The 59,886-nt window shown below is 35.8% G+C and overlaps 1 protein-coding gene across 3 annotated transcripts; it reads right to left on the reverse strand.

Annotated features, from left to right (window-relative positions):
* Positions 1-1,528: 1,528 nt before the first annotated feature.
* Positions 1,529-53,515, reverse strand: DDX4 (DEAD-box helicase 4). Of its 3 annotated transcripts, none has more exons than XM_037529733.2 (21): positions 53,416-53,515; positions 52,493-52,578; positions 46,122-46,182; positions 40,576-40,653; positions 34,323-34,373; positions 25,430-25,489; positions 18,018-18,074; positions 16,992-17,072; positions 15,536-15,583; positions 13,803-13,850; positions 13,649-13,696; positions 13,294-13,436; positions 12,585-12,737; positions 10,713-10,867; positions 9,475-9,604; positions 7,714-7,880; positions 6,526-6,671; positions 5,072-5,171; positions 3,698-3,968; positions 3,441-3,551; positions 1,529-2,783 (listed from the first exon to the last, which is right to left on the reverse strand). In XM_037529733.2, exons 2-21 carry the CDS (start codon positions 52,562-52,564, stop codon positions 2,697-2,699), a joined length of 2,067 nt encoding a protein of 688 aa, XP_037385630.1. In that variant the 5' UTR covers positions 52,565-52,578; positions 53,416-53,515; the 3' UTR covers positions 1,529-2,696. The 3 variants fall into 3 exon arrangements, with proteins under 3 accessions (XP_037385630.1, XP_037385629.1, XP_037385631.1); XM_037529732.2 differs by having other exon boundaries at positions 1,530-2,783; positions 17,973-18,074; positions 53,416-53,514; XM_037529734.2 differs by lacking the exon at positions 25,430-25,489 and having other exon boundaries at positions 1,530-2,783; positions 17,973-18,074; positions 53,416-53,514.
* Between the last annotated feature and the right edge of the window lie 6,371 nt (positions 53,516-59,886).

The raw sequence follows: 59,886 nt of genomic DNA on the forward strand, positions 1-59,886 counted from the left end.
CCCCTCCTCCCAAGGCTAGGAAAGGATGAGCTGCATAGCATTACAAGTAATGACCCAATCAAAAGGCCCACTCATTATAAAATTTAAGAACACCCAACATCTTTTGGGATTCATGATTCTACAAATAGCAACTTTGAGTCTAGAAAGGCAGTAATACGGTGGAAAAGGCATGTTTCTTGTCTCAGAAAGAAAAAAAACAATCTACAAGACAAGCATTGTTCAAAAGGAGCATGATCCAAAATTAAAGCAAACTGGTATGTGGAATGGCTTTAATCAGTTTTCATTTGCACTAATTTTCATAATTTTCCTGCATGGAAACACAAGCAGAAGTGAAAGAAATTTAAAAATAATAAAGGAAAGATAATCAAGATTGTTAATTAGTTCATCAGCAAACAGTATTTATAAAGGTACAATGTAAATACTATCTACTTATTTCCAATTTTGAAATCACCTGTAGATATAACAAGGGAGAGTTTACAGTTACAAAACGTTACTTTTAGAATATAAATGTACAGTTTAGATGTTACAGTATAAGAAACTATCCTAGAAGGAAGGAGATCTCAAAGTATTTCAAAGTTACCAAGGAACTGTAAGTGAGGCAAGATAAATCCTTACCTATCATACAGAAAAACAGAAGTCAAAATTAGGTGAGACAAAAAATATATGATTGTAACCACAGAAATGGTTAAAGGCAGTTGATTCTGGGATGTGGACTAACAATATGAAAAGGAAAAGCAGGAGAATTCTGCTGCCAACTATTTTTAACTTTTCTATTGCATTTTATTTCTAAGGATGTGTATAGCTGTGACTTCGGTATTTTTAAATCATTCAAATCTATACTTAAAAATAAGGAAAGTAATTGAACATAAGAATAGTTACAGTTGGTTTATAATGTTAGTGGGATTATGCATGATTTTCTTTCCTTTTTTACAATTGAGTCAGTAATACTATTATGGTGGTTTTACAAATCAAGCAAATTCAGAAAAATTTTCAAATCAGGGAAACTATGACCAAAAAGCTCTGTGAGAAAAATGAAAAAAAAAAGGGGGAAGAAATAGCCTATATTTTTTGTAAATAAAGCAAACAGGTAAGTAAGATATGTAGTCCAAATAACAATACACCTTCATTCACTTAGACTTCCCCAGAAGTGAGATTACAAGTGATATATTTCCCATACTTTTATTAGATGAAGTTCCCTTTTTGAGTTGTCTATTCTTTGCACATTAATCTGTTACTCCTACATTTCCACATGTAAAGAAGTACACACTGATAATTCACTGTAGTCACAGTAACATGTTTCCTTATATGATGTTTACTCCTCATATATAAGCAACTAATCCTTTTGTAATCAAAGGTAATCAGATTGTTAATTGATTCATGTTAATTGTTTTTTTTCATGTTAATTGTTTTCTTCATGATTTCTGTCCTTTGAGCTTAAAGTCAACTCTCACTCCCAATTCAAAGTTTTAAATTAAAAAATTTAAAATTTAAATTTTTTTTATTATTCACATGGGATTTTCAATATGGCATGAGGGTAGGCATATAACTAGATATCCTAATAATATCTGTTTAATACTCCTTTTCTTTCATGTGTGATGCCTCATTTATTAACTAAACCAAACTCCTATAACAAGATATATGTTAGGGACATCTTACTTTGAATTTTGAAGTGAAAAATTACATACACAAAAATCTGATAATCTTTGCATCCCTAAATATTTATGTCTCACTTTTTTTTAATGTCTTAATGTTTTGGTTCATTCAACAATTTATTAGGAACTTCTTACATTCTGGTCATAGAGAATTCAAGCTATATAGTGGTGAATGAAATAAAGACAGGATTCTTTCCCTCATCAATAAAATATAAAAGATTAATTATGGCAAGAGTGAACAGATTTTTTTTTGCTGATATAATTTGAATTCAAAGAATGATTTTCATTACCACATCTGTGTATTAATGTATATTACACAATATTTAATTTACATCAACAGTTTTGTTCACTTCACTGGTTTCACAAGATGCGACAAAACGAAGTTTCAAAAAGGGTTGAGTATTACTATGTGTGACAAAAAAAAATTTCAAAAGCTTTGAAAAAGTTAGGGGGGAAGGTGCTTCAGAAGGTTTATTTTCAAAAAAGATCTATCTACTATACATACAAACACTTGTTATGACATTGAATACAGAGCTCACATTGTAACATTTAACCATGTTCATCACATATCTGATGATTTAAAATAAAAATCATCTTAAAAGGCTTATGTCTTTCACTGCTTGCTTCATGAAAATTATGTCATTATAATAGTATACTATTGCTTTCAATACTTCTTTATAGGTGAAAACAAGCTCCAATAACCTCTAACCAAAAGTGTATCAGGTCCTATTATTTGTTATAGGATCAATAAAAAGTATGTTAAGACTTTTCTTAGGCACAATTTATGTCTAAAACCCCTGAAGAACACACTAGAAATAAGCAAGACATTTAGAATGCTTTAATCTTTCCAGTAACTGCATCGCTGTAACTTTTAGCATTTCACATAACTCGTCAGTAAGGGTTTTTTTGAAGGGTGGGAGTAAGAACAGAAGAACAGGAGATAGGATAGCATAAGGTTTCACACTTCTGTTAAAAACTCAAAAATCAAAACTATTTTCTTCTCTGCATCAAAACTGTACAACAAACTTGAAGGTTGTTTTTGTTTTAATCCCACGACTCATCATCTACTGGATTGGGAGCTTGTGAAGAAGAAAACCCTGCTGTGTTCAAAGTGCTCTTGCTCTGGTAATTCTTTAAAAGAAAGAAAGAAACATTTAATTTTATGGAAATTTAACGTTATACTACCTAGACAGAGCACAGGAAATCAAGCTTTCCAACCATGTCCTCCCTAAATATATAAAGAACTTCATTCTCACTAAATCCAATTCATTTGAAAAAGGCCATGTCAACCTGGAAAATCTAAATTGTACAAAATATTTCCAGAAGAAACCTTTTTAAAGCCAACAGTTTTTACAAATAGAAAAAATTACAATCCTACACATGAGTGAGCATAAATATTTAATGATTTATATGCTCGCTGTTTCTGTATAATAGTAGTACTAACACAGCAAACAAAAAATGCAACTCATATCTCAGGTTATTTTATTTATTGAAGTGGTTGGAATTCCAAAAATATAGAATTCCAACACAAGGTTCAGAAGATTCCAAATTAGCTTTTTTGTGTGCCAAATTAAAATTTAATGTGTCAGCAATTTAGGGAAAGGAAGATGTTTAAGAATAAATCTGTTTACTCCTCATCTTTAGAACTAAAAATATGTACATAAAATTTCAGAGAAGTATTATTTATCTTTAGACACTATATAATGATTTAAATACATTATTGAATGTTAAGCAAAATATTTACAAGGTAACTGGAAGCAAAATTCTTAATTTTTACACTCAACCAACCTTTCTAGTATCAACTGATGCAAACACATTTCCTCTTGTACTACCACTGAAGCCAGGGACATATGTACTAAAGGCAATTTCTTCCAACCACGCAGGAACATCCTGTTGAGCCTTTAGGAAAAAAAATTGACTTTATATACAACATGCATAAATAAAGTTTCAAAGATTGGAATAGTTTACTTTTCTTGAATTTATGCATAAAATGTCTACTTTTAATTAGAACACTATCCATTCAGTTTTAAAATTTTTAAACTTACATCTGATAGTACTTTCACTAGAGGTTGTGCTAAATGGCTATCTGAGTCAGGATCGAAAAAGGAAATAGCTCTGCCAGTATTTCCACAACGACCAGTACGCCCAATTCGATGAACATATTCATCAATGGTAGACGGAAGATCAAAGTTGATAACATGTTGAACATTTTCAATATCTAGCCCTCTGGCAGCTACTGAAGTAGCAACAAGAACTGGACACTTTCCACAACGAAAATCTCCAAGCGCTTGCTCTCTCTCTCTCTGCTCCCGATCACTTGAAAGAAAAAGTATTATTAGGACCGTTTTTAAGAAAATTAAAGAGAATTACTGAAGTTCAACATATTTTTTTTCATAAAAATAATAGCATTTGACATTAAGGTCTTACTTATAACATCCAAGCCATCATTTTATTTAATTTTCACAATAATACTCTGAGATTGTAACTATTCCTATTTGTAGATATGTCACGGTAACAGCTAATGCATAAAACCAAAGTACAAAGTCAAGGATGACTAATGTCACATCTAATCTATTAATAAACAGTATCTATTAATAATATCTTTCTAGCCTGAAAAAAAATTATACCTTATTAGAATGCTTCTTCAAAAAACAGATTTTTTTAAAAAAATTTATAACCTCAGAATTCTACATATTCAGTGATTATAGATCCACTAATAAAAGTGCCAATGAAGTTGTGTTAATAGGATATTTTTAAGTACTCCAGTTAAAAAAAAAAGTCAGGCATTAGAAAGATTAGATTCAGGGCCTCCCCAGTGGCGCAGCGGTTGAGCGCTGGGTTGCGAAGCTGCCCGCGGCCTCTGCGGCGCTGGTTCGATCCCCGGCTGCTCCCCGGCCACCAGAGGAGGGTCCCACATGGCGCGCAGACCTCTCCTGCCACCCGCTGCTCCCCTCAGCAGTGTACTTCGGTGCTTCTGCCTGCTCTGCTCCCCGCTCTGGTTCTGGTGAATTCTCTCACCCTCCTGCGCTTCTGACTGTACCCAGTGCATGTATAAACAAAAAACTAAACAAACAAATAAATAAATAAATAAAAACATGCCTCTATAAAAAAAAAAGTTTAAAAAAAAAAAAGAAAGAAAGATTAGATTCAGCAAAGAAAAACTTAAATCTAAAGATCTAAGTCTTAAGCAGATGTCTTAATAAATTTTCACTCCTCATGATGAGGAGTCTGAGACAGGACCTTTAATAACCCATCTCTGTCACTTAGTACTTATAAAACTTGAAGATGGAGAAGAACAGTTTAGGTCTTCAAAATTCTGAATTCGAATCCTAGGATTTTATCATATTAGTTATATATGCTGATGTTTCTGAACAAATGACAAACAAAAGTCACCCCCTTCTATGAAATAATCTACTCACCCATGAATACTTGTAGTTGATATTTTTTCTTGACAAAGAAAAGTGGCAATAAAATCTGCTTTTTTCTTAGTTTCAACAAAGACCATAGTTCTTTCATCACCTACAAGACAATGAAATATTGATTAATTTTCAAATTAGAAAATTAGGAAAAGGAAAAAAAGAGGGATTGGAGAATAAGAAATTATCTCATCTATCATTATATTCCCAGCAACCAGACATGGGCCCCGTAATAGAATTCAGATATTTCCTGGATGAATGAATGTCAAATATAAAGAGTCAAGAACTATTTTCCCACTTTACAGACTGAAAAAAAAAGTTTGTTATTTTTCCCTCAGGTCAACAACCTGAAATAGACTTAGGTGCTAACTCTAAGAAGTTTTTAAGTTTGTCTCAGGTTCTTCATTCCTGTTCTCTAAATTACTGCCTTTGCAACTTGATGTCCCAAAACAATCCTGTCTTTTATTTGTCTTGATTGCCCCAGGTATTCATAAAAATGACATCTAACCCAGGGCTGACAAATCCCTCAATAGTCTAAGTTCCAATACTATTTTTTAATTCAAACTTCTTTATCTGCAAAGTATCATAAATTAAATAACTTTACCCTAAGGTCTTCACCAGTAAAAAGATTATTTACTTGTTAGCTGAAATATCTAATTAGCAGAAACTCAAGAATGAATCAGAGATTTTTTTCCCAAAAAGTAATTTCCCTATAAAATGTCAGAGATGATAATTTATACCCTTAATGGAAGAAGACTGTATTACTATTTATAATCAACTTCCCCCCTCCCCTTTTCTTCGCTCATTATTGGAACCTTGACATTCAAACTGAAATTTAATTATTACGTTGGAAGAGGGGTGGGGATGTTTTCCAACACACATGGAGGTAACAAGAAGGTATAAAAAGAACAATACCAGAAATTTCAATTTCCAGGTATAAACTAAGGCTATATAAATCAAAGACAGACAGATGATTTTCTTTAAAAATAAACGTTGTTTCTTTTGGGGGGAGAAGGAGAAGGACAAAATTCTTATTGGTATGAAGAAGCAGAACTAGAGCTTTAAAAGTTTTAAAGCTTTTAAACTTATAAAGCTTTCTAGCTTTAAAAATCTTTGAATCCATAATTATAGGAGTCTGAAGAAGCAAAAACTAGGAACTAGAAATATAAGAATTCACTTTCAATGTCAAAGTTTAATGTAAAGATTGCTGTAAGTCTATTTTAATCAAATACTGTTAAATTAAGTTTCAAATCCTTCCTATTTTTAGCCTTCATGGAAGAAAAAGGACTGTACTATGACATATACACAGAAAATTTAATCACAAACCTTTTATAAAAAACTTTGGCAAAAGAGAAAACAATCAAAACAAACTTATTAAAACTCATAACAAAGGATAAATTTAATTATTTTTTAAAAATCAAAATCATGACAAAAATAAATACATCAATATAAGATACCTATGTTTCGTAGAATTTCAACAAGTTTTTCTCTTTTTGAGTACTGGCCAACTTGGAGAATCGTCTGCAGAACATCTCTACATGCTCCACCCACTTGTCCAACAGCAACAAACAAATAGCTCGACTTTAAAAACTCCCCAGCCAACCTTAAAAGACAAAAGCATATTCCTTAACTGAATCTTTTCCATTAAATCTCCTGATATTCACTGAATTCCTATTAAGTGTTATAATCTAATTGGTTATAAGTTATAAGGTGGATACTTATTATCATCCAAGTATTATTTTCAAAGACCAATATAAAATGTTAATATTTTGAAAAATACATTAATACTAGTGAATTCATAGTAATGAGGTTGTGTCAAATTATTAATACAGTAATAGCTGTCTGGGCACTTCAGGCTCTCTCTGGCCAAGGACCAGCAGGCAGGAAGAAGAGTCCACATCCTAGCAGGAGTGTGTCATCTTCAGAGCAGAATTCACCAGACCATATGATATTCAAATATTTGTCAACAATTAATACATGAATTTTCTACCAAAGGTCCAATTCTTCCAAGCTCTATAATTTTGGTTTGAAGAAAAGACACAATTATAAAAAATAACTTCACTTAGTAAGGATATATTAAATCCTAGTTAGGTGCTATGCTGTAACAACATAGATACATTTTCATAAAATGTGATGCTAATTCTAAGCCAGAAATAGAGATACAAAACACTGGAAAATATCAAACTTTTTAGGAATACATGACTTCTTCAAGCACCTATGCTAAAATCTTTAAAAAAACAAAAACAGGGCCTCCCCGGTGGCGCAGCAGTTGAGCGCTGGGTTGCGAAGCTGCCCACAGCCTCTGCAGTGCCAGTTTGATCCCCGGCTGCTCCCCGGCCACCAGAGGAGGGTCCCACATGGCGCGCAGACCTCTCCTGCCGCCCGCTGCTCCCCTCAGCAGTGTACTTTGGTCCTTCTGTCTGCTCTGCTCCCCACTCTGGCTCTGGTGAATTCTCTCACCCTCCCGCGCTTCTGACTGTACCCAGTGCTTGTATAAATAAATAAATAAATAAATAAATAAATAATAAAAATAAATCTAAAAAACAAAAACAAAATCTCTCAAAAACAGGACATTCACACATTGGTTTTCTTCCCATAAAAACACTTATACACATAACAATTATATTTAGGAAGAACAAAATTACCTTTGAATTTCTTCTGGAAAAGTTGCACTAAACATAAGGGTCTGACGCTGTTCCCTTGTTGGCATTCCTGGGCAGGAAATTAACTTCTTCATTTCTGGTCCAAAACCCATATCTAGCATGCGATCAGCTTCATCCAAAACTAAGTATTTAACTTGTTTAAGACCAATCTTTCAAGATGTTTTCAAGGATTAGAACAGAAAATACGCACACTAGTTACTATATTTAACTAAAATGGAATTTAATATTTTACTTAGAAAATACTATTAATACTATTGCTGTTTATTTCAATTCTCAATTCTATGTTTTAATATTTTATAAGACTAAAAGAAACCTATATCAACACTACACAATACAACCTTCTGCAATTACTTAGAAAACTAAAATTTCTACATATCTGCAATAACATACTAGTAACCAGTTACATGTACTTAAGCATATGAAATGTGGCCAGTGTGCCTGAAAAACTAAATTTATTATTTTTAAATTTAAATAGACACAAGTTGTTAGTACTTACTGTATTAGCATGTATCTAGATTATGTTAAAGTCAAACTCTTTAGTATAAGAAATAAAATTCTGGGCCTCCCCGGTGGCGCAGCGGTTGAGCGCTGGGTTACGAAGCTGCCCGCAGCCTCTGCAACGCCGGTTCGATCCCCAGCTGCTCCCCGGCCACCGGAGGAGGGTCCCACATGGCGCGCAGACCTCTCCTGCCGCCCGCTGCTCCCCTCAGCAGTGTACTTCGGTCCTTCTGCCTGCTCTGCTCCCCGCTCTGGCTCTGGTGAATCCTCTCACCCTCCCGCGCTTCTGACTGTACCCAGTGCTTGTATAAATAAATAAATAAATAAATAAATAAATAAATAAATAAATAAATAAATAAATCTTTAAAAAAAAAAAAAAAAAAAGAAATAAAATTCTCCAACAGCATGACATATTCAAAAGTTTTATATTTGGCAAATTTATTTCTAATTCTCTTAAACCTTTCATAAATTCTCCATCTTATACTCAGGAACAACTGAGAAACTTTTTACATTTACATAAACACATTCTATAAAAAGCATATATTTGCAAAATAAGCATAAGTGATTTTGTTACTACTGTGGAAGCAGTTTAGTAAGAAGTTAAGGTGGATTTCTCTGGATACTGTTAATAAGTATACTAAGAAAAGTGCTTTTATGCAAAAAAAGCGTCTTCTGAGTAACCTATTTATTAAACAAGCTAAAAAAGCAAATCAGGTTCATGAAAGTGAACTTAAAGTTCACAGATAAATATATGATATGTGACTACCTAAAATAAATACATAACCCTAAAATATTTTTTAAAGAGGTAGAAAATTAACAATCCTGGTTTGTATCAATACCATGTTTGAGCAGGAGACAAAACAGATGCTACAAACGGCTTTCATCCAGGAAAAACAAACTTATTAGATAAAAGCACTTTTTGTGTTTTTCTCCCAGTAGTAGGTATAGGTTAGGATCCTGGAATCAGACCTAGTTCTAACTCTAGTTGTATCACTTACCAGAGCTACCTGAGGGATTTTAAATAGGGTTACCTAGTTTGTTTTCCCAAATATAAAATGGAAAACATAAAATATCATTTATCTCCTATTGGGATTAGTTTAAGAATTACTTAAGACCACATTCAAAAATCTTTTGGGGACCTAATAAAAATGTTGCTTTAACAACTGTACCCTTATGCTATTCTTTCCCTTTCCCAAACAAAAAGAATTCTTAATTTTGTAACAAAGTTATTCCTCTAGGGCTTACCTTTTCCTTCCCTATGATATCCATCAGTCTTCCAGGAGTTGCACATAATACATTACAGCCCTGTACTATTTGTCGAATTGAATGCCCCAACTGGGTTCCCCCATATATAACAACAGCTCTTACACAAGTCCTATTAACAAAAGAAATGTCATTTTCTAGTTATTTGGAAATTATATATTTGCTTTTAATAAGCTGCAAAACCAATATATTCAATAAAAAACAAACTAAATTCTATGCAGGAAGAAACTGAAAAATGAAAAAAGCATTTAAAACAAATTTTTGCACCCTATTTAATAAAGAGTTCTGCAAAAACAATACCAGTGCCCCCATGCAAAAACAGGCCTAAAATACGAACAAAAGATCCATTAAAAGAACAAAATGGATTTTAAATATTTTTAAAAAGTTAAATAGTACTTTAAAAAAAGGAGAAAATGAAGACTAACACAAAGTTTTCTCTCAGGTATAATAATATTTTAGTCAGGTGGAGGCAAACCAACACTTAGGAGAGTAAATCAACACAACCCATTTCACAAGCTTAGTACTGATCAAAAATTTTAAACTTTTTAATATTTCACATATTTTTTACATATTTTTTAAAAATAATAAAAAACTATTCCAATAAACTCACATCTAGGAATTTACCATCTAGCTATGGCATCACAAGTGGACAAAAATGATTGTACAATAATACTCACTGGCAGTATTTTCACTATCAACAGACAGAAAACTAAGTGTTCAACAATACAAGATTTTAATTATAGTGTACAAAGTCAAGATTACTATGCATTATAAAACATAAGGGATTTAGGGCCTCTCTGGGTGGCCTATGTATTAAGTCTCACTGCTATCACTGCTATGGCCTGACTTTGATTCCCAGCCAGGGAGCTAACACACATATGGTGCAGCAGAACTCTCCTGTCTCACTTGCTGCTCCCCTTAGCCATGTATTTCAGTAAATCTGTTCTGCTCCCTACTCTGTCTCTGGTGAGACCTCTCACCCTCCACTCCCACCCTCCTGGCCTGCACCTCAGTTCTACGGGGGGAAAAAAAAGTAAGGGATATAGTTGTACAGTACACATTACTGCCAGCATACACCTTCTTTTAAAATAGGGTAACAATAGCACAATATGCTATCGATTGTCAAAAGAATGACTAAAGAGCAAACAGGTGCACCAGCTATTTCTAAAGAAAAATCTCTGAAGAAAAACTTTTGTGAGTTGGATTCCAGATATACTTACCCAAAAGAAAATTTTCTGGCTTCCAAATAGATCTGATTGATCAATTCTCGAGTTGGTGCTACAATAATACATTCTGGCTCCTGTAGCTCTTTAAAACGACTAGCAGTTATTCCATCACGCATCATATGAGCCAAAATTGGCAAGAGGAAAGCAGCCTAGAAGTTAAATTCTACAATTCACAAATTTACAATGCATCATCTTCTCCTTTTGAATCTATTCCTCATTCCCTTATAGTCTTTAGATACCATTTCCATCTTGCTTGAAAATTTAAGAAAGGAAAATAATGTTCATTTATTAAAAATTCATTCAATAAGTTTTTGACCTCTAGGTCTTTGTGCTCAAATTATGCAATGTAATTGTTCAATAAAAACATTTTTTTTAATTTTTTATAAGGGATACCCATGGATGCTAGATAAATCAAAAACATACAGGGGGATGCAGATATAAGTTGATGCAAATCACTGCAGTTAACAGTTGTTTAAATGAGTCCTTTAAGAATAGTGTAAGATAATCCCTTAGAATGCACACCAAAAGTGGTTCATGTGCAGAGCAAAAACTGGGAAATCATGACCATCATTTGTATTACTAAACACATCACCCACACTGAAATTTCATGTAGCAAGAGAAATGCTGTGCTATAGTTTTCTCATTAAGTGAATAAAATAGCAAAATCTACCTCCAAAACCAGGTTTAAGTTACTTACTCACCTACTTTCCCCTCAATTCTACTATGAAGGCTGATTAAAACTAAAACAGTATGAACCAAGATTCCATGACCCTGACTTACTTCATGGGACCTTTTTAATATTAATCCTGCAGATTAATCCTAAAACCAACTTGGTCTCATTGTAACAGGGTGGTCCCAAGGAAAGGGGGAGGTTCCAGGTTCCCTGCCCCACCCAAGGGAGGATGGAGCTGAGCAGGAAGAGAAGAAGCTGCAGAGGAGACTGAGGAAGGAAGCAGAATGGAGCCAGAAGGAGACCTGGAGCAGGCACATGGAGCCTAGAGACACGTGAAGAAACCGCTTGTCTTTTGGTCGTGGACTGGGTGATACAGATGTGGGTGAGACCCGTGGGGAGGTGACAATGGCAGCTTTTATCTTGATTTTGATTTTGCTCTTTTCCTTCCAGGCTTGTCTGGTTGTTTCTGACCCTTTTCTGTGGGTCCCCACTGGAAGATGCTTTGGACTTGTGGCAGGCTTTGGGGCCTTGCTCTGGGCCAATCCCATTTGGATGGAGTTTTACCCACGAGGGGACGGGTAACTTTGGGTGCTTGATTTAGAAACTAGATTCTTTGCCTTTCCTGTATTGTTTCCTAATTGTATTAAGGTTCCTTCCCATTAAAGTCTCATGTTTTGTGTTAATGCGGCAGATAGCAGAACCCTATATAAAATAGGCAGGTTTGTGGGGTTTGGGCTGCCCCTCTCCCTGCCCTGTAACATCATCAGAGTTTTTCTAGAATTAGCATGGTTCATATTATGAACCAGGTGCAAAACATATAGCTTTTGTCATTCTTTTGACTCCAAAATTATGTCAGTTATATTGCATAAATTACTTTCTTCCTTTCTCTGTGTTCGTAACCCTCATTTTGTTTTAAATACCTGCATGTTAGAAAAGTGATTAAACATTTATGAACTGCAACCATCACTCTAGAATCAGCTCAAAATCTTTCTTCAGAAGTACACGAACACAAATAAGAACAGAAACTAGATGCAAAAACAAATACTTAAATGATAAATATGTATATGACAGTTCATTGAAATCATCTTAAAACCTATCCAACAAAAAATTTTCAAGCTTCCTGGGAAGAACCAAAGTTGAAAAAACATAGCAATTTGAATATGGGGCAGAAAACATGTGGGAAGATGACTTACAGTTTTTCCAGACCCTGTCTGAGCACAAGCCATTAAATCTCGTCCTGCTAGTATAATAGGAATACTGTATTTCTGCACTGGAGTGAGTTTAGTATAACCAGCTTTAGCAATGTTGTTATTAAGTGTCTGACAGAGATTAGCTTCTTCAAAAGTCTGGGGGGAGGAGGAAAGAAACAGCATATGAAGATCATTCCATAACATTTCATTGAGTTTTTCTACTCTTTATCTTGAAGTTACTTTCCCCAATTTGATGTCCCCCTTTAAAAGTAATATCCAAAGACTGTATAAATTACTTACTAGAAGTAAGGACTATACCTACAGACAGTGGTTCTAAAAAATTTCTTTTTACCCTCTTAAAACTTAAGAGAAACAAAGAACTCTGATTAGGTAACAATGGCTCATTATCAACAAAGGGCTCCCCTAGCTCCTTAGAAAATCACTCCCCTAAAACACACTTTCGCACACATTTAGTAAGTAGAAATCTTGAATCTTTAGGAAAAGTATCCTTTTTAGTAAATTTAAATAATGTTCTCATCCTGCTTTCAACGTAGCAATTAACTCTACTGTAGATTGTTCTAAATTTCTAACCTATCAGATATTAGAGGTGAAATTTCTGTATCCTTTAATATCACCTAAAAGAAAGGTACTATGTATATATTAAAGCCAAAATTTGTTACACGATCAACACAAAAATAACTGTTACACTGACCAGAATTGCTGGTGGTGCATCATGCCCAGACACTTCTACAAGAATAGTATCATATTTATCAAAGTTTATGCCTGTCTGATAATGTGCAAAGATGGAGTCCTCATCCTCAGGCGGAGGAGGTGGTATGTAGGTCACTTTTGGTCCTTGGAATTTAAATAAAAAAAGAATTTACATTACAAGGACAAGAAGAAAAATAAGAGAAAATATACAAAACTGACAAAATCAATTTTAAATATTGTAAAACTTTCCATTGTTTACTATTAAAGTTCTCACTTCAAATAAACTGTTTTTAAATATTTTGTATTTTTATTAAAATGAACTATACACTAATGTGTACCTCACAAAATTAATATACCTTGAGTGTCACCACTTTCTCCTCCTTCAGCTTCTGACTTCCAAGAATCTTAAAGGGAATCAAACCCAAAAAAGAGATGAATGTTTTTTCAAAAATCAGGAGGTAAAAAACCACTCATTATAAAAATCCAATACCTTATCTAAGTAAAACTTACTCTTTCCAGAGCTTGTTATTACTTCTTCATTTAAACCTTTGTAACCACCTATTAAAGAAAACCAGTAGTGACAATCAGTTAAGATTCAAGGCTGTGCACACATACTTTTATTCTCATTGCTTGTCTTCAAAGAGGACAAATTCTAAAACTGGATAGACATCTTTAGTGGCCCTTTGTCCAAATAATACTCGAGACAACTAAGATAAATGGAATATTGAACATTTTGTTTCCTTAGTATTCAAAATGCTGAAATTCTACAGATGACAGTGTTCTATATTACTATTTTTAAAGGTGTTATATCTCTTTCCTAATTCCCGTATTCCTCAACAAGGAATATATTTCCTAAAAGGAACTACAGTCCTAAAAGGAACTGTATTGGGGTGTCCCCAATACCACCCCCAGGTTCTATAATTTACTAGGTTTTATAGGACTCCGAACATAATTGTACTTATGGCTATAGTGTATTATGTAGTTAAAAAGATCAGAAGCAAGATAAACTAAAGGAATGGCACATGGGGAAAGTCCACAGAAAAACCAGGCACAAGCTTTCAAGACTCCTCTCCCACTGGTATCACACAAGACACATTTATTTTACCAGCAACGAGCTATGACAATTCACTGCAAATTTTATCTACCAGGGAAGCTCATCAGAGCTCATCAATATTCAAGGTGCTTATTAGGGGTCATTAACGTAAAGCCCCTTCTGCCTGGCACATACCAAAATTCTGTACTCCCAGAAGAAAAGCAGGTATTCAGCTAAAACCAACCACAATACCGTATAGTTTTAGGCACAGCGAGTCACTCTTACCAGTTAGAGCCATAGGAACCCTCCTGAAATCCAATTCCCAGATGCCAGACAAGGGCCAACCATGTAAGCAGGATTTTCAAAGAATAGTAGCTAGGCCTCTGTTAACTCTTTTCTATATGCTACCTTTTTGATTTTTAAACAACTAGTCATATATTATGCCGTGTCAGGTTCTATTCACAAAACAGAATAAGGACTGCATTAGATTTGAAAAACTAACCACATAGAACATTTTTACCATTTGAACTAATTTCCTTGCCTTGTGTGCCCACAGATCTTGAAATCTTTTTCAAACAAGATGTGAGTATTTGTGGAAATTGTGGCTTAGCTAATCATTAATAATCTCTTTCTATAGTGATGAATCCAAGAATAATGGCAGGGGGTAGGCGATGAGGCAGTTTAAGGGAGTGGTTGCTTTGAATACTCTTAGACAATAATGATGACTTTACTGATTTACTAGTTTGGAAAGCATTTTAATTTTTATGTGGTGTATGAGTACTTATAACTAAAAATATTTTAGGGTACAAAGTCATACGTAGTAAATATTCTTTATCCTCTATACCAAATAACTAAGAAAAAAACCCTAATATTAATATAGTAAGGATTTATACATACAGGTATATCTCAAGTTTTAATATTTGCATGGTATACCATTTTATGCTTTTTTTTGAAGAATTTTAAGTGATTTTTCAGTGTTTACTTATAATAAGTAAAGGTTTAGCGAACATCCTTACTTACCTATTAAGCAAAAACATTTATAGTACATAATTCTTATAACAGAATTGCTAGATTGATGAGCACAAACTCTTTACAATAGGCTGTAAATGTACTGCTCAGAATGCATTAAAACTGTAATACTTACCTTTCATAACTTAAACTTGTATTACAGTGTGTCAGCTGAATATAGGCAAACCAAGTAACAACTCACCTCGTCCACTTCCACTGCCACTCCTGCTTGGATAGGTGTCACCATTACCTATAAGGCATTTTTCTGTAGATTACTATTTAGAGACAATAAAAACTTCCCCTAAAGCCCATAACCATATACCTATATCTATTCAAGTATTACTTACTCAGGATTTCTAGTCCCTTACTTCAACCATCTATCTTTTAATTTAATTAAATTTTTTTCATCATCTGAACATTTTACTTAAACAGTTCATTTTTTTAAAAAAAAGCAATGTTAGGTTCAAAGCAAAATCAAGGGGAAAGTAGAAATTTCCCATATTCCTGCTGCCCCCCAATCATCTGTACAGCTTCGCCCATTACCAGCATCCCCCCCTAACTAATGAAGCTACATTAACGCAACATAACCACTCAAGATCTATAGTTTACACTAGGGTTCACTCTTGTACATTCTTTGGATTGTACATTCTGTGACTTTGGACAAATGTATGATGACATTTATCCATCATTACAGTATCATACAAAGTATTTCCACTTTCTGAAAAAAATCCTCTATGCCCTATCTATCCAGCACTCTCTCACAGCAACCACTGATCATAGGGTTTAACCCTCTCTGTGTAGTTTTGTCTTACCCAGAATGTCATATAATTGGAATCACACAGTATGTACTCTTCTTAGATTTGTTTCTTTCACTTAGCAATTTGCATTTAAGATTCCACCATCTATTTTCATAGCCTGACAGTTCATCTCTTTTTAATGTTGAATAATATTCCATTGTCTGGATATACCAGTTTATTTATAAACATTTGAACATTTCCATCAACAATTGTATTATTGGGCCTCCCCGGTGGCGCAGCGGTTGAGCGCTGGGTTGCGAAGCTGCCCGCAGCCTCAGCGGCGCCGGTTCAATCCCTGGCTGCTCCCCGGCCACCGGAGGAGGGTCCCACATGGTGCGCAGACCTCTCCTGCCGCCCGCTGCTCCCCTCAGCAGTGTACTTCGGTCCTTCTGCCTGCTCTGCTCCCCGCTCTGGCTCTGGTGAATTCTCTCACCCTCCCGCGCTTCTGACTGTACCCAGTGCATGTATAAACAAAGCAAGCAAACAAACAAATAAATAAAATAAATAACATGCCTCTATAAAAAAAAAAAAAAAAAAAAAAAAAAAAAACAATTGTATTATTTTTTTCATTTTCTCCTCAAATCCCCTCACAGAAGTCTTTGATACCAATGCAAACTTCATAATTCTTCCTACAATTAAAAGTATAATTTAACCTCAAATTAACTGATTGGTAAAAGAAAACAAATCACAGAACACAAATTTTGTAACGGATGCAAAAATTCTAGTATTTTTGCCTACAGATCTTAAAGCAGAGAAAATCATAAGCCAATGTAGTATACTTAACATATATCAATATTACTAATCCTAGAGCTAAATACATTTATGAATGGTTCATATTCAGTAATAAATTTTATTTCTCACCTGCACCACTGAAGACTGATCTTCTAGAACCAAAAAGGCCACCAGTGCGTGGTGTGCTCTCTTCTTGTCCATATTCACTATCTAGATTTGCAGGCAATAAAATAACATTACTTTTAAGACATTTTTAAAGTACTCAATAAAGGGAAAAAAATTGTGTGCATGAGGCTAAAAGATGTGCGGTAAGATAGTTAAATTTAACTGAAGTCATGAGTATTTTTCCTAAATATTGCACAAAGAATTTCTCCATAAATTATTTCTTTCAATTACAAATTACTTTCTCAAAAATTAAAATTTTTCTGTTGAAGATGTTAGGGCCAGTGCTATACCAAAACATGATATAAGCAAATTAAGTCACCTCCAAAAATAAAGTTTCTGCTCCCCAAAATTTCACATGGCATCACCTCATTCTTATTCTCCAGAATAGCATCCCATGCTTCCACTGTTGCCAAATCAAATTTTGAACAACTACTCTTCAAATTCCTACACTTCAAAAATGACAATTCACTAATCTATTACATTTCTATTCAACCATTATTATAAATTTATGTTTTTAGCTTCCAAAGACACTAATTTATCATCTTCCATTAATAGACACATGCAATCCAACATTGAATTGAATACAATACCCTTGCTCCAAAGGACTGACAGCTGGAGGAATTTTAGGGAGGAAGCCACATTCATGGATAAAGCCATATAGAAGGTCATCTGTTTATATGAACAGTGATCATTATCAAGCCTCTAAAATACTTAATAGTATGTAACATTAAAAAACTGAGTCATACAAATATCTAAAAAAATTCACATATTTCAACCTAACAATATGCAATTACATGTGTCTAAAAATTATATAATGTAGGAGATTATGTACCAGTTACTATGCTATTTTCAATTAATTCTCATAACCATGTTATGTGATAGGTAATTTTTTAAATCATTTCCTTCTTAAAAGATGAAGCACACCATTTGCAATCCACTACTAACTTGGACTTCCTAGACCAAATCCTCCACGGCAACCTCGGAAACTACCTCTTCCACCTCTTCTGGTTGATCCTGAAGCTTCAGAATCATTTCCATCTTGATAGCCTATAATATTGAAAACACAAACACAAGAACACCACAAAACACAACAAAATAATCTTAACTTAAGGCTTGTATAATTCAATTACTTTAAATATTTTAAGGCATAAACAGGTACTTACTAAAAAGAAATTCCATATTTGAACTATAAATGTTCCTATTTACTAATACAAATAAATAAGTTATGACCTTTTTTTTTTTAATTAAAGAACTGCTTTCTTTGGGAATCAAAACTAAAAGTAGCTAAAAGGGAGAAGTGTAACTTGTAAGGCACTGAAAGTTTCCACAACTGCACCATTAAGTGGATTGCCACAATCTACAGGATTCATTAAATGTTAGGCTTGTACTTTCTCCCTACAGAAAAGAGGAAACATCTTACCTAAAGGACAGAGAACAGGCACATATAAAGTTTTATTTTCTGTTATAAACATTATATTTCAACTGAACATCAAAAAATCAGCAGAAATAATTCAAGAAAAATTTGATCCCACCTGGGGCAGAAAAAAGATCAATTCAAGGCCAAAAAGCCAACTGGTCAGGAAATAAGGAAATAAATGATACTGTTTTGTTTATAAACTTTTAACTATTTACACCTAAAAAATTTCATCAGTAAAAGTAAAAATTCTAGATGTGACAGTTGTTGATATGGATTTTATGTGTAATACTGTTTGTAAAGTGGGCAGAACAATTCAAAGTAGATTCAGTTATATGTTTATAACCAAAATCTTACTGAGCATGTCACAAACTAGTAATATTCTATTTTTCAATACTTACACCTACTTTACTCTAAATTATTTATGCCTTTATTTAAGAAACTTTGTCAGTTTCTCTCTTTTCCAGAAAAGCTTTTTACCTATCTTACTCTTTTTTTACATATGTTATTTTCATGTATGTATATAAGAAACATGCAAGTTTAAAATACACTAAAATGAAAACCTACAGGCCCCCCATCCAGTTTAAGACTAAAGTGTTCCCAATGCATCACAGTCCATTTGTATCTTTTGCCCTTTATTTTTCTTCTCTCCTTCCCTAAACATCTGTCCCCATCTAACCAGAATCCTAAATTATTCCTTGCTCCTTGTAGTAACAACTACAACCTTTATTGATTTTGAGATTCATATAATGGAAGCATACAGAATATATTCCTCCTTTTGTTTCTTTTATTCATCTTTGCTTTTGTTGATCTGTGAAATGGTACTTCACTTTTACCATTAAATAACTCTTCATTGTTTATTTTCCTGTCATGTCTATCAACTTTTATACTTTCTTCCTTTTTAATTATGTAATTATAGTAAAATCACCAGTTTTTTTTCTAATGACTGCACATAAAAATTTTCCTCTAAAAGCTACTTCTTAACCAGCTTTAACTGTATCCCTTAAGTTTTGATGTGTTGATTTTACTATCATTAAATTCTAAATATTTCATTATTTCTGTATGTATTAAAAAACTGAAAAATTCAGTTTCCAACCATAAAAACTAGGTATTTTATTACTGATTCTACTTATATTACACTTTAACAAGAGAACATAATCTACAATATTAATTCTACAGAATATTTTGGCACTTCTTTTGGTCTCAAGAGATGGTCAAATTGTATATTATTTTCCATATATGCCGGAAATGAATGTGCAATGTATAATTTTTCCAAACAAATATTATACAAGTTTAGTGCTGGTATTCAAATATTCTACAGTCTTACTAATTTTGAGTGACTATTTCTGAGGAAGATTTCAACCTACTGGGTTGAAATTTTTCCTTATGTTTACTTTTGCTTAATATATTTCAAGAATATGTTGCTAGGTTCAAACCATGCTCAGAACTGTTGTCTTGCCAGTGAACAAACATTTTATCATAAGTATTTCTGACATATGTCTGATGTTGTCTCCCATATTTATACCAGATTTTTTCATTACTGGAGTAGCTTTTTTTATATTTTTCAATTTGCCACTGAAATGTGTTTAGAAATAATAATTGCTGACCTATTTTTATTTCTACCACAATACGCTGTGTTTTCTCCTAAGTTTTTTTTAATGCTTTTTGTTCTCCTTTCTTCCTATTAGATTTCTTCAAACACTGTATTTCATTCTGTGTTTTTACTGATATCCTTCAATTTCACCATATTTAAGAAGTAGACATATAACTTTTAACCTTGTCTCCTTCTTCCAAAAGTCTGTCCTTTATTGGATTTCCTCCACTATTATTATGCCAGATTATTTTATTCTTTTCTTGATTATTCTTCAATTTTAACATTATGAAATCCTTAGTTTCAATATATCCTCCTTCCTACTGAGTTGGCAAAGAATGTAATTCTTTTCACTTACTTATTTAGTTCTTTCTTCCTTTTCAAACACCTGAATTAATGATCATTATCATTATTACTAGCCTATCCAGTCCTTTCTTTAGGTTTGCCAATATGTTTATAAACTTAATTTTTATGTATTTTGGTTTATCATTGCTTCCTACTTCTTTCTTCCTGCATTCAGTTTCCGTCTTACTAGTATATATGATTTAGGAGTTCTCCTGCATTTTTAGTTTTCTTTTTTATTAATGTATATGATTTAGGAGTTCTTTCTTCGTTGGTATTAGAGTATTAAATACCTTTGAATGGCATTATTCCTGAAACATAAATAATCTGAATATAGCCATTTGGGTTCAGAGCTATTGTCCCTCAGTATCCCTTATTCTACTATATTATGATCTCTTAAAAAAAAAAAAAAAAGAGTTCCACTATCAATCTACTTCAATTTTTCCTTCCCCCCTTCTCCACTCTCCTCTAGTTTTATCTTTGCATTATAATTTGAATCAGGTGTAAGAGTGTGGATTTGTTTTTAATTTGCTCAAGACTCTTGTACCTCTTAAAATCTGGAAAGGTCTCGTCTATTCTCTTTGAATAGTCTCTTTTTCCTTCTTTGCCTCCTCCCATTTTCTCTGTTCTCTCCTCTGGATATATTTACACATATGTTGGAATAACAGGGCTTCTTAATTCTGTCTTCCATAATTACCTTCAGTTTTGCATTTCCAAATTTAGAATTTCCTCAGATTTTTTTGATTTGTTTATTCATCTATTTGTCCTGTTTAATCCATGTATAATGTTTTAATTATTCTTTTCTGTAACTTCAAATGGGTTCATTTTCAAATCTACCTTTTCTGCATAATCAACAACTATATAATACCTCAATACCTCTGGTATCAATAGTTCAATGAGCAGATAATCAAACTTTTAAATAAACTCACTCTTCTTTTGTCACAGCTGATGAAAACTACAAGTTATATAAGGAGCTTAATAGAGGTAAAGCTAACATATGTAAAATAAAAAATCTGCATGATATTATTAAAGTAGGGACAGAAATTTCATGTATTCCACATGGTCTTAAAAATAATGATCTTTGGGCCTCCCTCAGGCCTAGGGTGGTGCTATCAAGATATCACCAGCCACTGCAGCATGAGTTCGATCCCCAGCCAGAGAGCCAACCCACACGGTGCAGCAGACCTCTCCTGTCTCACCCACTGCTACCCTCAAGCAGTGTATTACAGTAGATCCATCAGTTCTGCTCCCCACTGTCTCTGGTGAATCCTCTCACTCCCCTCCTCCTTTACATCTGGCCTACACCCCAGTTCTTCTACACAAAAATAAACAAACTTAAAAATAATGATCTTTCTTAAACATCTTAAAAGGCAGGAGTGAGACACTACTCATTTTATGTAATTTTTTAAAATGTTGAATGAAAAAGTTGCAAAAGGTAGATATAACATTAAACATTTATAAAATAGGAAGCTCACACCCCAATGTAAAAACAAGTAACTTCTGGGAAGGGGAAATGTAATACAAAGGAACAGGTATTCCAACAATTTTTAAATTTTTTTTTAGTATTTGAAATATGACCAAATACTCCTGTTATATAGTCATATAGGTGTTTGTATTAGAATCCTTTGTGCTTTTCTGAGTTCCTGAAATATTTCAAAATGTATTACTTTAGATGTCACTTTTCATAAAATAACATTAACTTCTTTTTTAAAGGTGTTATCATTCCCTTCATGAATTCTATTCCACATGTCATAAGGGAGAGTTGACAAGCTCTTATAGTTCTTATGTTTACTTTTGCTTAATATATTTCAAGAATATGTTGCTAGGTTCAAACCATGCTCAGAACTGTTGTCTTGCCAGTGAACAAACATTTTATCATAAGTATTTATGTCATATGTCTGATGTTGTCTCCCATATTTATACCAGATTTTTTCATTACTGGAGTAGCTTTTTTTAGTATTATATTATTTATATTATAATATATATAAATATATAAAATATATAAATATATATTATATTTATATATTATATATATATATTATTTATATTATTATTTATATTATATTATTTATATTATTTGGTAACAATCTTCAGAAAATGTGTCCATATGTCACTTAAACTTTGAAAAACAGAAATGTGATCATCTTTTTTATCTTAAAAAAGGTACTTACCAAAATATAGCCAGTTCACTGAAACATCAATATATAAAAGTCAATTATTTGTATATACAAGCAAGAAAAATAAAAACCTTGAAAATATAAGGATCAATGAAATCAGTGAAATGGTAAAGTAAGTTAGTTCAATCTGTTACTCCAAAAGATAGGGACCAAAACTGTCAGAATTAATCTTTTCAAGCTCTGAAAATTAAGCAGACTGTAACAACCTGGGAACATTCACTTAAAAAAAAAAAACAAACTGATTCTCAGTTAAGAACAGTAACTTTGCGGCATATTGTATCTAACCCCAATTCCCCACCCTCTAGCAATTCTACCTTAAGGCATAGACCCAAAAGATAACAGAACAGGGATTCAAACTGATAAATGAATGATCATAGCAGCATTACTCTCAATAGACAAAAGGAGTAAAAAACCCAAGTATGTATCAACAGATGAATGGTTAAATAAAATGTGATATATGTACACATACATATGTGTGTGTTTATTAGAATATTATTCAGTCAAAAAATTGGAGTGAAGTTCTGATGCATGCCATAACAGAGATGAACACTGAACATTAACATGTGAAATTAAACCAGACACCAATGGGCATATATTGTATGATTACATTTACATGACAAATTTAGATGAGGCATATTCAGTCTCTCAGAGACTGAGAAGAAAAAGATATGGGGAGACTTAGTGCTTAATGGATACAGGTTTCTGCTTAGATGATTAAAAGTTTCGACAGAGATGACAGTTGCACAGCCCTTTGGATTTATTTAATACCACTTAAAAACAGTGACAAATTTTTATGTTATAGCTATTTTGTCACAATAAACAAATTAGAGTTCATTTCCCAAGCGCAATTGGAACTATTAATCTACACATCCAAGAAATTTAACAAACTCCAAGCAGGATAAATTAAGAAAGACCAACATCAAATATCAACAAATGGTTCTGGGACCAATATGCAAAAGAATTACAAAAGAATATCAACATGCAAAAGAATTGAGTTGGTCCCAGCCTATACCATATACAAAAATGAACTCAAAATGGATCAAAGACTTAAATGTGAAAGCAAAAACTATAAAATCCTTAGAAACAAACAGATGAAAATCTACACTAAGTATGCAAAGGATTTTCTAGGTAAGACACCAAAAGCACAAGCAACAAAAGAAAAACTAGATAAACTGGATTACATCAAAGTTTTTCAAACTTTTGTGCTTCAAAGGACATTATTAAGACAATCCACAGAAAGGGAGAAAATATCTACAATTCATATATTTGTGATAAGAATGTGGAGAAACTGAAAACCTCATACATTACAGGTGGGTACATAAAATGGTGCAGGTGGTGTAGAAAACATGCTGAGTTCTTCAAAAAGTTGAACATATGAATTACTACAAGACTCAGCAATTCCAAATCTATGACATACTCTGGAGAAATAAAAACATGCTCACACATGTTTATACACATGAATGTGTATAACAGCATATAAATCATACTAGCCCACAAATGGAAACAACCCAATGTCCATCAGCTGTTGAATGTGGTGTATCTATACAATGGAATAGTACCAACCATAAGAAGAATTAAGTATTGTCATATGCAACAACACGATGAACTGTGAAAATAACATGCTAAGTTAAAGTCAGACACAAAAGATCACAAGTTATATAATTTCATTTACATAAAATGTTTGGAACAGGCAAATCCATAGCCATAGAAAGTAGATTAATAGTTGTCAGAGGATGGGGAGAGGGAAGAAATAAGACTAAGCACTAACAGAAACGGGGCTTTTTTGAAGAAAGGGAAATGTTGGGAATTGGTGATTCATACAAAAGAGTGGATGTATTTAAAACCACTAACATATAAACTTTAAAATGGTGATGTTTATGTTATAGGAAATATTAGCTCAATTTTAAAAATGCATCACAAAATACCAAGTACTCAGGTGTAGAAAGGTGTACGAAGACTATCACCAAAATTATGAAACATAAGTAGGAAAACATGAAGACCTAAATAAATGGTATGATTCATAAGTTGGAAGATTTGGTATTATAAAGATGATCATTCTCCTCAAATATTCAATGTAATCCCAATAAGAGTCTGATCAGATTTTTTTCTGGAAACTGATAAACCCAAAGGAATAAGAATAACCCAGGTAATCTTGAAGAAAAACAAACTAGGAATTTACACTACCAGCTATCAGGACTGATTATGAAACTACAGTAATTAGACTACATTACAATGGTACAAAATCAGAGAAACTGACCAATGGAATGGAGTCAAATCTACAGTTTCACATTTATACACAAATTTAGGATAGATATAGGCACTCTTGTAAAGAGGATCCTAGTTCAACTGGACATCCATATTTGGGCAAAAATATATCCTGAGCCCTACTTACACTATATACAAAAATAAATTCAAGTCAATTATAATCTCAATATGGAAGCTAAAAAGATAAAGTTTTGAATGGACAATAGAAGAGAGTATCTTTATGAATTTAGAGAAAGCAAACAGTTCTTGCACAGGACCATAAAAAAGAAAATACTGGCAAATAGGGCTTAATTAAAACAGTAACTTCTATTCACTAAAAGACTCCCTTTGCCACATAATCTATAATGTGACTGACCAAGATTTACACAGTTTCTCTTTTTTACTTTGTGACACATTCTGGAGATCTTGGGGGGGGGCGGAAATCTAGTGACATTAAAAAGTGAGAGGAGGGAATCCTACTGAATTAGTCACTCAGGTATTCACAGCATAAAACATATACAAAGTATCTCATCTAAAGATTTTTACCACCAGATTTTTTTTCTTTCTGCTCTTCGTAATCAGTTTTGTGAGTTTAGTGTCTTAGGTATAAACTGTTCCAAAATGTGGTCCTTACCGCCTCTCTTGGAAAACCCTCTGTTCCGTGTTTGATTATCTTCACAGTCATTATTAGACTCTTGAATAAAAATTTAACATGTAAATAGCATCTAAATAATTAACTTTAAAGAACAGCATTGTTATAAGATGAATAAAAAAAAAATATTTTCTTAGGTTAAAATACGAGCTTTTAAGTCTTAAAATAATTTTAACAGAAATACAAAAATATATTCAGGTATTACTTATAGATCTAAAAAATGAATACTGCATTTATAATTGAGAACACACTATTTGCCAAGTGCTAGACATGAGCCAAAATAAGATTTTCATAAATGTCAGTTTGACTAAAAATGTTTTCAGGAACATCTAAACTATTAGGTAGTCAAGTTATATATTCCATAGACCACTAGAAATACAAGTTTTGTTTTTAAAATGCCATCATCATTTCCCTGTAATTTGCCTTTTTTAATAAATCTGAAACATCAGTGTTTTTAATACATGCAATCTTCCCATACTTATCCTAATGAAAGAATCTGGGGATATTGTGGTTTTCCTATTTTTAATGGTGTTATCAAGCAATATTACCAAAGGCTAAATACAAGCAGTATGAGGATAACTACACTGAAGGTTGCTAATCTGGAAAATTGGTTAAAAATAAATTCTCACAATGCATCTCCAGAGATATTTTGAAAGAGTGGAGTGATATCAAGGAATGAATAATTTTTCAAAGTTAAAAGTGTATTTTACTGAGATGGGCGGAGCAACATGGCGGCGAGGAGACGCTGCGAGTAAGATCTCCCATTAAAAAAAGTGAATAGGGAGGAAAAGCGGCAGGTCCCAGTGAGAACTGGGACACGGAAGATAAACGGACGACTCCAGCAAACTACCCGAAGAAGAAAGTGGCCATAAAAGAGGACTAGAAGGGAGGGAAGCGCAGAACCCTGCTCCCCTCCCCCGCCCACAGAGGCGGCACTCTCCGACCGGCAGAGAGGAGGGAAACAACAAACCAAAACAACCAACAAGAACAAACGACGCAGCAAGCGGGACTGTGCGTGGAAAGGAACTATTGCAGCCACCACACCCCATGAACCGGAGCTGAGGCGAACCCTGCAGGATTCGCCGCGGCGGTGAGCGAACGGCTCCGGGCGCCAATAGAGAAGAACAAAGACCCCGGGAGACGCGCACACAGCCCAGGCTGCCGGTAAGCTGGCGCGGAAACGCAGCGCGCTCGGGGAGCTTGAAAAGCAAGTGCAGACCGGAATCGCGGCTGCCCAGGTACCCGCGCCTGCGACCTAGGCTTGTGGGGAGACGACCTAGGCTTGCGGGGAGACGCGCGGAGGTCCTCACTGAGGTGAAGGTCCCTCCCTGAGTGAGCAGGAACCAGGCACCCGGGCACGGGAGCAGTGCAAAAGGCGCCATTCCCGCGCCACTGAACTGGGCTACAGCCCGCGTCCTGGAACTGAGGGCTTTGAACTGAGACCCGGGGCACGAAAATTCGGGGCGTGGGTTCTCCACGACGGTGGGGCACAAGGCAGACACAGCACCCCAAAGCTGTTGAGGTGTACCCTACCATTCCCGCTCTGCTCCCTGTCCCACGGGGTTGGGGGGACGAAAAACAGCCCCCCAAGGACACTAGGAGAGATCTCTGGCGCCACCTAGTGACCAGGAAAAAGTCACTAACACCCCATAGAACAGGAAATTTCTTAAGACTACTTGAAAAGGGCAGAAGGCTTCTGCAGTGGCCAGCCGGGAAGTTATTCCACGCCAGGCCCCTTCCGACCAGCAGTCTGAGCTCACAGAGGGAGCAGGCACTCACGTCCGGGGCAGACCGGGGGCGCAGAAGAGTGTGCCTGAAACCGGAGGCGCAGGGACTGCATCCCGCTTCGCCATTTGAGAACAGGGACATTTCCTCAGTAAAAACTGCCTAAAACCAGCAGAAAGCTCCCCCAGAAGGCAGAGATGGCTCCTGGAAGAGCCAGAGGGGAGCGGAGAAGTTCACCCAAGATGCCAGTCAGTCCGAGCATCACAGTGTCCCAACGCATACGACAAATTAGAAAACAGACAGTAGGGAGTAGAAGAACCACACGCAACCTAACAACTCCTCAGGAAAGAAGCACACCACAAAAAGAAAACCACTCCCCAGATTGCAACGACAGCAACTTGGAAGAACTTCTGAGCCTTCCAGAAAGAGAATTTAAAATTGCCATGATTAAAAAAGTGATAGATCAGAAGAAGGAAATTGAGTCCCTAAAGAGGGAAAACAATGGTCAGAAGAATGAAATTGAGTCCCTAAAGAGGGAAGTAAAAGAAATGCAGGAGATCAAAGAATTAATGGAGGAACTAAAGAACTCCGGGAAAAGCAAGGAAAGCAGAATAGATGAAATGGAAGAACGAATAAGTTCTCTTGAAGACACAGAAATAAAAAGAACCAAAACAGAAAAGGAAAGAGAAGTACGAAGGAAAAAGAATGAAGAAAGACTTCGGGAACTATCTGACTCCATGAGGAAAGGAAATATAAGAGTTATAGGAATTCCAGAAGGAGAGGAGAGAGATGTAGGAACAGAGAAAATATTCCAGGAGATAATTGAAGAGAACTTCCCAAATGCGAAGAAGGAGCTGAAAATTGATATACAAGAAGCAAGAAGAACACCAAACTTCCACGACGAAAGGAAAAACACAGCAAGACACATAATAGTAAAGCTCCCAAGAATCCAGGACAAGGAAAAAATAATGAAGCTGACAAGAGGAAAGAAACAGATAACATTCAAAGGAAAACCAATCAGGCTGACATCAGACTTCTCTGAAGAAACACTACGGGCAAGGAGAGAGTGGAGGGACATAGTCAACAGACTCCAAGAAAACAGATGCCAACCAAGAATACTCTATCCCGCAAAGCTCTCTTTCCTCCATGAAGAAAGAATATGGACCTTCCCAGACAAGAGAAACTCCGGAATTTCATTACGAATAAACCCCCACTCCAAAAAATACTACAAGGAATCCTAAAGCCAGAACCACAGAGGGACGAATAACAACGAAAGAAGACCAAAAAAAAAAAAAAAAGTTATTAAAAGAATAAATAAAATCAAAGGAAAGACAAACATAATGGCAAATACAGATGCTAACATATCAATATTAACTCTAAATGTAAATGGACTAAACTCTTCAATAAAAAGACACAGAGTGGCAGCCTGGATTAAGAAACAAAACCCAACCTTTTGCTGTCTCCAGGAAACACATTTAGCTACAAAAGATAAAAATAGGCTCAAAGTCAAAGGATGGAAAACAATCCTACAAGCAAATGGGCCAAAAAAGAAAGCAGGAACAGCTATACTTATATCAGATAAAACAGACTTCAAACTCAAAAAAATAAAAGAGACCCAATGGTCACTACATTATGATTAAGGGGACAATACTTCAAGAAGAAATAACACTCATTAACATATACTCACCAAACGAAAGAGCACCAAAATATATCAGACAACTGTTGTCCTCTCTGAAAACAGACATCAGAGAAAACACATACGTAGTGGGAGACTTCAACACACCACTATCAACAATGGATAGATCAACAAGACAAAAAATAAGTAAAGAAACTAAAGCTCTAAATAAGGACCTAGAGCATTTGGGCTTAACAGACATCTATAGAACACTAAACCCAAAAAAAACGGAGTACACATTTTTCTCAAGCGCACACGGATCATTCTCCAGGATCGATCACATACTGGGGCACAAGACAAACATCAACAGATACACCAAGATTGAAATCATACCAACCATCTTTTCTGACCACGAAGGCATCAAACTAGAAATAAATCATAAAAGAAGGCAAGGAAACTATCCTACCTCATGGAGATTAAAAGCCACACTACTGGAAGACCACTGGACTAACGAGGAGATCAAAGAAGAAATTAAAAAATTCTTTGAATTGAATGACAAGGAGGACACCAATATCCTAAATGTATGGGATGCAGCAAAAGCAGTAATAAGAGGAAAATATATAGCAATAGAAGCTCACATCAAAAACAAGAACTCAAAGAAACAACCTAATCTCGAAGCTCAAAGATCTAGAAAAAGAACAACAAAAAAACCCCAAATCCAGTAGAAGAAAAGAAATAATAAAAACCAAAGCAGAAATAAATGAAATTGAAACTAAAAAAACAATCCAAAAGATCAATGAAACCAAGAGCTGGTTCTTTGAAAAAATAAATAAAATAGACAAACCCCTAGCCAGGCTCACAAAGGAAAAAGGGAGAAAGCACAAATACACAGGATCATAAATGAAAGAGGAGAAATCACAACGGACACAGCAGAAATCAAAAGAATAATCAGTAACTACTATGAACAGTTATATGGAAACAAGTTCAAAAATCTAGAGGAGATGGACAAATTCCTACAACTCTACAATCACCCAAAGCTAGATAAAGAAGAAATAGAACACCTAAACAGACCAATTACAAGCAGCGAAATTGAAATGGTAATCAAAAACCTCCCCAAAAACAAAAGCCCAGGACCTGATGGATTTACAAATGAATTCTACCAAACATTCAGAGACGAATTAGTGCCTATCCTTCACAAACTCTTCCAAAAAATTGAGAAGGAAGGGACAATACCAAACACGTTCTATGAAGCCAATATTACACTAATACCAAAACCGAATAAGGACAACACAAAAAAGGAAAACTATAGGCCAATCTCCCTAATGAACACTGATGCAAAAATCCTCAATAAAATTTTAGCTATCAGAATCCAACAATGTATCCATAAGATAATTCACCACGACCAAGTTGGATTCATTCCAGGGGCACAAGGATGGTTTAACATCCGAAAATCAATCAACGTTATCCAACACATCAACAAAAAGAAATATAAAAACCATATGATAATATCAATAGATGCTGAGAAAGCTTTCGACAAAGTGCAACACCCATTCATGATAAAAGCCCTTGAAATTCTTGGGATACAAGGAACATACCTCAACATCATAAAGGCCATCTATGACAAGCCAACAGCCAGTATCATTCTCAATGGTGAAAAGCTGAAAGCAATTCCATTAAGATCTGGAACAAGACAAGGATGTCCACTCTCACCACTGCTTTTCAATATAATACTGGAAGTCCTAGCCAGAGCAATAAGACAAGAGAAAGACATCCAAGGAATCCAAATAGGAAAAGAAGAAGTCAAACTATCACTCTTTGCAGATGATATGATAATATACATAGAGAACCCCAAAATCTCCACAGAAAAACTAATTCAACTCATCGGTCAGTTCAGTAAAGTGGCAGGATACAAAATCAACATGCAAAAGTCAGTAGCCTTCCTATACACAAACAATAAATCTGAAGAAGAAGAAATCAAAAAAAACCACCCCTTTTATTATTGAAACAAAAAAATCAAATATTGGGAATAAATCTAACAAAAGAGGTAAAGGACCTATACAAAGAAAACTATAAAACACTGTTAAAAGAAATAGAAGAAGACACAAAGAAATGGAAAGACATCCCCTGCTCATGGATTGGAAGAATAAACATTATTAAAATGGCCATCCTACCAAAAGCAATATACAGATTCAATGCTATTCCAATCAAAATCTCAATGGCATTCTTCAAAGAAATAGAACAATTATTGATGAAATTCATATGGAATCACCAAAAACCCCGAATAGCCAAAGCTCTACTGAAAAAAAAAGAAGGAAATGGAGGCATCAAACTCCCAGACTTCAAACTATACTACAAAGCCATAATCATCAAAACTGCATGGTATTGGAACAAGAACAGACATACAGACCAAAGGAATCGAATAGAAAATCCAGAAATAAACCCACAGATTTATGGTCAACTAATCTTTGACAAAGGAGCAAAGACTATGCATTGGAGCAAAGAAAGTTTGTTCAATAAATGGTGCTGGGAAAACTGGGTCGCTACATGCAAAAGAATGAAGCTTGACCACTACCTCACACCATACACAAAAATCAACTCAAAATGGATTAAAGAACTAGACATAAGACCTGAAACCATAAAATACATAGAAGGAAATATAGGCGAAACACTACGGGATTTGCACATCAAAGACATCTTTACAGACACATCACCCAAAGCAGTGATAGTGAAGGCAAAGATAAACAGCTGGGACTACATCAAATTAAAGAGCTTCTGCACAGCAAAAGAGACAATAACAAAAGCAAAGAGAAACCCCACCAACTGGGAGAACATTTTTGCACCCAACACTAATGATAAAGGACTGATCACAAAAAATCTGCAAAGAGCTGATGAGACTCAGCAACAACAAAGAAAATAATCCAGTCAAAAAATGGGCAGAAGAGCTAAAAAGAAACTTCTCTGAAGAGGAAATGCAAATGGCCAACAGACATATGAAAAAATGTTCAACATCACTTGCAATCAGGGAAATGCAAATCAAAACTACCATGAGATACCATCTCACACCAGTGAGAATGGCACATATTAAAAAAACTAGCAACAACAAATGTTGGCGAGGATGTGGAGAAAAAGGAACTCTTCTGCACTGTTGGTGGGAGTGCAAACTGGTCCAACCACTATGGAGAGCTGTGTGGAGATTTCTGGACCTACTAAACATAGAGCTTCCATATGATCCAGCAATTCCACTCCTAGGTATTTACCCAAAGGACACAGAAACATCAATTCCAAAGAGCACCTGCACCCCTATGTTTATAGCAGCACTGTTTACAATAGCTAAGCTTTGGAAACAACCCAAATGCCCAAAAGTAGATGACTGGATCAAGAAGATGTGGTACATATATACCATGGAATATTACTCAGCATTCAAAAAAGATAAACACATGCAATTTGCAGCAACATGGATGGCGCTGGAAGGGATCATGCTCAGCGAAATAAGCCAGAAAGAAAAGAAAAATACCGGATGGTCTCACTCATAGCAGGAATCTAGAAAACTTAAATAAGGGACCAGGAAAATGAATATAAGAAAGTGAAAATCAAAATCAACAAAAAACTATGAACCAGAGACACTTTTTGGGGGGTGGGGGGCGGGAGGGGAAGGATTGGGGTCAGAATGGGGCGTTTGCAATTGTATGGGGGAATATAAAAATAAAATTTAAGATTAAAAAAAAAAAGTGTATTTTACTGATACAACTTTAGTTATAGTAATAACTAAACTTTCTAGAAGATTACAACAAAGCCACATATGGGAAATATAGTGGGTTACAGGGTTTTTGTTTTTAACATGTCATTATTGTTTAACATTTTAGAATTTTAAGTCACAGTGATGACATATAATGGCTAAACAGCTTACCAAGCTATTAAGTTCCTTTGCAAAAGTACTAACCTACATAACAAATAATACTGTTTTACTATAAAAAATAACCAAGAGCTCTTGCTGCAGACTCCTATTTGAAATGAAGTCAACAAGTACCAAACATATCTAAGAGTCTTCTAACATCAAGACAACTTTCTTGGAAGCAGAATTTAATGTTATAAGGGAAATTATCAGGAAAGAAAGAATTTTTAAAAGACTGGCTCTGGAACAATGATGTTGGTTACAGGAAAAAAAAAAAGTATGAATTAATTTGAGATCTGGTAAGAAAAATTAAGTCTTACATTGTCTTTGACCAATTATTTCCCTAAAACAAATCTATAGTTATTTTAACCACAATGGGAATTAAAATAAGCTAATGAGAAATTGGCAGACGGAAACCCTATGCACTGGTTTTGCAATTTCTATGAGTCTTTATTTCAAAACAAAAAATTCTTTTTAAAAAGTCTCTGTAGAGTTAGAAATTAAAGCCAAAAGCAAAAATAAGATAATGATCCCAAGATTAGTTACACTACACCCTATTAACTATATAAAAATAGTAATAGTAACACATATCTGTTTGGCACTGTTTTATATGTATTATTTAAATCCTCACAAAATTTTGAAAGCTGGTATTCATTTTGTACACAGAGAAAATTAAATACAGAAATTAAAAACATTTTTCAATGTTACACAACTAACAGGAGAGGAGGATCTGGGTCTTAAACTAGGGTATCCAATTCCAAAACCTGACTTCCTAATCACTACACAGCTAGAGGAAACTAGATTGCAGAGAAAAATAACCACACAACATGCTATCATGGGTGTGCAAAGTTTCTGTCATTATACTAAAACTTGTTCCTGGGTTTGCCAACAATTGTTGAGAATGAAATAATTCAATTCACGCGTGGGTGTTTTAATTATAGGAAAACTAAGAATGATGACAGAGGAAAAGTGGGTCAAAGAGAAGTAGATGGTTTTGGAGAAAGAAGTTCTTTCAAGCGCTGTGCAAACTGGCCTTGGTGTTCAAAAGTACTCTAGCCCACACTGAAAGTAGACAACTGGTAAGGAAGGTCTCTGCTAAATGATTTTGAGTATTAATTAAAGGTTGGAAGATAGGATCAAGTAAAAATGGAAAAGAATAAACATAGTGATGTTTTTCTTCTCTCCAACATTAGCTCTACATTATATGTTTTTAATTTGACTGGGATAGAAGAAAAAGCTGAGACAAGCAAGGTGTTGAGACTGCCAGTATCTTATTTGATATATTAAAAACCACCTTTTTCCAAAAGCATTTTAAAGTGATGAGGTTTAGAATTGGTTTTCATTTTGAGACTCAACTAACAGTGTAAGATCAAGTCTCAAATATTTAATGAAGATAGATGGCATCTACTGTTTACCATGATCATATCTGGCACTAAGTTTTGTGCTTTTTTATATAATTTTCACGTAGTCTACCTACAATCCATAAAATGGATGGTTCTCCATTCTACAGAATAGGAAACTGAATTGGAGAAATTACATCAATTTGCTCTAAGTCATTCAACTGGAAGACAGCAGAGCTATGATATGTAACAAAGTGTATTACACTGAAAAGAATCCATAAGTTACCAAAAAATTGAACTTACCTTTCCAGAAACCTGAACTATCACCTTCTTCAAACTTGTTATTTGAAAAACCTATGTAAAACATAATTTGAAAATATATGAAAGTAACAATTACCTGTAACTGTGGCTAAAAATCAAAACAAAACCTCATCAGGACAACTAGTTATGATGCTTTAAATAAGATAAACTACATACATCTATACATATAAATACTAAATGAGAGTTCATAGAAGCAGCATTATAATTTCTCCCTTGTGTCAGGTTATTAAGGTTAAAACGTCAACCAATCTTATGTTACCTCAGAAGTCGTATAGTCCTACAATATGTACATGGACACAACAGGGTACATGAAGTATAACCACCGTATACTTTCTATTCAAATTTTAATTAGAATATACCAAATTTTAAAATTTTATAAATTAACACAATCTCTTCATCCACTGGAGAAAACAACTAATTATAATCCAACATTCAATTATTTTTTTCTTCTCAGTGACAAATTCTGCCAACTTTTTGCTAACAGAATTTTAAAAAAACCTTTATCAAGTTATGCTTTAAAATTTCTCTTTAGGGCCTCCCTGGTGGTGCAAGGGCTTAAGATGCAACCTATCAAGCTATCCACAGCCAGCCTCTGCAGCACAAGTTCCATCCCCAGCTAGCCAGGGAGCAATCCAGATGGCACAGCAGACCTCTCCTGACTTGCCCACTGCTCCCCTCAGCAGTGTACTTCAGTCAATCTGCCCATTCTGCTCCCCACTCTGTCGCTGGTAAATCCTCTCACCACCACCTCCAACACCTCTGGTCTGTACCCCAGCTCTTGTATGCATAAATATTTATAAAAAATTTTTTTAAAAATAAAATTTCTCTTTAACAAAAACCTGTGTCTAGACTTATGAACCTATAGCGCAGACATGTCTCTAAAATTAATTTTAAAAATATTCATCACAAGAGCTAATAAAACTGAAGATAGATGTCTGTCTTTTAGAAAGAAATTAGAAAACATCATTAGAAACAGTTTATATGTTAGAATCAGGTGTGCAATTGGGAGTTTTAAATTTTGAGCATGCTTCACCATTGGTTCTAGTGATGCTATATAGCATAGGAGCTGAGAGTATGGACCAGAGAGACAAATTGATTGGGATCAAATTCACCTCTGCCACTGGCTAGATGACATTGGGCAATTTACTTCAACTATCTCTGTTCCAGATTAATCTTCGAAATTGGGGAGATAATACTATTACTTAAAAGTCTGAGTATTAAATGAGTTAGTACATGTTAAGCACTTAGTATCTAAGTGCTTCATATAGCAAAGACTCAATAAATGTTAGCTGTTATTACTTTAGGAAGGAAGGAGTGAAGAAAGGAGAAGGAGGAAAGAAAAAATAATAGATGATTTCACTCATATGTGGAATATAAAGAAACAAAGCAATGGGAACAAAAAATACAAAGTAAAACAAATCCTTGAAGTTTGACAACAGTTTTGAGGCTACCAGAGGGCAAGGTTAGGGGTAGGGATCAAAGGGTGAAGGGGGCCCAATGTACTATGATGGAGGATACTTGGGGCTCTACTGGTGGGCATGGAGTGGTAATATTCATCTGAAAAGGTGTGCACCTATACTTCTAAATCATATTCAGTGTTAAATATTGTAACATCAATAAAAATAAACAAAAAAGAATTCATCAGTAATAAGCCATAAAAATTTTAAATATGGAGTCTTAATAAAATGATCTTTAGTGCAAATATATAGTGGGAATATATGCCTTAAAATTCAATGTCAATGTAGGATGCCTATCAGGTAGTATTTAGCCCAAACGATTAAGTATAAATTGCACTGAATTATGACTTCTTTAATATAGGACTAATTACCTACTATTTTTGACAGGTGCCAAATTTGTATGCAAAATGTACACATATTAACTCACTTAACATCCAAGGTTCAACAAAATCTAACGTCTCTTCTATTACAAAACTCCATGGAAATGGAATACAAAATTAGCATATGGAAGCAAGTGTTCTATGGTCTTGATATTGATTGGATGACAAAAAAATCTCCCTTGAGTATATATATAATTTCAAAATAAAGTTAATCCCTACAGAAGAGTATAATCACAAACTTAAGTGTTGGGTTTCCAAAATGCTTGGGAAGATCTTCCATTGACACACTAGTACACTTGATCTTAATGAAACTCTACCCAAGTTCTGATCTACAGAACTTTTTTCTTTTAAGAGAAAAAAACAATTTCAAAGCTTCTACTGGTTCTTTATTCCACTACCAATGAAAATTCAGATTCATCTTTGGAAGTATAAAATTGTTCTCTCATTTGGGGAGATAAGGGAACGGTCTTGTGTAAAAAACAAACAACAACAAAAAACCCACACAACTGGAGTTCACCTGTGGGTTAAATCAACTTGAAGACAGGTAGCATGGCAATTAAAAAAAAAAAAAAAAAAAGCTAAATGGAACAGCAGTCACACCCAAAGCAGCATAAACTGCTATAAACCATGACTAGGAAAGTGAAAACATTTCCTTGTGATTCTATAGAAAGACACATACTTTCTAAAGATCTTAAAGGGAATATAAACTCAAAGACTAAAGACTTGGGGTGACTCATGTTCTGATTGTAAAATATCCTAAGCAGGTTACCTCTGTTTCCAAAACCCTTTCCAACTCCAAAGCCACCCTTTGTGGATGTATTCTTTTTTATTAGACTTGCCAGCATCTGAAAAAGTTCAGATAGAGTAAACTCTTTTAACATATAAAATTGTGTCATGAAAAATATGGAAATACAGAAAAATAAGGAAATTTTTTTAATAAGTTAATTTTTTAAATTAAAAAACTAGGAATTAAATGAACCTTTGGGATAAGGGGTTCCCAAGGATGAGCAGTGAGTAGTATAGAAGCTTACAATTTAAACAGACATAATCTACCTGTAACTTCTTTTTTCAAACTCTTAAATTATAATACCAAGGTAAAAACATAAAAAAAAAAAAACTGGTGGTGAAATACAGCTTTCTACTAGTTATTTTACTAGTGACCTTTAATCAACTATGATTTTCTGTATACTGAAACCCAAGCCTCACCCTCATAGAACAGTTATTTACACTGTGCCCCTGTGCGAATCATTGCTACTGAAAATTTTATACCTTTGTCCTAATTAACTTTCTCAATCTTTCCACTTTCAAAATTAAAACTAGGGATCATATACTAAAAAATAAAGCTACCACTCCCTTCATTCACCTTGTCACCCTTCCATAGTATTTCCCTCTATCAGCCTTCTTAGCTTTCATCTCCCAGTACATAACTCTGAAAACCCGAACATTTTTTTGTTGTTGTTGGATGGTATCATCTTATTTTCAATTTTTTGAGTCATCATCATACAGTGTTCTAAAGTGGCTGCATCATGTTTAACATTTATACTAAGAATGCACTAGGTTTCCCTTTTGTCCTCATCTTCACCAAAACTTATATTTCACTTGTATTTTTTTAATAAGTTAAATAATTTATTCATTTTAACTGAGGTAATATTAGGGTGCCCCCAGCAGATATCACCACCATAGTGCACTCACCACCAACTCACCCATATTCCACCACCACAGACCACTGTGCTTCCTTCCCTCTTTGTTCTTTCCCTCCCCCGACCCCTCCCCATATTGGTATTTCAGTCTATAGTCAATTACCAAGGGTTACTATTCCAGCTTGTCTTTATTAGACTCTTAATTTAGTTATTTTATATTACGAATATTAGTGACACCATCTGATATGTATCTTTCTCCTTCTGACTTCTTTCACTTAACATTATCCTTTCAAGTTCCATCCATGTTGCTGCAAATAGCATGAGAGTTTATCTTTTTTGATTGCAGATTGGTATTCCATTGTGTATGTATACCACATCCTCTTGATCCACTCATGTGTTCTGGGGAATTTAGGTTGTTTTCATAGTTTAGCTATAATAAGTAGTGCTTTGAGACACCTCCACACTGCTTTCCATAGGGCTGAACCAGTTTGCATTCCTACAAGCAGCGTAGGAGTGTTCCCTTTATTCCACATCCTCATCAGCATGGGTTTCTGGTCTTTTTGGCCATTCTCACAGGTGTGAGATGATATCTCATTGTGGTCTTGATTTACTTTTCTTTAAGTGATTGTGAACATTTTTTCATGTGTGTGCTGCCCATTTTAATGTCTTCTTTGCATAGGTATCTATTTAGTTCTTTTGCTCATTTTCTGATTGGGTTATCGTTTTGTTTTTGTAGCGTTTTATGAGTTTTATGTATATCTTTGGTATCTATCCTTACCTGGATATCAGATATTCTCCCATTCAGTAGACACCAACATTTTAATTCAAACACCAAACAACTTCCCATACTCACACATTGTGAATATCTAATATTTTTACCTTCCTACATACAATTCCTTCAGCAAAGCATTCCCTGTTTTCCTGTCAAAATTCTTTTTACTCTTCAAAAGTTCAGTTCAAAGGTCATCTAGTCTATAAAATCTTCCTGAAGTTTTCAGTCATAATAAAGCCATCCTCCACTTTTCTGCAGGATACTATGTATCTTTTTAGTAATATTTCTTTCCATGTGTTTCTCTGCCACTAGATTAAAAATTTTGAGGGCAGAGATGCTATGACAAAGAAAACGTTTTTAAAAAAATAAAATCAAACTGGAATACAATTCCAAAAAGGCATAAACTGCCACTTTATCACTGGGAAAAATATTAAAGCATTATCTTGTGATCGTCAAGCTGTCTTCTATATCTCTGTAATAGCCTAAATACAACCGTTAATGAACTGTGAAATTCTTAAAGCCACATGCAAAATTGTATATAACTATTTTCATCACATCCTGAAAACATGTGATTCAAGAAGTTCAGACTGTTTAGGTCATACCTCACAGAACATGGAAAGTTATTATTTTTTATTATATTTCAAGCAATTAAGAGAGAATATCAAAAACACATTACTAGCTATACAAGTTCTGAAAAAATACAGAAATTGAAACTAAAATATTAGATGAGTCATAAGCCAAAGAAATTATACTCATGGCTCTATGAATTTCTGGAATGATATGTACTATAAATATAACTTTTTAAAAGTATTAACATTCAAGAGAGTTTTGATTGGAAGTTTAATGTGTATTTCATAGAAATAATAATTTGTAATAAAATCTGTCACTTCAATGGTTTTCTCATCTAAAAAGGCTTTATTCAACAATGTTTAGAAGTCTCAATTAAAAAGTAACACATAAGCTATTCTAAGACAGGGCTTAAACATATTCCTGAATGTAATAGTAACGTATTATTTCTAATGTTAGTACCAGCAAACAAAATGGACACTTAAACCTCTTAGTAAACCATTACATGATTCGTCAATGCATATAATTGCTATACATGTTATTACCATTAGTAACAAGAACATGTCAAAGTACAATATTCACATGTGTTAATTACATCTAAACAAGCAATTAAGCTCCCCAAGTTTCAATGAAATATACTACACATCAACTTTAAGTTTCCAATGCATAGAAATATCTAGAAATAGCAATTAAGTTTTTCAAAGATTAACATAATAAATTCAAGACTGTTATGTGTATTTAAAACTGCTGATTAGTCCTAGTTTATGGCATCCCGTAAAAGAAAATGGATTTCAAAATAATATTAATTTGATATCTCAATAATGCTTTATCACACCATAATAACACATATTTAACTTATATGAAATAGTATAAAATATTTCAGCATTTTAATAGTTTTTGAGAAATAAAATATTAAGAAAAATTTCTCATCCTAATCTCTGAATGCTTTTACAAATACTGTTCTCAGGCCAACTTTGGAAATCATTAATCATAAACACATTTAGTACCCCTGATTACTGTGATCATTTTACCAAATATACAGCTAAGAAAAATGTCCTATGTCATTTATATTTCAATAGCATCCACCTACTATTGCTATTTCTAATTAAAAAAATAACAGCCACAAAGATAAACTTCTTTTTGAATTCCTTAGGTTTTAAACAAGAAAATAACCAAAATAAATTACTGGCCATTAAAAAAATGGTGCTGTGAAGCAATTATTTTTAACTTCTATAGCTAATCAATTTAACTATTTCCTACTATACTATAAACAAGTATGAAACAGCAAAGAAACACTGACATTTGATAAAATTATTCAAAGTCCAATGTACACTGAACTACAACAGATTAAGCCTTGCTTAAAACTTCCACAACACTATCCATTCTATTCAAAGTTGAGAATAAGGCAAAGTAACTTACCTCTGGTACCCAAACTCCGCCCAGTGGCAAACCCACTTCTCATGAAATGATCTCTTCGAGAAGGTCCGTCATCTATTTCTAAAGCAAGTAACATTTGTCAGTTAAAATAACAAATAATCTTGGTGATATATAAATTTGAATCTTTTCATATGCCACCTATGTGACAAAGAAGTAATTTATAGAAAAAAAAGGGAAACAGACCTAAAAAAATGGGCTATCAATAAGAATAGGTAGTTCTAAATTAAATAAATGGTGATGAAATCTCACTCATAACTAAAGTAATTGTAATTCAAAAGCAGGAGACAGCATTTTTCAATCACATGACTGGCTGAAATATTAAAGTTTGCCAAAGCCAAGACCTATAATACAACTTTAAAACTGGATCAGCCCTGAGCTTAATTAAAAAAAAAAACATGGGTTTTGAAGATATGAATGTCTCCTCTGGATATACTCACAAAATAACAGATAGATATAATAATGTTTTGATAAGTATGAAAATTAATATACAGAAATCTTAAATGAGGTCAGGAGGCTAGAAAAGACTTCTCACAAACAGGCAATCTGCAGACTACATGAAGTGACGTTGCCTTGCAGAAGTGATGAGCTTCTCTGCTCCAGCAAGTTCCTCCTTGCTGAGCAACAGTTCCATCAATGACAGAATGTCATAAACCAAGTACTAAGCAGCCGCCACACACAGAACTCTCATTTTCGTCCAATGAACTCTTTGGTTCTAACAGTCCCTCTAAAATCTGTATAAGTTGGGGGACTCCCCTGGTGGCAGAAGGCGGTTGAGCGCCATGCTGTGAGGCTGTCTGCAGCCTCTGCAGTGCCGGTTCGATCCCGGCCAGCTGGCCGGCGAGAGGCCCACATGGCGTGGCAGACCTCTCCTGTCTAGCCCACTGCTCCCCTCAGCAGTGTATTTCATCAGTCTGCCTGTTCTGCTCCCCGCTCTATCTCTGGTGAATCCTCTCACCCTCTTGTGCATCTGGCCTGTACCCCAGTTCTTGTATAAATAAATAAATCTTAAAAAAAAAAAGAAATTCTCAGCACTGTAGGCAATTTAAAAAAAATAAATAAAATCTATGTAAGTTGGTGTAGGCTTTTGTTCTAAGGAAGGAAATGTGCATGTGTCACACTCTAATAGTGAACTTTCCAGACTACTTTTTTTGTTGTTGTTGTTTCCAAATAAATACAGTTTGTTGGTGAAATAACTGATTTTTGCTTGAAATCAACCTAAGCATTGTCAGTAATAGCAAAAAGAAAAAAAAAACATTTATCAAAGGTGAATAGGTAAACTATAGTCATCCAGGGAATATTGTAATATTGTGCTCTCTCTCTCTCTCTAACACACACACACGCACATATTGTAGGAGTAGGAACAGGGCCACAGTGCAGGTTTTCTATGACCCTATGCAGACGGGTGAAGGAGAGTGAGTCCTGGAGCCCTCAGTGGCTTTTGCAAGCTTTTACTGGGATTTACCAAGTACACAGCAGGCAGGGGTACTGGGCTGGCAGGCCCCCCAGCCCCCAGCAAGTCTTCACTCTTTCTGGGCTCTCTCTCCTCCTCTGCTCTCAGCTTCTCTGCTGGCGTCCCAGTGATGCCACCCTTAAAAGCCCAGTCTTAGCCCAGATGAATCCCATCTACCTATGCCCACACCCTACTCCAGGTGCCTGCCATGAGGCATGCATTCAGGACCGCAGGGTTCCGTCATCTATCCTAATGGCAGGAGGTCAGAAAAGCCTGATACTTTTTCCTTACCCTACACACACATTGGTGAAGGAAATTCTATGGGGACTACACCTGGGAGGGGAGGAAACAAACAGTGTTTAAAAATGAACAATGATGTACAAAATATATAAATAAATATAAAAAAATTTAAAAATAAAATAAAACTTTAACACAAAAAAAGAAACACAGAAGTATCCTATACTCAAGTGAGGTTTCTGTTCATGCTTGCCAAGATTTCTTCCATCTTTTGCATTCATATTATTTGGTCACTATTGATCTTTTTTCTCCTTCATCTCCAACCATTTTACATAATTCTTCACCTGATTCATTTTGTACCTAAGATGCAAGTGGTAGATGTCCATTTGGTTACTACAGTCTCTAGATGTACACTTTCCCTATTTCTATAGCAAAAACACAGTGACCAAGACAAAAACGCCAAAAATTAAATTATCAGAGAAAGAAGTGTGTGTGGAGGGGCACGTGATTTCACATTATAACACAGAATTTTATATTCTGAAACCTCACTCATATCAAGCAAATTTAAACTTGAGTGAGCCATCTTTTACTAGGCTTATTAGTAAGGAATGATCATTTACAGAGAGCATGCAGGGTTTTGCCTATGATATTGTATCATGCAAACCTTAACCACACTTGGAATTCAGGATGAAAAACTCACATGGTTCTATTCTAAATGACATCTATTTTAATAAACTGTCAAATATGTCTGGAAAGTAAATTCTATATAAAATTTCTTTCCAACAATATAAGACCCTTTAGCCAAGTAAAATTGAAAAATTAGAGTGAATCTAGAACAATACAAAGCACTGTTCCCATCAAAAAAATTCACTCCGGCATACAGTTTTACACTTTACCAAAGGACTTTTATGTACATTATCTCATTTGGTTCTTGTCATTATAACAACCCTTTTAGGAGGTAAGGTTGATATTGACAAGTTAGTGTCTCTTTAGAAAAGATTAAATAAGTGAAAATAGCCATTATATCAGTCTATAAATGACTATGTCTAGAACTCAGAATTTCTATTTCAAAGCAGAGCTAAAGTGTAGCCATTCCGAAAACAATTTAAAGAAATTGAACAGGTAGCAAACATGGAAAACAGAACAAGCTAATATCCAGTAAGAATATTTAAGATTCAATCAATAATAGTTGTAAATTAAGTTAAATTAATTGACAACTAAAACAAGTGGTAAAAGTCAAGATAGCTAATTGTTATCATATGTGCACAAGAAAATTATTGAGTGCATATAGGTACCAGGCACGGTTACATTATGTACATATGTGTGTGTGTGTGTGTATAAACTAACATATTTAATCATCCTAAAATTGAGGTATTTCCCCCATTTTTCAAAGAAGAAAGCAAATAAAGAAAGCAGACAACTTTGTCAGAATTATCCAGTCAGGACAAAGACTAGACTTTTAATATTAAACTAGTTATCAGACTGAAAAGTCTATTTACTGAAATTCTAAATACATTCTCTGTAGTACCTTATATCTCCAAAGGGTAAATCAGAGGGCAGTTCAAAATAATCTTGGAAATGATAACTGGTCAATTTTGAAAATTACAACAGAGAGGGCCTCCCTGGTGGTGCAAGGGGTTAAGACACAACCTATGAAGCTGTCCACAGCCTCTGCAGCACGAGTTCAATCCCCTGGCTGGCCACGGAGCAACCTGTGTGGCACAGCAAACCTCTTCTGACTCGCCCGCTGCTCCCCTCAGCAGTGTGCTTCCGTCATTCTGCCTGTTCTGTTCCCCACTCTGTCTCTGGTAAATCCTCTCACCCCCACACCTCTGTAACCCAATTCTTGTATGCATAAATAAATCTTTTTTAAGAAGTACAACAGAGAATGGACACAATTTTTAAGAATTACAGGAACCAGTATGTGAGATTTTTAAAAAGTTAAAGGCAGAGTCTAAACATGATTCAACAATTAAAATTGTAGAAATGGCCATACTGCCCAAAGTTACAACAGCCATCAAAATACCAAAAACATTCTTCACAAAAATAGGATAATCCTGAAATGTGTGTGCAATGACAAGACCTCTACAAAGGCAATCTTGAGAATAAACAAAGAGCTATGACACTTCTGTATTTCAAACTACACCACAAAATAAAAATAATAAAAACAATATGGTACTGGCACAAAAAGAGACATATTGACCAATGGAACAGAATAGAGCATCCAGAATTAAACTCCATATACAGTTAACTAATATTCCACAAGGGAATCAAGAATACCCACTTGGGGGGGTGCCTCCCTAGTGGCAAGGCGGTTAAGCACTGGGTTTGATCCAGGCCGCCCGGCAAGAATCCCACATGGCGAGGCAGACCTCTCCTGTCTCACCCGCTGTTCCCCTCAGCAGCACATTTCTTCGGTCTGCCTGTTCTGTTCCATGCTCTGTCTCTGGTGAATCCTCTCACCCTCCCGTGCATCTGGCCTGTACCCCGGTTCATGTATAAAAATGAATACATCTTTAAAAAAAAAATACCCACTTGGAAAATGATAGTCTCTTCAAGTAATGGTGCTAGAAAAAAATTGGCAAAACCATTATCTTACCACTAACAAAAATTTTTACACCTATAACAAAATGTATCTTTTGTATCTTACACCACTAACAAAAATTAACTTTATACACTGCTGGTAGGAATATAAATTGGTTCAACCACTATGGAAAACAGTAAGTCAGTCCTATAAAATATTAAAAACAGGTCTACCATCTGATCCAGCAATTCCATTTTGAGGTAGAACCCAAATAAAATGAAAATAGGATTTGGACAAGATATATATGCACACCCATGTTCATCACAATAGCTGAGATATGGTAACAATTCAAATGCCCATCAAGAGATAAATGGATTAAAAATGTTACACATACACACACATATTTAAGGGTATAAATTTGTAACAAGTAGTAAATAAGCCACAGAGATCCATATCAAAAGACCAGTAGTGAGTGTTGGAGAGGGTGTGGAGGTAAGGGAACACCTGTACACTATTGGTGGAGATGAAGACTGATCCAGCACCAGAGGAAACAATATGGAAATACCTCAAAATATTAAAAATAGATCTACATTATAACACTGCAATCCCACTCCAGGTATCTACCCTAAGGACAAAAAAAAACTTTGGGAAGATGAAAATATTCTAGAGGTAGATGGTGGTAATGGTTGCAGAGCAATGTGATTGTAATTAATGCCACTGAACTGTATAGTTAAAATGGTAAATTTTACATAATATGTATTTACAATAATAGAAATTTTGAAAAATAGAAATAGCATCTCAGACTTCCTTGGACTTCAACAAAATAAAAGATCTCCTAACAGTTTAACTACCTAGCTGAATTCCTACCACTTCCATTAATCTTCTCATCCACATCAAACTCCATAAAAGAACCAATTACCTATATAAACAAGTGATGGAGGCAAAACAGTAGCAAGGATACAGGTTCCCTTATCTTGACTGATTTCTCATAATCTCCTAGGATTTTTCCTAAATTAAAAGAAACTTACCCTATCTATCTTATATGACATGTTTGGCTTACCCTGTTACTATGCTGACAGGTCACCATGATTGCAGCCTGCTACAATAACCTTACAGTCCAGCTTACTCCTTTATGTCAGGAACTCTGACAATTACCTAGCAGCCTGAAAGTCATATATAAGAAATAATCAAATCAGAATGAATTCTTACTAGGAAATTTAAAAAAACACCCTCTACAAGATATCTACTAGTCAGCTCATTCACTACATGAAGTCCTTAACCTGAAAAGAGGTTTTTTTTTTTAACCTAAACACATACCTGCTGATGAAGCTGGGGTCCTGTTAAAAGTATCTCCATTTGCTCCAGAAGAATACCTATCCTGGAAGAAGAAAAGACTTCTTTTCTACTTGAATAGGAAGAATGTGTCACTTATTTTACAAATACTACAAAATTTTAACAACTGGGCTTTATTCATAACAAAGTAATTATAGATATTCCTTCATTAATTATTCCAAAACATCTTCAATTTATTATTGTATGCATAACATATCAACATATCACTTAAAACAGCAGTCAGCATTTACATTTTTTGTAAATAAAGTTTTATTGGAAGACAGAAATACCGTTATGCTTCTGTGGTTGCTTTGGCACTGCAACAGGAAAGTTGCAACAGAGAATTGAAGGCCTGCAAAGTCTAAAACATTTATCCGGCCCTCTATGGAAAGAGTTTGCTGATACCTTACTTAAAAGATATATGTGTGTGTGTGTGTGTGTGTGAAAAGCATAATTAAATACAATTATTACAATAAATAAAATCTGACTAAAATATTACATAAATGTAACAATGCCTGCCAGTATGCTATATCGAGTTTAGTATTTTACAGTATAGCAATTCCTCCTTTTTTGTAGTTTTAACTTTCCACAATTTCAGTTACCCATGATCTATAACAATCTGAAAGTATTACATACGAGATTTGAGAGACCACATTTATATTAACTTTCATAGAGTATTTTGTTGTAACTGTTCTACTTCATTATTTTCTTGTTAATCTTGCTAATTTATAAATTAAACTTTATTTTGGGTATTAATATATAGGGAAAAAGGACCCCTTGAACCTAGATTTTGCTTGCCTAACCTTCCTGCTATTGTGCTCCCAGGCTAACTGGAATTCATTGCACTCATTCTTCAGAATTAATGCAGCTCTTTCAGCACCTTCAGAGCTAAAAAAAACTTCAACTCTCTCATACGCCACACACCCAAAGTTCCAGGGAGCTACCAGCTCACCCAAGAAAGAGCAAAGCACCTCAAAATTTATAATCACCAAAGCCCAGGAACAAATGTGCTGCAAATGTTTACCTCCTAGGCCCTAATTTCTATGTATGAAAGCATTTTCAAAATAAAAGTTATTTCCCCATACAGAAACACTTAAAAATAAAACTCATACTGAAGCCGTTAATTACAGACCATAGAAGAAACCTAGTATAAATAAGAAGAAACAGGATTTTAAAAAAAGAGAAAGATGAGGTTCTGCAGTTTTAGCCTCTCCCTTGTATCAGCCAATTTTCTATTACTTGACCAAAATCGACTGGCTGTAAACTACCAATCCTCCAAACTAGCTCAACCAACAACATTGACACCTTTGCAAATTTTAGTGCTCTCCTTGGGTTCCTTACACCTCTTTGTCAGTCTTCGACTCCATCTGTAGGGGCAGGACCGACACAGTGCAGGTTTTCTGATCCAGCAGACCAGGTAAAGGAGGAGTCAGCGTCCTCAGTGGCTTTTGCAGGTCTTTTATTTAGATTTACCAGGCATATGGCAGGCAGGGGCGCTTGGGGGCTGGGAGGCTGGCAGTCCTTCCAGCCCCCAGCAAATCCTCACTCTATCTGGGCTCTCTGGTGTTCTCTCTGCTTCTGCTGGTGTCCCCGTGATGTCGCCCTTAAAAGCCCAGTCTTAGCCCAGATGAATCCCATCTACATATGCCCATACCCTACTCCAGGTGCCCGCCATCAGGCATGCATTCAGAACCGCAGGGTTCCTTCATCTATCCTAAGGGCGGGAGGGCAGAAAAGCCTGATACTTTTTACCTTACCCTACAATCCACCTCCTCAGGGTTTTCTGCCAGACAGTCTATACAAGTCACATATGTTTCTCTTGGTAATAGAGCACTGCAGCCATGGCCCACAAAAAGTAAAACAGTATATACATCACAATAAAACAATACAACAAAATACAACAGAACAAAATAATTCCAGGCAGGGCACCAACCTAGTGGCAAAAGACAACTATTGGCACCAGCAGATAATCCACCAAATCTGTTGCCGAAGGCACTGCTCATACAAGGGAGGGGAACCACTCACGGCATCTACCGTCAGACACCAGGAGCCGCAGACTTCTCTGGCTGTGGTCTCAGCCACAAGTCACACACCACATCCACCCCCAGGATGCACTCACTCTGGGATTGGCAATTCTCTACTGTTGGGGGTAATCGCCAACCCTCAGGGTTTCTATCTTCTTCGGTCGTTCCAACATTCGGCTTTCATAGCCACCAATGTGACACGTAGGCCCCTGCACTCAGGCCAACCCACTGCACAAGCACATGGGTCGGGGATCCAAACTCCACATGCTACCTCTCTTGGGTCCCCTTTTCGGCTTGGGCTCCATCCCAAGCCACGTTCCCCACCTGTCCCCCAAGGACGGGTTCCTCAGCTCCTCACCCTCACTCGACAACAAGCAGGGCATTACCCACAGGTGATTTTACGAGACTCACTGGCCTTCCTCGCTTACTTAGTGCTTAACAGCCACTCAGGGATTCCCAAACTTAGCATCAGCTCCAGCTTTTGCCTTCTCAGTTGGCTTTTCTCCTCTGCCTAGCTGCTGGCCATACACAGGCTGCTTTTGGCCATCAAGGCCTACTGGCCATCCCCAGATTCCCATCTCCTGGGGTGTACAAACAATAGCATTCTCCCCCAGGGTCCCAAAAACTTAACTTGCCTAAGTTCCTCCACCTTCTGGTGGGATTGTCAGTCCAAGTCCATCAGTCCAAGTCCATCAGTCCAAGTCCGTCAGGCCTCTCCCTGCCATCAGCACTGGCGAGCTCCGAATCGTGGTCCTCTCCTCCCCGATGATTCTTGCTGCCTTGGGGGTCGTTGGCTGGTCCTCTTGGGTGTCTCCTCCTCCAGGGGTCTTCTTATCCCGTAGCTCCTATACATTGTCCACCTCCTGTACCGCCATGATGCCTCCAGCGTTGTCACAGGCTCAGTCTGCTACTCCTGAGGTCTTCAGAGGGCTCCATATTCATCTGCATGGATCATCCTGCTGACTTATGCCAATTGTAGGGGAAGAACAGACACAGTGCAGGTTTTCTGATCCAGCAGACCGGGTAAAGGAGGAATCAGAGTCCTCAGTGCTTTTGCAGGTCTTTTATTTAGATTTACCAGGTACACGGCAGGCAGGGGTGCTGGGGGGCCGGGAGGCTGGCAGTCCTCCCAGGCCCCAGCAAATTATCACTCTATCTGGGCTCCCTGGCGTTCTCTCTGCTTCCCTCCTTCTTCTCTCGGCTTCTCTGCTTCTGTTGGCATCTCCGTGATGCCATCCTTAAAAGCCCAGCCTCAGCCCAGGTGAATCCCATCTACCTATGCCCACACCCTACTCCAGGTGCCCGCCATCAGGCATGCATTCAGGACCGCAGAGTTCCGTCATCTATCCTAATGGCAGGAGGGCAGAAAAGCCTGATACTTTTTACCTTACCCTACACCATCATTTAGATTTTTGAGTCAGTGCACTTTCCTCTAAGGCCAAAACCTGGGTTTTTACTTAGATGAACATATCTATTTCCCATTTCCTATTTCTATTTGCTTCTAATTCAGTATATATAATCTTTGCTTTCTAGTAAGAAACACAATAGCCTCCTGCCTCACGTTTGATGACTATGTATAGAAATTGCTTGAAATCTACCTCGGGCTCCAGAGCCTCAACTTCAACTTCTGTGAATTCAATGAAGTCCAGATGCCACAGTTTTTCCTGCTACTTAGGAATTGTCGTATGGACATGAACAAAAGCAGAAAACTTTCTTACCTAAATATTCACTACTAATTTAGCTACTACTAATTTAGCTACTACTACTTAATAAAATTATAATTGTGGATGAATTATCTCAAGCTGCTTCAATTTTAAACACAAGAGTATTTGCCTGCTAAAATATGTCACTAAAACAGCAAACAGATCAGAATGAGGCCATCACTGTGTAAACGTACGTGGTCACCTAACAAGCAGCACTGCAACTAAAAGGCAAGCCCAACATCCTATTATATTCACCATACTTATCCATTCCAACACCCATCCCAACAAGACTGTTGCAATGTACACATGCCTAGCCAATGAGATTTCCAGAATACACAATTGTTAGCTTATCAAATTCTTCTAAATCTTGCATCTTCCATTGTGCTATCCTGGAGAGGTACGTGCACTTCAAAATATAAAACTGAGAACTTCTTAGAGCTACCAAAACAGTGGCGTATCAGTTCAAAATTACAGAAGTCATATATCAACATTAACTCTCCAAATAAAGATGCTGAGAAATATTTTGAAAATGTTGATCATAGGTACTGTTTAAATGATAGCAATCCATGGTGATCTCAGAATCGCTATAAAATTAAGATAAGGAAAGCCCAGCTCTCTTGAAGGAAATTGTTTTAACAACCAATCAAAACTGTCTTTAAAAAAAGTAGGCTGAAATAAAGACTTCAGCTTTCTCCCACATAAAATGCCATGAATTCATTCTGTTTTTGCTCTTTTTATTCAACCAAGGCAGGCTCTTTTTATTCAAACAAGGCCACTGTCTGAGCCATGCTTCTTTAAGTCAACTAAGTCAAATAACTAATTGCCAACAAGCATCAGGTGTTAAATTTGCAGACAAATGCAAAAAAAAAAAAATGCTACAAATTGGCCCCACAAAAAACATGTATTAAGAATCAAATGGTTCTTAAAAGTTCTCATCACCAAAAAAAAAAAAAATGTTAACTATTTATGGTGACAGATGTTAACTAGGCTTATCGTAGTGAGCATTTTACAACTACACAAAAATGGAATTATTATTTTACATATCTGAACTTAACATGTCAATTATACCTCAATTAGAACTGTTAACATAAAAATTCAATTTAGTAGTCCCAGTATCAAGAAACAAATAGGACAAAGATCAAAGATTCCCAAAAGATCAATCTGAAATTATGACAGTTGGCCATCTTCAATTTCAGACACCCATGCAATACTATTCACAAAATGCTACAGTGCAGTGTACTATTTGACACACTTAAAGCAAAATGTCAGGGTAGAAAAAAATAAAAATAAAATAGGTGACTATTCAACAAATGGAAGAAAGTCTGTTTCTGTGAATTCAACTTTGTATTATTACAAATCTATTAAGAACGAGAAGTGAAAAGAACCATATAGTATCCTTTAATGAAATACCATTTTTGAAAAAAAATTCTTTCAAAGTATTTTTAAAACAAGTTGTACATATTTATAACAATGTTACAGTGAAGTTGATATCTTAAATTTCCACTAAAATATCATTATAAAATAGAAGATGCACTACAGGAAATGTTATATTACCATACAATATTATTTTTAGGAAGTCAGTAATGAAGAATAGTGCTGAAGAGTAAAAATGCTGGAAGCAAAAATTATTTTTATGTATTATCATTATAATCTATTAAAACATGTTTGGTGAAAAAAAAGAAAATTTACTAAATATTTAACAGGAGTGTTTGCACTGGCAAACAAGATCACTAGGTGATTTTTCTCCTCTTTCCCAGTGTTTTTGTAATGGTTTTAGGATGGAAGGAGAACTATAAGTAAAAAGATAAATTAGAAATGACATTATTTCTAAAATAATTTCCACAACAAGAAACATAATAAAGCCAGAATATCATCATGGGAATTTAACATGAACGTTAGGTATACATCAAATTCATTCAAGAAAAATAAAGGATAGATTATATTTTTGTATGAAATAAGAACTTTCACTAAGAAGACATCATTTGAAAAAGTATGTGTCAGAAATGAGTAACATAAACGCAACTGAAAATTTTAAGGGGAAAAAAATGAGCTTTTGGACATTTTCAATGCAAAAACAACTCCTTAAAATGTATTATCTTCTAAAGTAGAGTCTGTTAATTCTCTTAAGTCAATTTCCAAGTCAGATCAAAACCCAAAAATCTACTCCAGGGTCCTTTCTAGATTGCAGTATTACTCCCCAAAAACATTAAGGAAAAAGATCTGATGATTTGCACATTTGAAGAGGAAACTGAAGATAACCATTTGAGTTTATCTAGAAAGCCCTCTTGTAAAACCAACTTTAGAATTCAAAATGTTGCCAAGAACTATATTTTTAAATTTTCTATACAGTGGTGTCTCAGAGACATTCCATCACATCTGTCCAAGCTTGCCTTCACCCACAATAAGTCCTAAACCACTGACATTTATATTAAGTTGTTTTAATTATCAAATTATCTCAGGTTATTTTTTTCTATTTTAGGTTTAATCCACCTCTTCTTCATTCCCCGATATCAACTGGAAATAAGCACAGCACATTGCAACCGTGTAATTCAGAACATTCCCATTATAATGATCTTCAAGCAGATAAAATCTGTAACATTTAAGAACAGTAATCTCTGAATTTTACTACCTTCTCAAATACAGGAACGTAGGAAGACATATGAGGTTTGATTATTTCTGCTTCCCAATCTTCATCTCCCATGGTGGCTTCCAGTTCTATTTTGAGAAAAATATAAGCATGTACATTTGACCTTAATTAGGGTCAGAATCATACCTTTAAAAGCATAAACTATCATCACTTCACAAACTTGAAACATCAGGACTAACTACTGCTCTCCCCTAAAAGCTTTTTTTAAAAAAAGCTTTTCAAGTTTTGTTGCTTACCTATAATGACAGCATTTATATCCATCTTTTGAAATTATCTGAATTGCTTTCCCAATCACTCTAGCAATCACCACTGTTGTCCTTGCTGATGTTTTGGTTTTTCCCCCAAAATCTGTTCACAGAATTTCTATGAACTTTCTTCCAAGGGTTCCCAAACACCTTCACTGTACATTACCAGGACTGAAAATTTTTGAGATACTACTCAAAAGAGATCTCCCTTCATATGCTTCCCCTTCAAGGCTACAGAAGATGTTCGTTTGGTGTGGGGTTTGGGGTAGTTTCTTTTGGAGGGGGGAGGGGACAAAGGCCTTGTAGTTGGAAGGGGAAGGGAAGACAGCTCGGGTGGCCCAAGTCACTCCAACCTGGACAACTGGTTTCACCAAGGAGCGTCTGAACACAAACGGTACTACAACCCTCCCTGTTTAAAGTAAAAAAACCACTAAGGAGCTGGACAAAAGACTCCCTCGTCTCCTCTGCAGGCCTCGAGCCCTGATTTCGGGCTCCCACGGGGCTTTAGGAACCTCAGAAGGGAAGCGGAAAAGTCCCAAAGGATTGCTTGAAACCCGCCTCCCTGCCCACTCGGTTCTCCCTTTAGCCCGAAGTCCAGCTACCGGGAAGTTAGAGGGTCTGGCGGGGACCCCTTCTGTGAAGAAAGCCGCTGGCCCTCACCTCTCGGGCTGCTGGCTCTCCCCCGGGTTTTCGCAGGCGTCTAGGCCGCTTAAACGGCTGCACGTGCAGGACGCAGACTGCGTCAGGTGGGCAGCGCCAACTACAAATGACACCAGGGCGGAGCGCCCGCAGCCAATCAGCGCTCAGCGCGCCGGCGTCGTCCCGCCCCCACCTCCAGTTGGTGGGTCGCGACTCCCTCACATTCTCACGCAGGGGCCCGTTGGGCCTCTGGGTACAAGGCTGCTGTGGGTCCCTTGACTCTAGATTCTTGCGTGAGGTCTTCAGTCTGGCGAAGCTCCAGATTTTCCCAAGCTCTGCAAGCCAAACATTGTCCATGTGACTTTTTCTAACTACAAAAAGGGAAAGAAGGGCAATACCCTTCCATCTACCCTTTTCCTTGCCCACCGCAGTCCCCGGCGGTTGGCCTTGTGGTGCTGTAGTTGCGAGGCGCTCGCTTCACATCTGGGGATTCTCAAGCGCTTTGACGTGGGACTGAGGCGGGTGGAGCTGGTTTATTTACTTTTTCCCCCAGCCAGGGCAGGGATGGAACTGTTGTTACCTTGGTACCCAAGAAGTTGTAATGGAAGTTGTCCCGTCTCATAGAATGGGGAATCCAACTCTTTGGGAAGGAAAAGGCACTCTGATTCAGAAGGAAAAAGGAGTTTGCTGGTATTGGATTTGTGGTCTTTTTTTTTTTTTTTTAATAATAAATTTTATTTTTATATTCCCCATACAATTGCAACCCCCCCATTTTGATCCCAATTCCTCCCCTCCCCGCCCCCCACCCCCCACAGAGTGTCTCTGGTTCATAGTTGATTGTTGATTTTGATTTTCACTTTCTTATAGTTATTCATTTTCCTGGTCCCTTATTTAAGTTTTCTAGATTCCTGCTATGAGTGAGACCATCCGGTATTTTTCTTTTTCTTTCTGGCTTATTTCGCTGAGCATGATCCCTTCCAGCGCCATCCATGTTGCTGCAAATTGCATGTGTTTATCTTTTTTGAATGCTGAGTAATTTTCCATGGTGTATATGTACCACATCTTCTTGATCCAGTCATCTATTTTTGGGCATTTGGGCTGTTTCCAAAGCTTAGCAATTGTAAACAGTGCTGCTATAAACATGTGGTCTGCTTTTTTATGTCCCTTAGGGGTACTAGCCAAGCAAAAGTGTGATAGAGGGACATTTAGTGCAATGCTGTACTTAATCATCAACCTGGTATTCTTGTGTACTCTTCCCGCCACCCCAGAAAAATTCCTTCTGTATTTCCCCCCATCCTCCAAAAAAGCATAGTAACTGACTGCTTTGAAGTATAGTTTTCTTTTTTGGTTTTATTTTATTTTATTTCATTCAGGGATATAAATCCCAAATATAGTCTTACACTTAGGCATAAAGAATGAGGCACTTTATGGGCTCAGCTTCATCCTTTTCATCTCTAGAATCACTGCTTTTGTCTTTTTCACCAAAAATTTATGTCAGAATTTATCTAGTTAGCACTAAGTTTTGTCAGACTTTTATCAAGGTGTATTGTTTTTTAAAAGTTATACTAAACAAAGTTCAAACCAAAATATATTTTAACAAAACTGTCATCTTTAGTAATTTCCATTTTAAAACCAAATTGTTACATAATACCCCTGATGCAGCTATTACCTTAAATCATGGTATATTATGGGGGAAAGCTACCCTTTCTGTCACTCTTAATTTGTATACAGGATCATCTGAGGTATTTTAACTTACATTGACTTGACAGTTCTTTCAAAATTTTTGTAATGAAAAAATATTCAGTGAAAAGAGCAAAATGTGAAATAGAATGATAACCAGGTAAGGTTTTTTAAAGTATGGATGATTTGGAGTTATTTTCTAAAATGAACATTTTCATAACACTTAACATTCTTTGCTGTTGACTCAAATATGTTGTAATAAAAGTCTATAGTTAAGACTTCACATTTTAGAAAGAGGCACTGTAAAAACTACTACTGTACTGCTAAGGGAATAGATCTTAAAAGTTCTCATCACAGGGGGGAAAATATAACTATGCAGGGTGATGGATATTAACTAGACTTACTGTGGTGATCATTTCTCAATATATGTACATGTGTATATATTTTATATGTAATATGTATATTGGAACAACTGATGGAATTTGATTAAGGTCTGTGGATTCAATCAGAGTATTTTATCAATAAAAATGTTCTAATTTGGTAATTGTACTGTGAACATTTTTGTTCCTTGGAAATATGCACAGAAGAATTTAAAAGCAGACATATATTGTCTACAACATAGTCCTAGATCATTTAAGAAAAAACAGGGTTTGGGGAGAGTAAAGGAATTGAGGGGAGGGAAGAAGCAAGAGAATTTAAAGCAAATACGGCAAAAATGTTAACAATTAGTAATTCTGAGTGAAGAAAATATGAGTTCTTTGCACTGTTTGCAAATTTTTTATAATTTAAAATTTTAAAATATCTTCAAAGGATAGAGGTATATTAAGTATATTTTTAGGGCCTCCCTGGTGGCGCAAGGGGTTTAAGATGCAACATATCCACATCCCCCAGCTGCGAGGGAGCAACCCACATGGCTCAACAGACCTCTTCTTTCTTGCCCGCTGCTCCCCTCAGCAGTGTGCGTCCGTCAATCTGCCTGTTCTATTCCCCACTCTGTCTCTGGTGAATCCTCTCAGCCCCCACAGCTCTGGTCTGTACCCCAGTTCTTATGTGCATAAATAAATAAATCTTTTTTAAAAAGTGTATTTTTAAATTTGTGGGTTCATAATGATACCAAAAAAAAGATAAATAAACAACCAAAACCCACAACAAAATCTTCAGGCAACTAACTCTTTTTGAAAACTGGTAAAAATAAATATGCAACAGTTCATACTGCATTTCCTACACATACTTTACCCCTTGGTGTAACCAAACTGTCAAGGTAAAATTCCTCCTTTTGAAAGAATTCTAGCCAATAAAAGGGACTCTCCACTCTGTACCCTCTAGATCAGGGTTCAGGAAACTATAATCTGACAAATAATACCCTAGTATCTGTTTCTACAAATAAATTGGAATAACACTACCCCATTTTATACATATTGTCTGTGTTGGCTATATTTATAACATAAAGGCAGAATTGAGTAGTATTTGAAAGAGACCATATGGCTGCAAAGAAGAAAATATTTACTATTGGATTCTATACAGATAAAATGTGCTAATCCTTGCCATGGCCCAGGAATATAGCAAGTTCTCAAATAACGTAGCTCAGCTATAATGTTGATGAGTGGGGAAATGACTCATTCCCAGATGGGGTCACTGTCTATGTGGAGTTTATATTTTCTCCCCATAATGGTATGGGCTTTCTCTGTATTTTGTTACACATCATTTTACTTAAAGTTGCAATTTCCAAGAACCTATCTACAACACTAATTAAGGACTCACTAGTATGACTGGTGATTTGCCACTCCAGAACTATGACAGCACCACAGGAACTCAAAGAGACACTGCGAGTTTTTTAAAATTTTGAGGAAAATTTTTATCAGACACCATATCAACTACGAGCTTGAGAAAACCATGGTTTTAATATTAGATGAAGTTAATTCTCTTGGATAGCATCATATATGCAAATTGATTCTTTAGGGGTTGCTATCCTCTCCAGCGCTACACAACCCAGTGTGGAATAGCAAATAAGGATAGTGGTATCCCAATCTGATGTCTATATTTGAGAAGCCAGTGAATGCCCAACTGGTAGACACAGTCTATTACTAATTGTGGTTATTTATGAATAAAAGTAGTTTTCAGGGCCTCCCTGGTGGCGCAAGGGGTTAAGCACCGCACTATGAAGCAATTCACAGCCTCTGCAGCACAAGTTCGATCCCCAGTCAGCCAGGAAGAAATCCACATGGCACAGCAGACCTCTCCTGTCTCGCCCGCTGCTCCCCTCAGCAGTGTATTTCGGTCAGTCTGCCTGTTCTGTTCCCCCTTCTGTCTCTGCTAGAGCCCTCTCACCCGCCACTCCTGCATCTCTGGCTTGTGTCCCGGCTCTTGTATGCATAAATAAATAAATCTTTTAAAAAAATAGTTTTCAAGTTAGCATATTCTTTTAAATGACTACAAAGTTGTTAATACATAAATGTTTTGACTTGTTTAGACCTAGCCTTTTAGTAAACAGAGTATTGAGAAAAAGATTACTCACATTCCGTGGAGCCATGAGCCTTTGATCTATCAGGTAATCAAGAAAAAGATTGCTGATCTTCAATAGCTGGTGAAAAGCTGAAAAGGAACTTTGCAACAGACAGTATTTGAACTCACTGAATAGCCTATATGTTACTATAATTTAATATTACTTAATGGTACCTATAGTGCCAGGATGGGCCACGGAGCAGGTTTCCTAACCCAGCAGACCGGGTAAAGGATAATCCTGGAGCCCTCGGTGGGTTTCTCAGGCTTTTATTAAGCTTTTACATGTAGTGCAGCAACCAAGTACATGGCAGGCAGGGGTGGCCCCAGGGCCAGGAGGCCAAGAGGCCTCCAAGCCCCCATCAAGTCTTCACTCTGGGTTTCTCTGGCTTCTCTCTCTTCTCTCTCCTGCTGCTTCTCCTCTTGGTGACTAACTCAATACTCCTCCCATGGCCCACAGAAATAAACAAAGCAGCAATGTGACAACTGCAGGTGCCCCATCAAGCAGGGCAATCCTAATGGTGGGAGGGCAGAAAAGCCTGAAAAACCATTTACCTTATTATGGTACCTCCAGAAATAATGTGCTTCCTGATGTGATTCAATGGGAAGTACAAAACACCACCTATAAAGTCTTAATTTTAAGAAATCAAGTTTGAATATGATCAAGCTTCTGAACTACCAGTCTACTAATACTATATAATTTGTATGCTTTGTTGTGTGGTCACTGAAGTCTCTCTGCTCATTACCCATTAAGTTAATTCAGCTAATGATTTAAGAGATATCCTTTATTTAATGCCCCATCACAAAAAGAAAAAAAAATTAATGCACACACACACACACACACAAATTTCTCCCAGTCTGCCTATCAATTATGCATTGGGGTGTTCTTTCAATGCTTAGCCAGTGAAGGCAATGCCTTAGCCCTCTCTTCCTCCTTGCACAGAGACTGAAGAGCTTAGCATCTTCTCAGTCTTCTCTGAACATGTATTTAGAAAAAGGTATGTTTCAAAACTTGTATTCTCCCGAATATCTACTGCCTCACCTCTTCCTTCCTGGGTAATTTTTGTCTGTCTATTGCTTACCCTGATTTGTGTAACAATCAGGTGGTACAGTGGCTAATCTATTTGCTCTGTGTGTGTGCGTGTGTGTGTGTGTCCCTGGGTAGGCACAAATATTGCTTGAAATGTGTTCAGCAAACACTGCCTTGGTAAATTGCTTCTGAGGCAGGGAAAATAGAAAATAAAGGCAGGTCCTTGAGTTAAACCTCCAGGAAACCACCAGGTAATGCAAAACACAAAATCACAATTCTTTGAGAATGAGGTTCATATTGTTACCTGTGGTAACAACCTACACCAGGAATGTGTCTTCTAAACTACTGCCAACTTGGAAAGTGGGAGATGTTCACAGAACTCTTACCAACGCTCAGCACTTTTGTGTTCCTCTGATTGTTCTTTTTTATTAATTAGCGTTCCCAAAAAAGTTTAATTCTGATAGTTTCCAACTAATTTGTTGCTTTTATGGAGGACAGTTTGCAAGTTAACTACTCTGTCATTTTCACTGATGTCACTCCATACCGTTTACTTTTGTGCTTTACGGCCTTGACCAAAATTATTTTCTCTGCACAGAATGCAAAGTAAGACAATTTTGCTGTTACTGAAAGTTATCAAAAGAATATACTGCTGACTTGATGCCAGGACAAAGAGCAATTGCAAAAGGTTTTGAATAAGAGTACCAACAGCAAAATAACTTGTAATTGCCTTAAAGACGATATTCATTATTTCGCCTGCCTTAACAATTGTCGAGCCATCAATAATAGCAATAGAAGCAGTGTTTCATAGTGTTTGAGAGCATAGGGTTTGGAATAAGATCTGTTTGAATTCTGGCTCCTCTGCCACTTAAGAGTTATTTAGGTATGTGACTTAAATACTGTAGTGTTTCCTTTTCTGTAAAATAGGGGTTGTATATACTTCCAGAGTTATGGTAAAGACTGAAAGAGCTACATTTAAAATGCTTGGCATGAAATATTAGATTCTGCGTTCTTTAAATTAGGGTATCAGATTACAGCATTGTGTCTGTCTGGTTCTGTTTAAAAATCATTGGCTTCCAATATAAAAGGGCGCAAGTGTTGCCCGATGTTTACAGGGCACTTACCTTGAACTTTTTGTAACAAGAGGGCACTTACCTTAAACTAACTTTTTGCAACAAGCACATGGATTTTACTTAAATTTTATGTTTACTTGGGGGTGGCTTTGGAAGAAATTGCTAGGGAAGGTAGAGGTGCTACCTTCCCAAAGCTCCTCTTGTGACCTAGAG

This window comes from Talpa occidentalis, unplaced genomic scaffold (assembly GCF_014898055.3).
Source record: "Talpa occidentalis isolate TD23 unplaced genomic scaffold, MPIMG_talOcc4v2.1 talOcc4.6, whole genome shotgun sequence".
NCBI lineage: Eukaryota > Metazoa > Chordata > Mammalia > Eulipotyphla > Talpidae > Talpa > Talpa occidentalis.

What these genes read in the sequence shown, in the direction of transcription:
- DDX4 (XM_037529732.2), bottom strand. Translation starts at nt 52,564, where the DNA reads ATGGGAGATGAAGATTGGGAAGCAGAAATAATCAAACCTCATATGTCT. An exon ending in TGGCAGTGGAAGTGGACGAG is followed by an intron (nt 13,851 to 15,535) that starts GTGAGTTGTTAC and finishes TTTCTTTAATAG; the next exon opens with GTGGTTACAAAGGTTTAAAT. An exon ending in TTTCCAGAAGAAATTCAAAG is followed by an intron (nt 6,672 to 7,713) that starts GTAATTTTGTTC and finishes TTGTCTTTTAAG; the next exon opens with GTTGGCTGGGGAGTTTTTAA.